The sequence below is a fragment of the Molothrus ater genome, chromosome 1 (genome assembly GCF_012460135.2).
Source record: "Molothrus ater isolate BHLD 08-10-18 breed brown headed cowbird chromosome 1, BPBGC_Mater_1.1, whole genome shotgun sequence".
In the NCBI taxonomy this organism is placed as follows: Eukaryota; Metazoa; Chordata; class Aves; order Passeriformes; family Icteridae; genus Molothrus; species Molothrus ater.
In genome coordinates, this window is record NC_050478.2 from 88,843,974 (window position 1) to 88,905,282 (window position 61,309).

The 61,309-nt window shown below is 39.5% G+C and overlaps 2 protein-coding genes across 2 annotated transcripts; one reads left to right on the top strand and one right to left on the bottom strand.

Annotated features, from left to right (window-relative positions):
* Positions 1–2,533: 2,533 nt before the first annotated feature.
* Positions 2,534–26,364, top strand: LOC118701721 (sodium-dependent neutral amino acid transporter B(0)AT3-like). Its single transcript, XM_036406513.1, has 12 exons — positions 2,534–2,690; positions 11,491–11,631; positions 13,222–13,359; positions 14,359–14,540; positions 14,960–15,070; positions 19,913–20,025; positions 20,310–20,438; positions 21,055–21,211; positions 22,480–22,684; positions 24,273–24,432; positions 24,902–25,064; positions 26,152–26,364. Exons 1-12 carry the CDS (start codon positions 2,534–2,536, stop codon positions 26,362–26,364), a joined length of 1,869 nt encoding a protein of 622 aa, XP_036262406.1.
* A 4,193-nt stretch (positions 26,365–30,557) lies between these two features.
* TERT (telomerase reverse transcriptase) lies at positions 30,558–60,182 on the bottom strand. Its single transcript, XM_036406514.1, has 16 exons — positions 59,940–60,182; positions 57,038–58,925; positions 54,554–54,749; positions 50,132–50,321; positions 48,642–48,824; positions 47,135–47,296; positions 46,648–46,743; positions 44,567–44,652; positions 42,627–42,740; positions 40,848–40,919; positions 38,851–39,036; positions 37,512–37,638; positions 37,159–37,220; positions 34,995–35,119; positions 34,504–34,641; positions 30,558–30,819 (listed from the first exon to the last, which is right to left on the bottom strand). The coding sequence occupies exons 1-16, from the start codon at positions 60,165–60,167 to the stop codon at positions 30,716–30,718; spliced, it is 3,957 nt and encodes a 1,318-aa protein (XP_036262407.1). The 5' UTR covers positions 60,168–60,182; the 3' UTR covers positions 30,558–30,715.
* Between the last annotated feature and the right edge of the window lie 1,127 nt (positions 60,183–61,309).

Below are 61,309 nucleotides of genomic sequence, written 5' to 3' on the forward strand. Positions count from 1 at the left end.
TCTCTTGCACATTAAATTGTTTTTACTTTACGTGCCACTGTGTTGCACAAAGCCACTAATATTTTTTGTCTCGTATAGAAGTTTAAATATTTAATAAAAACATTTCTAAGTATGAAAATGACAACTTGATTAATTTAGAATTCTATGTATTTTATAAATTGCCTATGACTTCCAAGTTCCTAGCAAATAGTGCTGCATTTGCTGATGACAGGAGAGGTAATCTTGCAATGGGGCAGCAGCAGCTCAGGACAGAGCAAAATCTGCCTTCTGTGGCACCCGTGAGCAAGGGGTGTACCACTTGCCTGGGGGATCTGTGCTGATGGGAGATCCAAGACACACCAAGGTGCAAATCTTGCTCTCCTCTGCTGCCATCAAAGTAGGTGGCTCTGGTTCATGTACACACACACACACACACACACACACACACGCCTGACAACTATTTGAATTTTTCAACTTCCTTCCATGTGACCCAGTGGAGCTCAGTGAGGAGTCCCATTCCTCATGTGGCCACCAGAGAGGAAAGGGCCACTGTTAGAGCACCCAGGCAGAGTGCCTGGAGCAGTGTCCATGTCCCCTCTGGAGGGGTGATCCTCTCCATCCGACTGTCTGTGTATATGGACAGTGATACACTTGTATCACCTTGCAGCGGTTCCTACACCCACCTTTTGAAACAAGAATGGATCCCATTTAGATCCTCATACTGGTTGTAATCAATGTACTCTCTTAAAAGGAATAGGTACACTTAGGGTACATTTACTCCAGAATGTATCTTTAGAGTAGTCTATCTCCTCTAAATTGAGAGTAAAGTGCATTGCATTGAAAACTGAGAGTAAAGTACACATTGCATGTGTACTTCATAGAATCATAGAATCAATGATTTGGGTTGGAAAAGATCTTGAAGATTATTCAGTTCCACCCCCCTGCCATGGGCAGGGACACTTTCCACTTAGCCAGGTTTCTCCAAGCCCTATCCAACCTGGACATGAAGACGTGCAAGGATAGGGCATCCACAGCTTCTCTGGGCAGCCCATTCCAGAGAATCTGAATGATTAAATTAATTTACATCCCATTTTCAATTTTTTAAAATTACATTTAATGTAAGTAACTATTTAAACTATTTGAAAATGTTACGCTTTATTAGGAAGAACATTTTTTGTCAGATTTTTCTGCTGATAAAAACCTCAGCAACCAGGAACGAGTAACACCATGTGTGAAGTGGCTGGCTGTGGTGCCAGGTGTGGAATTTGGGGTGTTGCTGGAAGGGCCCATGCCTAGCCCAAGGCATCTCCTGATCAGAAGAGCAGCAGGGAAAGGATGATGGTGGTGTGTGCCCTGGGACCACTGACATTGTGCAAGGGCTGCCAAACCACCCTGTGTGTCCAGAAGTTTTTACTGCTACTGAGGTCCCAATGGGAGCAGGAAACTGAACCTGCAGCTCTGAGACAACCCTGGACAAGACACTGGGAAGTTGATTTGCTCCATCTGTGAGTCTGAATATTTGCAGAGGTGTAAGCAGATAAGCTGTGACAGCCCAGGGAGAATCATGCAGCCTTGATCTCGAACTGGCTTCTGGGGGGATGATCTGCAACCTGATCCCATTTGTGTGCTTAGCAGCAGAGCAGGGGAAATTTTGGGGAAAACAATTCACCTTTCATTTTGGGGAAAACAATTCACCTTCACTTAGAAACTCTTCCCATTTAGAGAGGGGAATCTAGGCATGAACTATTTGTTGATTTACTGAGGCAAGCAAGCTGACTGGCTGCTCTGTTTAGTGTGGAGTGAACTGATTTGGCATGCACACCAGCAAAACCTTGGTACGACTGAAAGAAAACAGAAAAATATTCTCACATATTTTCAATTGAAGGAAAGCATTCGGCTCTTGCATTCGTAAGTAACTATTTAATGAATAATAAAAATAGTCACTGGGGATTCATTGACAGGTGGGAAGTGATTAACTTCTAGCAACTATTGTGAAAATGGACCAAATTCTAATGTCTGAACATACAAGGTCTAATTTTTCTTGGTTTTTTTTTCTAATTGAATTTTTGTATTTGGAAAAGATGACTTCATTTATTTACTTCTATTAATAAACTAAGGCAGGAAATGCCAATGTTTTATTCACAGATTTTTACAGGTATTTTGCAATTTTAATTAGTCCACTGCAAAGGTTTCTTTTTAATTATATTCAGTGTCACACTTCTCTGAAAGAGAACAGAAAATAAGGAGAACAGAAAATAAAAACCTGTTTGATCCTGAGTTACCCATTAACAACACATTCCCAAGCTGTCTAACTATAGAAGGATCTGCAAAAAAGGCAAGAGTGGTAACTCTCTATATAATAAAAATTCCTGGTTTTGTCTTTAAACTGCATCCTTGGCAATGACACAGACCTTTGCATCAGATAAAAAGAAAGCTCCACCTTTCTTCCAAGATCCTTCTGTCACCCTCCATAAAACCTGTAGGAGAGACAGGTTTTGAAGCATCTTCCCATTTTTAGGGAAAGGGGTTGAGGAGCCAAGGATATTTCATTACAATGCCACAAGATTTATCAGCAACACCTGAAACCCCCAAAGAAGATGGCAGACCCAAGTGGGACAATAAGTTCCAGTACATTTTGAGCTGTATCGGATTTGCCGTTGGCCTGGGGAACGTGTGGCGCTTTCCGTACTTGTGCCAGATACACGGAGGCGGTAAGATTGGAACGGGACTTTGCCAAAATACTGAACTGCAATTCTCATACAGCTATACTAACCTCTGATGGGGATGGAAATTACATCATTTATACCAGTTATATCCCTTTTTAAAAAAATACTGATTGTCATTAATGTCTTATTCACCAGTTAATTAGCTCTTTCCGTAGAAATATATTTAATTATAAAATGATACATTCAGTTAGGAAGACCAGACTGATGCTGACCTGACTGATGATAGAAAAAATCTATGTTTAAGTTTTTATACTGCTATTGAGGTCCCAAAGGAAGCAGGAAATTGAATCTGCAGCTGGCTACCATAAGGAGAAATGAGAAGTCCTTGGGAGGCCTGAGGGAACTGGCCCCTAGACAAATGGCCACTGGACTTCCCTTTGGGATGGCGAGTGAGCCATTACCCACCCATGCTCTTAGGAGCTACCTCATCATCTGGAATTGTCCCTGCACAAAACGAAATTGTGCTTTTGGCTGTCTGTGAGGTTGTTTAAAATGCTCAGCCGATGGAGCAGCAACAGGAGCCTGCCAGGTGTCATGGACAGCTGCCTAAGCCTGTGCCTGAGCACCAGTTCCACAAAGAATTGCTTTGGAAGCAGATAATTTGGTAAATAAAAATGGATCTGAAAAGAGTGCTTGGTAACTCACCATTCACAGAAGCTTTTGAAATCTGCCATAGTAAGCTGTCTAAAGAAGAGTGAGCAAATTGTTTCAGCCCAGTATTATTTGTTATCTTTCAATTAATTGGAGAAACCAAAAATTCACACTTGGAGAAAATGTTAAGTAACAGAAAATTTTATCACATCCAAGTTTGTTTTACTGAGGTGTCTGTATTGATAAACTACTATTTCAATCAACCAAGGAACCAAGAATGGATGTAGCCTGTAAAGGAAGGTGTTTCAGAGAGAAGTAGCCACTTAGGTAGGGGCATTCATTGTAGCTCAATGAATGAGCTATAGCAGGTTGTATCAAGAGAAAGAACCTTGGCAGATGTAAGCAGAACACTGGGAAGTAGGCAGAGATATTGCTGCCTATGGTAAGACAACTTCTGAGTCTCCGGCTTTTTCTAAAAGTCCACCTTTTAAAGTCAACTTTAAAAATTAAACAAAACCTTTAAAGACAAAATAGAAAGTCCCAACAATTATTCAAGGGTTAGAAAACTTCTGTGACACAAACAGCTTAAGAACTCATTCTATTTAGGTCATGAAATTGAAAATTAAAGAGTATGTTTATCATAGCCTATAAACAAGAAAATGGAAATTATTTTGGTGGCAAGGAGCTTTTTAAGGCTGAATATGCAACAGCTGAGAGTTACACAAATGGAGATAAGACAAGAAGCAGTAGGTAAGATTCCTCCCAGGACACTAGATGGTTTCTATTATTTATTTTAAAAATGTGAAACTCCTGCAGAAAAGTACCATCACTGGGTGGCTAGAAAGCCAGGAGTACACACTGTTTCTCTGTATTTGTCCATGGAAATTACTGGGGGAAAAACCTGTCAATTCAGTTAATGATACTGGTATTTATGAGACATGATTAACATCTTTAGAGAGACATCCCCACAACAGATATGGCATGAGACCCACAAGGAAAATATTCTTATGAAGCAGGAACTGTAGGTCAAATCCTCTACAGCATCTCAGGTGATCTTTCTATCTTGGAAAGCAAGAGGAAAAGCACTCAGGATTAACAAACAACATAATAAAGCAAACATAATGTGATGTTTTTATAATGTAGTGGATGATTAACACAAAGTGCTCAGTGGAAAGTTTGAAAATCCCAGGCAGGATAATAGCAAGATGCAGCTCCTCCACACATTTCATTGCACAGAGCAGCTTCTGGAGCCACCAGCTGCAGGGGGCTGCACAAAATTTGTACAAAGTCGGGATTAAGATGAAATATTGCTCTACTGCCCCATAAAAAGGCTCTCACACTTTCCTATGAAGCACCAACTGTTGCTTCTCCATGACCAGCTGTGGCCAGTAGTGTTTCAGATCCCAGCCTCACTTCAGAAGATAGCAGTGCTCATCTGCCCCTGAGGTTTGATCTCTCCCCTCCATCCTCCCTTCTGGCCTCCCCTGCATCCCTGTCCTCACTGCCCCAAGAGAAGCATGAGTATGACTGCAAGGAGGTCACCTGTCTAATGGACTTAGCAGTGCTCAGAAAGTCTGCTTGCTTGTGCATCCAGCTCCAGAACTACACTATTTCCCACAGGAACTTCTAGAGACAAAAAAGACAGGGGGTAGAGCAGGTTTAAAGAGAGCAAAACCAGGGAAATGCTGCAGGGGCAAGGGCTGAGTTGCTCCTTTGCTCCCTGAGTAGTAATGCTGCCAGTGAGAAACCAGCTTAAAACAGCCACCAGACTCACTAATGGCAAACAGCCACTTTGCATCACCACCAACAGTGGCACAAGACAGTGGTGAATTAAGGTCAATGTATGGATGGGCAGCCAGTGTTTGCTCATTACTGGCCCCTTCAACAAAGGGCTCAAAGAGCTCAATAGCAGGATGGACTCTGTAACAGAATGCTGTGAGGTTTGTGAGTAATTTGTCACAGAAAGCTGGCATTGGAAAAGTTGAGTGAGTTATGAAGATCACTGAGAAGACCGAGCTCTTGCATTTACATCTGTGTGTAAGGTAGCTGCATTTTTCTTCTGTTAATTTAAAGCAGTGACGTGGTTTGGTTTGCATTTTCAAAAGCAAATAACTCAGGTGCAAAAGCCCAACAGATTTTCAGGTGTACTGGAGCATAAATCCTGCATGTGTGCATGTGGAGATGTGCACATGGGAGAGACCAGCAGCACTGTGTTTAACTGGGAGCCCTGAGAGGTGCCATGGCTTTCAGCATGCAGCCATAATCACAAGCATGGAGAAACCAGGAATGGATATGGCACAGATATGCTTGAAGGCTGGATGTCTTCAGGGGTTGTTTTACAGCTGGTTCAGATGATATCATTGTTTCTGTATCTTCTCAAAAACAAGAGATGAAAACAAGTGCTTGTACGTTTGTCTTGTGTCAGCTGTTCCCATCAGACCTCTGGCCCTGATTCATTGCACATTAGTGTTACTCAGTAACTCAGATCTAATATAATATCAGTTCTGCTGACATTTATCACCTGCTGCCGTTACTGATTATTTGGGTTTATTGCCTGAGTTAAGTTAGCTATTTACTTTTCATGACTAATGGGTATGAAGGTTGTTTGCCACAGTTGGTAGAGACAAACACAAATGTTCCCAGGCAACTGGGATTGAAAAGAATTCTCTAAATAGCCCAGTACAGAGTTTGTCACTTAAAACTGAGACACTAACAAGTCATACATCCATATGTTTATATAGGGAGCCATCTGAGCACACTTAAAGACCAACTCAGTTCTAGCTAGAACTGACTGCAGTTGTTTACTTTGGATTATAGGTAGTGTACATATATATATATATATATATATATATGTCATATATATACATGCTTGCTTAACCCATGGGTACTAAAAATGTGTATAGTGCCTGAGCCTATAAACTTACTGAAAAATATCTGTAATATAAAATACAAATTAAAATTTATTTTCTAGGAAAAGAAATACACATAAACACTACTATAGGTAGCAGCAACCACCATCTAAACCCCACACTGCTACACACTACAGTCATGCTACAAAGGGAGAACTGTTTACTTCTGGGACAACCATTTACAGACTTTCTTAACCTGTGGCCTACTTGACCTTTTGCTCAAATTTGAACTACAACGTGCTGTGAAATTCCTGGTTCACTGTGTCCTCAAAAAGAAAACAAAACCTAGGAGGAACAAATTGTATCAATCACTGAAAAATACTGGGGAGAAAAAAAAAAAAGCAAAACCCAAAACCAGCTCAAACAAACACATGTTGGGAAGAGCAGAACTATTCATTGTCTGACAGAAAAATTGGATTACAGCTAGTAACAAATTCCATTTTCTGGTTTATTGCCATATCCTGCCTAAACCCTTGGTGAAAAGCTGTGACATGTGGAGTCAATCCTTTCATAATTTACTATATTTGATTGCCCTTTATATCTCAGGTTGGTGCATGCTTGTATTTGAAAGCTGCCTTCTTGCATCCTTCACATTTCACAGGGGAGTTTGCCAAGATTATTTTAAGAGCTATCTGTGGGTGTTACCCATCTTCATTTGAAATGGCCATTGCCCCTTTGGTTTTCTGGACATGGCCTTGGCTCCCTCACTGTCTCTCTAGGAGATACAGTCATTTATGTGGGAAATCCAACCCTGCCAAGTTTCAGTCAGTAAGGTTTGCAATGTGGCCTGCAAGGCAGCATCAGTGCCATCATAAGTGTGCTGCACAAATACAATGCTTGGAGTAGCTCATACTTTTCATCTGGATTGAGGCATGTGAGAAGACATAAAAGAGGTCATGGAGTGCTATTTTCTAGAGATAGGGCTGAGTGTGATTAAGTTACTTTTTTCCTATCTGATGTCTTGATGTAAATTCCTTGCTGTGTTGACTATACCACACTGCTTAGCCACTGAACTGCCATGGAGAGAATGGGACAGGCCTGAAAATCCCCTCTGAATAGCTAATATCTTTTTCTCTGTATCTGAACAAGTAGCTCCCACCTATTGCATAAAATTGCATAAATTATCTCAGCTATCTTGCCGTTAAATTCTTAGTCTTTTGGAAAAGTGCACCCGTCCCCATTCCTCCTATGTACCAACAGAACTAATGAAGTGGATCTCCAAATGCTTGCTGCATTTTATCACATTGAGATGTGCTTTCTGAATTTTTCAGACCCTACAGATGCATTTCCTTCAAAACTACTATTTTGCCACTTTCCAGGTCATTTGAGTCTTTATTATAATTCTTTTTTCTACTCCCAAAGCTCTATCTGAAGGAAAAGTATTATTCATGTTCTGGCCTTTCAAATGCTGTTGTGTCTTTGAATCATCATTTCAAGTCACTTGCTTTACTTCTGCTAGCTGATTCACAGGCACTGGTAAGATGCAAGATCAGTCCTTCCTGATTTTTGATCAGTATTTCTCCACCATTTAGGAAGTCATAGTATCCCAATATCAAGCACACCTCTTGGGTCTTTTTTACTCTGCTTCTCACCGAGGCACATTGATTTCTACAGGTCTTAGTACACATAGATTAGGAGGTCGCCCAGCTGATACTTCAAACTGCTTTACATTTCCACTAGCCCAGTCTGTTGGTCTCTCTTTCCAAGTGACAAACCCAATTTTGTCATTTCACTCTGCTTTGCTGGTTGCTGAGAGCCAACTTTAGACTGCACTCCTCTGGAGCTTCCTGTCTCTCTGTCCTGTGGAGCACTGGCAGCTCTCCCCAGGCTGCCTAGAGGCTCGTGCACTTTCCCCCCAGACTGTCACGTGCAGGTGATACAACAAAGGTTGTGCCCTTCCAGTGTCATTTTGCTGGATATGGTCGGGCAGTTGCTGTCCTGACCTGACTTGCCCGTGCACTGCAATCGAGGGGTCAGGTTTTAAAAGCCCTCTGTGGATCTGAGTGCACCTGCTCCTTCCTTTCCAACTGCTGTGGCTGTGGAGCTGTCCCCACTCCAATGGTTCTTCAGCAATCCTGTTACACACTGGAGCACCTCGACACTTGGGCCTCTCTTGTAAATGACCCCAGCTTACCAGTAGTGCAGTAGTTGCAGTTTTTGATAGCCTGATTTGAAAAAGCTATTTTTCAATAGCTTCTGTGTCTTCTCATGTGCAGGGCATTGTTCCATGGTTTGTGATATCCTTGTGCAGGATTCCTTCCAAAATAACTTTTGACTCTTGCAAGTTTTGAAGAGTTTTGAGAGTTTTTTTTTCTCAACCTTCTTTTAGTACCACGTTTCTACTTGCAGGATCGATGTTTTATGAATCTTCAGTGTCTTTCTGACAGAAGGAATGTTGTAAACTAAAATTTTCCTAAGTCGCACCCCAGGGATGCAACTAAATCATGCTTTGGCAATACTTTTTATTTTTATGGGCATTTCTCCAAGCTTTTAAAGTATTTAAAAATGCTTCACCACTATAATTTTCCTTTTTCACTTTTCTAGAAGAAAAAAACCCCTAAACTCTTCTACTTTTTTTTTTAGGTAGAATGTACAGATACAAGATAATTTGTTGCTTGTGCTTTATGATTTTTTCTGCTATAATTTCCTTTTCCCATCCTCCATGGAAGCCAAATCTACAGAGTTCTGCTGTGCCTGGGCTTAACATCACATGGGTTCTGCTGAGGTTTTGCTGTGCTTATGTTTGAATGCTCTGGTTTGTGGTATCTGCTGTGTCTTAGGTTCTCTGCTTCTTGGATTTTCTGCTTACTTTCTTCATGATGAGATTTCTTGTGGCATTTTTTAAAATGGGTACTTATTTTTTACCTTCTGGCACATCCTCCTCTATCTATTAATCAGAGCTCTCAACTATACAGTGCTTGAGGGATCTTACTCACTATTCCGTATCTGATAGCTTACTGTTAATGTTTCTCCATGTTTTTCTGTAGGTGGGGGATTTTATTGTGGAAGAGTAAGCTTCAAGTGCTTCAGCAGACTGTCTGTTCTCTTTTCTTTTTGACTAAAAATATTGTAATGCAAAGGAATGAATAACTAAAAACTTACTTTACACTACAAGCCATTTACTCAAATTAGGTTTGAGAAAGATTAGATTCATAAACTATTTCTTTTTAACCCATTCCTTTGCCATATTTTCATATTTGCAGATAGCAGATTATTTTCTATGATTCTCATGGAAAACCAGTATTTTTTTCCCAAGTGTGACATTATGTTTTGCCATGGTGTAAATATGCCTGAAGATACACACAAGCCAGCACAAAGTAAACATGGTTTTATCAGCAGAATGTCTAAACATGCTCTGCTGCCAGTGGTTCAACTAGCAAACAGAAAAGGGGAGAGAGATAACAGTTTGCACTAATTATTACCCAGTTATTTCCCAGGAGATATGATATGGGAGATAGGCTGGTCTCTTATGGAGTGCTCTGCTAGCGAGGGCTCAGCAGGGATTGCAGCATGGATTGCAGCTGCTGCTCAGAGTTGGTGGAGAACCAGGCAGATGGATGAAGTAGAGCACTCCATACTGCAGTGCTCTGGTCACTTGCCTCAATATTTTGCTCTTCTCAGGAGACAGGCCAAGGCATGAGACTGTCAGAAAGGCTGGGCTGGCACCCTCAGATGTGCCATGGATAGGAATACTACAGCAGGCTTGAAACAGACCACAGGACTGAGCATGGCAAGAGGTTACTGGGTTCTTCTTGAAGGGACTTCAAACTGAGGATTTAACATACTGGGAATTAACTGTGAGATTTGTTTTTCAAATTTGCTTCCCAGTTAAAAGCATTTCAAGAATAGAGATCTTAAGGTGAGACATTTATTTCCAAGTTTGGCAGTTTATGAACAGTTCTTTCCTGAGAAGAGCTTTGTGATTTTTGTTTCTACGCATAACTTGATAAAAGGCTAAACCATCCAACAACACACCTTCTCTGGGTGTTGTATGGATTTATTGCAGCACGTAACAAGAGGTAGCAAAGTTATTGCAATACAACACTAACTCAAGAGATTAGATTTTATCTGCCCAGCCTTTCTAAATAGCCACTGATTGCAGAACCCAGGCGCCATTCCAGGTGGAGACCAGAAATCCTTGTGCATTCCCCCACCTCTCTCTCAGGGCTGAAGACAGAGCATAAAGAAAGTTTCCTGAGCTGGAGGAGCAGAGCTGAGAAGACCCAGATATGAGGTCTGGAGGCAAATCAGAAATTATAGAACAAGGCACAAGTTTATTGACAAAGCTATGAGGAGTACGGAATCTGTTCACATTTGTAGGAGGATGGGGAGGTGACTGAGGCAGGATTTCTGTCTTTGTCTCCCTGGAGAAAAGAGACTTTGTGGTCACAGTGGCTGTTGGTCATGGCAATAAACTTCAATCTATTCCACCATTTCAATTTAACTGGACATTCGGGCAGCTGGTACAAACATACTGATGAAACTTCTGGTCTCATGAAAATCAGCATCTGTGCAAAAGAAGGGAGACCCAAATGTGTGTCCCTTCTGGGGGAAGGTGGAGGAAGAGAGGCATTGCACACAGTTTAGCAGGAACCAGCCAGGCTGTTGGTAGGACTGGTCCCTGCCCACAGGCAACCAACAGGACACACTGCTTCTGGCTCAAGGGAGATGTTGAGAGGAAAACAGAAAAGATGTAAAGGACACAAACTGGGAAGAAATGAAGTTTCATGGCTCACATGTCCCAGAGAACAACTTCAGCCTTGCTTCCAGTTTTTCATTAGCTAGAGGCTCTGTGGTCTGAGCAGAGCTTCATGCAATAAAATAACCTAGTCTCTTGGGGGTATACAGCACATAATCCTGATTTTCCAGAGCAGGATGGCGGAGCACAGGCCTGAGAGCCTTAAGAAATGAAACGAGGCAATGCACTGAAGGGAAAACAGATGGAATAGGGGACAGATAAACCCCTGTGCTTTATGAGAAGGAGGACAAAAGATGCTTAAAAGAAAAGAAAATGGATGAAATAGTGAGGTTACCTATAATGGGCTGCAGCAATGCCTGAGGGAAGTGTCCTGCAGCACTAAGCATCCCAGTCCCTCCTCCTCCATCTTCACTACCAAAATTACCAGCAACAGACATTACTTGTAGGTGTCCCTAGCAATGATCCCTCTCTCAACACATCCTACAAGAACTTTGTAAGGCTCATAAAGCAGATTAATTATAAACCAGTAATTTCAGTGAGATGCAGAAAAATCATGTGGCTTAATCACATTAAAATATTTTTTCAGGGGCTTTCCTGATACCATACTTCATCGCTCTTCTCTTTGAAGGAATCCCACTGCTACACCTCGAGCTGGCCCTTGGGCAGTGCCTGAGGAAAGGCAGCATTGGAGCCTGGAACACCATCTCTCCTTACCTTGGAGGTGTTGGTACGTCCCTTCAGTCCCAGCTCAAGGAACTGCAGACAACTCCCACCCAGCACTCACTTCCTACAGACCTGTGCGTGATGTGTTTTAGGATATAAAAGGAAATGAGTGTTAGGATTAAAAAGGAATATTTTGTAATGAGGGTGGTGAGATATTTAGGGATGGTTTCCCTAGAAACATTCAAGGCCATGTTGGATGGGGTTCTGAGCAACCTGGTCTAGTTGAAATGTCTCAGTCCATGGCAGGGGGGTGTCACTAAATGGTCTTTAATGTCCCTTCCAACCCAAACCATTCTGTGATTCTGTAATTGTGTATTGCTCTCGCCAGGCATTACTGCAGGCACATTTTAGCATCATTTGAAGAGCCTAAAAGGCAAACCTAATAACCTTTGCTGTGGGGAGCATAATGAAATGGGCTCTGCTCCTCAACACACACACACAATACCCTGGTGCTCAACAAGAGCTGCCTGCTCACAGTGCTTCTTGCTCCTCCCTCACAGCCCCTCAAGGACCCAGTCTTCTCTGTCCATGAATAGCAGACTTGAGGAAGGACAGAAAGACAGGAAATCAAGGATCCTGGTACCTCCTAATGAGCCCAAAGCACATGGGAAGGCTCCCCTCCACAAGAGGGTGGGGCTACTGAAAGGACTTTATCAACACAGCTGGGCATGAGGGACAATCCACATGGCATAGTGCACCACACTGGTGTGCAGTCCTCTACTGCCAGCTCTTTTCTACTTATGTAATACACGAAAAAACCCATCTGGTGTCCTGTGTCCACCATTGTTAGGCTGCAAAAAGTGATCCAGAATAGCCACCAGGAGGAGGTTAAGGCATCGACTCTCCTGGGTATTTGAGGTAACACACCCTTGTGCCTGCAGGGCAGGGGGAATGCTTCAGCCAGCTCCTGCATGCTTCAGCCAGCTCTGCTGGATCATGACCTGCTTTAAGCAGGTGTCTGAAATGGACTTGGCACTGATGGCCCTGCCTGTGTGGGAGGAGAAGGGGAGGGTAAGAGAATCAAGGGCTGGAGGGCAACAAGAAAGAAATACCAAGCTGCAGATGGTGCTTCAAGCTAAACCCATCTCCTACAACCAGGCATGTTCATACTCCCTTTGCAAAAATGCAAGCAAGCAGAAACTGTGGTGTTGATATTCTTCCCTCCTCATCACAGGAGTAAAACAGTGCCAAATTTAGGGCACCTGTGCATGATTTGGGACAAGAGTGGCCTCACACAGCTACAGCACACTATAAAACTTTGATCTCTTTTGCTCTCTGCTGTTACAGTTGGCCTGTATTGTAGAAAACAATGGACTACGTACTAGAGCAAAGATTTCAACCCTAACCTTCTATGTAAGTAGAGAGTCTCAGCATTCCTGGAGCAGGGCTGGTGATCTCGGGGATTGTGCACCAGTGTTTGGCTACTGAGGACCCAACTGCCCATCTTTCATTGGAAAATCTCAGGATGGGATCAAGGGGATGGAGAAGAAAATCTTGAAAAACTAGGAAATGAGAGCTTCTAACAGCTAGTGCAGTGACTGACTGATAACTTTTTCCAAAACTTTTCTGAAGTGAGATCTTGTGCTTTCCGTAGGAGTTGGTTCGTGGATGGTGTCGGTTCTGGTGAGCTTATACTACAACACTGTTTTAACTTGGGTGATGTGGTATTTCATAAACTCCTTCCAAGAACCTCTTCCTTGGAGTGTTTGTCCTCTAAATGAAAACAGAACAGGTAAGTACACCTCCATGAGCACTGCTAGCAAAACAACAGACTCTGGGCTAATCAAGAAACCACACTTTATTTTGCCCCAAATTGTGCACAAGTTCTGGTTTGATTTCCTGTTAAAAAGGTACAAGAGTCATGCTGGCTTGCTCAAATTCATCATCCTCACAGGAACAACAATAGCCAGAAAGTCCATGAGTCCTTTTGCTTGACTTTAAAATGGGAAACAAAATATGGAACAAGTCCTGCTGTCCATTACAAAACCTTCACTAAGACTAAAGAGAGACAGTGTACACAAGCAGAATAAGCAAGAATGCTGTTTTTTAAAACTATTTTTCAGCTTCCGTTTTTTCTCAGAGCATGAGAGAGAACGAGTTCCAGGGCACAGCAAGAAATACCACCTGAGTAAAAGGCTAAGAAAAAAGACAAAACATAGTAGAATTAAACTTTCTTTTCGAAACCTTAGGACTGTTCTAGAATAGGAAGACAAATGGACATCACAGGTTGTGGTGTACACACTTCCTGTTCCCTTTTCTTAGGCATTCCCCCCTGTCTGGGGAATGTCCACTCCCCTGCATGCAGATACCTGAAGTTCCTGTTCACAGAATTCCTGGGAACTCAAACCAAAGAGGTCAATGCCTGGGTCTTTCCCCACCACAGGGCCATGACATAGCCAGGGGAGCCTGGACTTAGATGTATTCTCAGGTGCTCTTCAAACACTGAAGTTTGTTATGGCTTCACCAGTTTGTAGCTATACAGCTAAAAAATTTCATTGTTTTCACTACAATTAGTTTAGATTTTACCTTGCACTGAGTACAACACTGCTTCTAATCAGGAAGTTATCTCCTGTGTGAAATGCTGATGATGTTCTGGTGAAGGTCTCACATAAGTCTCATAGTCTCAGCCTGCTGTGAGAGTTTGTCTTGCTGCACATTACAGAGAGTCCATCACTGTATTAGGTTTTGCAGTCCACAATTTATTCTAACACTTGCCACTTTTTTTTTTCAGGGTTTAATGAAGAATGTTATGAAAGCACTGCAGTAAATTATTTCTGGTACAGGAAAACTTTGAACATAACACCTGATATTGCTGAGAGTGGCACATTCCAGTGGTGGCTCATTTTGTGCTTAGCAGCTTGCTGGGCAATTGTCTATCTCTGCACCATCCGAGGAATTGAAACCACAGGGAAGGTATGGAAAGGGTAGAGAAGTGATTATCCTGCAGTTTGAAATCTTGCCCTCCAGACACTGAGTTTTTACCACAAGGGAAACCCCATTTACCCCATTTTACTCCATTTACCACACTGGCACCATTCAGTATGCTCCCTGTCCAACAAATTGAGAACAACAGTACAAGTGGCTTAAAATGATGCTTCTCTCCTTTTCCACTGCAAACACTTCTGCCCTACCAGCCTTCCCTCACACAGTTTTAAGAGCCATTTTGTTAAAAATATATTCTGCAAAAGTACACCTTGTTTATTTGAAAGGTGTCTGTATTCATCTGTAGCTGTCTGATCTAATATTATTATTATTGTATGTTGCAATAATTTAAATAGGATTGATTGAACTTACTGCCAGTAACTCTCTGTCTTCTGACCTCCTTATTTTAGGCAATTTATGTAACAGCAATATTTCCATATCTGGTCTTGACTATATTCCTTATTCAAGGACTCACTCTACCAGGAGCCACTGAAGGTCTGATTTACCTCTTCACCCCTAATGTAAGTATTATTATTAATTTTCCTTTTACTCCTCCTCAGATTTCATACCATTTGCCAACAACTCCTGGTTTAGATGTCTGTCCAAGAGCTCGGCTAAGCTCTTTTTCTGAGATGAAGTGACTTAATTATTTTAATGTATTTTCACAAGAAAATAAGCAGCAAAGAATTTAACAGTTCAATAGTAAGCCTATAAGAAAATACTGGAAAATTAAGTTTAAGAATGTTATGGGTGCCTCAGTCTTTAATGTGTAAGTGAAACTGATGTACTTCACAAGTACATGAGAAACATGGGATTTCCCTGCCACTGCTACAGAATTTACACAGCTTTAATCTTTTAAGAATTCACAACAAGAATAACTGAGGATTTACACTGTAAATTTTTTTGAAGGTTTAAAGTAATTTTCCCCTACCCCTGTTTCTTCATAGTATTTCTCCCCTCCCCCATATCTCTTGCTAAAAGACAGAATTGCTGGAGAACAGCCCCTCTCCCATTTTTCTTAATTTCTCATATGGACAGGAGTTCCAGATCCCTCCACATGCTGCCCATTTCAGAAGCACCTTTCCTACACTGTCCTTGGCAGCATTCCCAAATGCAAAGTCAAACTGTCCCACTAAGTGGTTGCTATCCACTAGAGGCTCCTCACAACTCTGCCTTCATGGCTAAAAAGCTCCATGAAGTGGTGGGTGTAGAGGAGGAAAAGCAGCACTCACTGACACATTCTCAAGCATCTGCTGCCTCTGCAGCCACAGCAGTGCTTCAAACACAGGAGCACTGGATTTTTCCTTTCCTTTCCTAAACAAGAACACGGGTATTAAAGAAAACATAAGCCAAGAAGTTCAGAGATACTTTACATGCCAGACGGGAAAGTGACAAGAGCAAGGGAAAGCTCATATGAGATATGTTTTCTCTCTCTTTCTACAAGCCCAGTGGCACAGGCACCCATCTAAATGCTGCCAGAGCTGAAGGACAAGCTTGGTTTTTACAGACTGAGATATTCACTTACATTTTTGAAGGGCCAGACAGGACTATAAGAGGTTGGTGCAATGTCTTAGGGAAGAAAGCAGCTTTGACAACACAAACAAAACAGGCCTCAGCCCGTCATCAGTTGGTCTCAGCTAGGCTGTCAGGTTTCTCTGGAAGAGCTCAGGCATTTCTGGAATTTAGTTTGCAATGATCCTGAACTGAATGCAGGAAACTAGATTTGTGTGTACTCACAAAGCCTGGAGGTATTGCAGTGCTGAGGAGGAGCAGATCACCGTAAAAGAGCCGGATGGATTTGTACACTGGCAACAGAAGTCAGAATGAAAATCCACCTGCAGAGAGCCTACAGCTGATGGTTTGCTGGTTTGAGGAAGCAGATCCTGGGGACATCCTTGAAAAGTCATCTGAAGATGATTTTAGTGATATTCTTACCTACAAATGTGGAAAAGCTGATGTAACAGCCTGGTAAGTGATACCTGCTATCGGTGTTGCCATTGCACAGAAGTGTAAGAGATGGCTTTGTTAAACTAACCTTCCAATTGCTACACAGGGTTGTGGCACTTCAAGGACTTCAAAAGCACAGTAAGCACACAGCTTCAACACTGCCCTTCTCTCTTCATCCCCTTACCCCACAACTGCAGTACCAGTATTGCCTTTGCTGTTAGGCTATTCCCACCCTCCCTGTGAGCAAACACTGGTTTTTCTTTTACGCTTCTCTACAGGGGATGCCTCAAAGTGAGTTGTACAGGAGGGCTGTTAGGCAGAGATTTACTAGGCCCACCCAGACCCCATCAGTTTACAAAACTGTAAAGCATATTTCTCAAATGTGTGCTTCTTTTCCTGTCTTTTTGCAGAAAAAGTTTTAGCAAAATAAAGTAAGAATTAAATCACCTACTGTCTGTTTCAGCTTGCTTTTAAAATACATAAAATCAACCTTCTTGACATTCTTCCCTGATTGGAGGCAATATTTTCCAACTTCTTTCCAACTTTGCAGTGCAGCAGAAATTGTAGTTTCTCTGTAATAGCTGCTACATCCATTATCTCATAACTGTGACACTTCATTGTTGTTTGTGAAAGTCTGTGAAAGTAGCACCTAGCACAAAAAGTCCCATCTTACCCAGTTTCAACATCATAACCACCTAACTGAATTTACTTGTTTTTCTAAACCACATTTTTTAAAGTTTATTCACTTTCCAAGTTTGTATTTTAGCTCTTGTTAGTAAGTACCACAAATAATAAAAGCATACATACGGATTTTAATTATGCAAGGCTGTGTTTTTATTTTCATGCAAAAATACATAATCAGCTTTTGTCATCTGACACACTTTCCACCTTAAATTTCAGAATAAATAATGAATACTTCATTTCATTGACTTTCAGACATAGAGAAGTCTGATGATTCACTCACCTTCTCAAAATTCTTGGTTACTTGGAAAATGAAGATGCCAAGAAAACAAAAAATTATCCTGAAGTGACACCTGAAGGGAAAGCAGAAGTTGTACAAGGATGAAGCCACACAGAAGCTGGAACAGACTTTTGGAAAGGTTTTTGCAAAATAAATAACCAGAGGCAGCAGAAACAGAGCAACAAGATTCCATCATGCATCAGCAACAGTCTGCATGTCTCAGCTTCAGGGGACATCTGTGTCACCTAAGGAATGCATATGTCTCCTTCTCCAGTCTCTTTCACATTTGAAAGAACTTCAGAGATTGTAAATATTTTGAGGTTCTCTGGCAATGAACAATTCCAAGAACTTGGTTGGGCAACTGTTGCCGTCCCCAGAACTCAGCAGCTATTTAACAACAACAAAAAAACCCCAAAAAAACCCAAAAAACAAAAACAACAAAAAAACCCCCTACACACAAAAAAGCACAGGCCCGCAAATCCTCTATTCACAAAACCATTAGCTGTTTTTACAGCAAAATTACACATCACAGGGACGCCAGTAATTTTGTAATTTTTAATTCTGTTTCTGTCTGTGCTTCATATATTCAAGAATCCAAACATGCTATCACTCTTGAGAGAGCAATTATATTTACTTTCCTCCTTACAGGGAATGAACAGGGGACTATTCATTAACACTGCTCATACATCTTCATCCACATGTTTCTGGCATCAGCACATTTTTTCTTCTGAACATGTGCTTATAAAACCTGTATGCCATATATAAACATAAAATAACACTTTCAACAATTTGCTGAAGACCAGATAATGACATTGCCATGGCACGCTTTCCTGCCTGTTATCTTTCCAAGTTTGGGGGTTGATTAGTATCTTTTGGAGTCAATAAATGCACTGCATCTAGTACCAGTCTAAACTATATCCAGACTCATTTGCCAAAGTTCCCAGTGAGAAAGCCAGACTTTTAGGAGTCACATCTGTCAGCATCAACTGACTTGGCAGCACTTAATCAAAGTGTGAAGGCCACAGAGCCACGTGAGTGCCAAGTTTCTGCACTGCAACAGCACCTGCACAAAGTCCTACCAGTGAGCACTCTGGCCTTTGAGGGCTTGACTGTGATCTTTCAAAATAAACCTCCAGAAGGGTTTGCCTTTGCTGAATCACTTCAGCCAGAAATGGTTCCATGAATCTGCTGGCTGTGTTGTGCTGTACAAGAGGTGACACGACTCTGCTGTGGTCAAAGCACTGGTCTCCCTGTGCAGAGAGCACCTGCAGTAATGGCATTGCCTGCATCCATCCACACCGAGGTGCACCCATTGTTCTTGCTCCTCAGGCTCAGGCCAGCTTCAGAGAAAACCAAAATGCTATGAAGGGTCTTTTGGCATACTTACCTCTCACTCCTACATATGTTCCCAGTCATGGGCTCGGATCACAAGCACAGGCACACAGACACAAAACACACGAGTTGTCCTCCATGACTGGGATGCAGATTTGACTCAGACTGTTGCAAAACAAAGTGAAATAGTCTACAGTCCCAGCATCACTTCTGAATTATCTGGCTTTTTAAACTTTCTCAGCAAAACATTCTTCTATTCCCTGTCCTTGATAATGGATCAGAGAGCAATTCACATGGTAGGGTATAACACACCACTTTGTAGGTTTGCAGTAAAGTAATATTCATGGATCACACTTACATTTTGTGCATTACTCATGTTTTATCTCTTTCTTTTATGCAGATTTCAATGTCAAGACTCCTTAGTGCAGCTATTTAAAACTGCTTAATGTTCTCTGTAATCCACCAATCATTGCTTTTTAATTTACCTTCCTGTATCATACTGCCTTTACAACAAAATTCAAACTTGTCAGTTTCTCCTTTTGTCTTGTATTTCCTATGCTGATCTTCTATCTTTATTGCTGTTTTCACAGCACCTTGAATAGCAGATGCTGTCTTAATAACTGTTCTCTTTTTGCCTGCTTGTGCTTTTAGTCCCTTCTATTAAATTATTTTTTAAGCAAATGTGGGAAGCTACAGAATCACTTTCTGTCTTAAAACAGTGAAGGTTTAGTATTTGTTTATAGAGTTTTAGGAAGACAATATTCTTTAACTGCAGGTTAAGTACATGAATTAAAAAAAAAAGAAAGTAATTGAGGAAAAATGCATTTTCCCTATTGTGCTTCTAGTATTTATCACTTAGAACCACATTATAACATCAGATAGACAAAGTGTACAATAAAAAAGATTCTATAATTCTTGCACACATTTAAATAGCCTCTATGATACTCTTGAAAACACCTCTTTTACTGACCTGTTTAGTACCCATTCCCACTTTCATAGTATTCATAGATAGCAACAGAGCTCAAAATTCCAGAATTGAAAGAACAGGTGAGCTATGAGAACTGCAAGAGAAAAAGAAATTTTAATTTAAGCCTAATACATGCATTTCTTTCAATTATTTCAGCTGAACACTTTGAAAAATCCCCGTGTATGGCTTGATGCAGCTACACAGATTTTCTTCTCTCTCTCTTTGGCTTTTGGAGGGCTTATTGCATTCGCAAGCTACAATCCAACAAAGTGAGTAGAACCCCAACCTTTATTAGCTGGCTGAACTCTTGCTGCATTTTGTGCAAGTTTTTTAAATTTTCAAAATGTTTTCCTTAATTTTTCTAAAGGATCTTTAGAAAAGTATCTGTCTTTGTAAAAGGCCCACTAGATTTTCTAACAGAAGGGGGAAGGGGAGGGAGGGAGGGAGGGAGGGAGAGAAGAAATTTTTAAAAAAATGTTTGCACAAATAACTGCGTTACAGATAAGAAAATCTGTCTTTTTAATCACTTCACTTGTTTAAATGCTATCTCTAGAAATGACTGTGAAAAGGATGCTGTGACAGTAGCAATTGTGAACAGCATGACATCCCTCTATGCTTCCATCCCAGTCTTTTCTGTTTTGGGGTTTAAAGCAACCACAGCCTACTGGGACTGCTTGGACAGGTGAGAAAGCTGTGTTCCCAAAGTTATACTGTGGTTTCAGTGCCTAAATAGGTAATGTGATAATGTGTTATTTGAAAGACATGTTTTTAGAGAATTTATTTTCATTACAAAAGAAGAGCATCTGTATGGAGAAGTTTAATGTAAAAATATAAAGTACTATGGGACTGAGTCAAGGATGATAATTTGTAAGAATAAAGACAAATTGCAGAACAACCCATTTCAAGTAGTGCATCAAGGTTTGCACCTTACTCTCAGGATAGCATTAGAAGTAGTAAAAATCCTTTCCTTTTTCTATTTCATTAGAAATTTATTTCACTAACTTATTAAACACAAGTAGTAGAAATGGTCTGGAGACCTGATAAAACAAAAATGATTTAGAGACTGAATCTGCATAAAGTAGTCAGAATTTCTGTCTGAGACAACATTAAATAGTCTGAGTATTTTCTACTATTTTATATATAAAAGCTGTCAATTAATATTTTCCTTTATATTGTAAATAGCAGCACAGAAAGTAAACACAGCTTTGGAGTAGCATCTGAATACACAGCATAGCATTTCCAGCCACATCATCTGCAAACTTTTAAACTAAAGTTAAATATGTTGGCTTCCCTGACAGGAACATTATCAATATAATCAATGAGTTTGATCTTCCAGAAGAAAGCATCATGCGACAGAACTATACATCCTGGATTAGTTTTTTGAATTCATCATATCCAGAAAAAATTGCTGGACTCAAACTGAAAAGCTGTGATCTTCAAGAATTTCTTGATCAGGTACCATAACTGATTACAACAGGTAATCCTTAAACAAAATTACACAGAAGGATTGGTATCATCCTTTTTCTTACAAGTACATGTATTCTGTTCTACCTGCAATGATATATTACACATAATCATGCAACAAATCAATCTTTCAACATTTGAAATGACAATACTGCTGTAGGATAGTCTGAACGTATCACTGTCTGTTATGGCAAACAAAACTACACATTATTGCCACAAAACTGATCTTCCAGGGTGCTCCCACCAGAAGCCTACCCGGACACTAGATTCAGTCCTGGTTTGGTTTGCAGAAAAAGGCATAATGGGGGAACACATCTAGATGAAAGATTATAGAAAAATAATGCTGAATGGGAATTTCCTAAATCTGTATTTAGGAAAGTATCAAAAAATTCATTACAATGTACACTGTTCACCAGCAAAGTACATCATGAGCCTCTACTTATTTTCCAACCTTCCTATAACATTTCCCCTACCACTAAACACAGATGTTTCTTCTCTGTTTTCTCGTCCTACTCAATGCACTTGCTTCAGGGATCCTGTTAGGCACAGTCAGTGTGTGCTAATGCACGACAGCCCTAACATACAATAATGGTAAACTAGCCTATTTTACTCACATGATGGAGAAGTCCAAGGACAACATTCCAGCCCTGGTACAAGTCAGTTTCTTTTGTCTCATTTCTTCTGATGGCATCCATTTCTGATTTACAGTTTGAAATATTTTACTTCCAAGTTATAGCAACATTAGCATTTTTCAATGCTTAGATTTCAATATCCTTGTCCTTGGGAGACTAAATCAAAAGAAATTTGGTTGAAATTGGCTTTTTCCCTATTAGTCTTTTCTGCCTTGGCCATTATAGGGGGTTTTGTGGCCAATGATTAATGAATTCTCTTGGTGTTAAGAGTGATAATCATATCCTTATTTAAACCTCTTTTTTTCCCAGAAGCTACTACAGTATCGATTTCTAAAAAGCACATTTAAGATGGTATTAGCAAAGCAATTTCTATTACAATTACAACTCTCTAGTCTGCTTAACTCTGAACCCATCTCTCTGTGCAGGCTAAAATTCTGCTCTGTGCTTGTCTAGGTATCTCTAGAACACTTAAACTCCCCACTGCCCATTTTCTCAACTGCTGGCTGCCACAGAGGCCACAGGGTGACCAGCAACCTTGACTCAGAAAACGGCAGCAGTGTGTTATAATTACTCTATGCATGAAATGACATTGTAATGTGTATTTTTATCTGTCTGTCAATGCTGCAGAGCGTCTCAGGAACTGGCTTGGCTTTCATTGTTTTCACTCAAGCTATCATCCTCATGCCAGGCTCCCAAGCCTGGGCCATCCTGTTTTTCATCATGTTGTTCAGCTTGGGCCTTTCTTCAATGTTTGGAAACATTGAGGGTGTCTTCACTCCTCTTCTAGAGCTTCAAATTATACCTAAATCAGCACCTAAAGAGCTATTATCTGGTAAGGTATTTGCTTTGTTCAAAGAAGGTGACTTCCTTATAGATGCACAAGCTATTAACTGCTTAATTAATATCACAGAGGAATTAATAATTTTTAGCATTAATTTAGCTGAATGTCACAGTGTAAGTAAGGGCAGTGGTTTTGTTTGCAGAAGATAAGCAGAGAGATGAGGTAGCAGTTATGGCAGAAGCTGTCAGGTGACAATATTATATTGCCTTGGCCAGTTTTTTTTTTTTTTAGTTTGCAAATTAAGCTGTTTCAGTCTGAGAAAGCTTGTTAAATTGCTATTCCTGGAGTCCAGTTCACTCTCAGCTATTGCAGTCATCAGGAAGAGCCTTGCCTTCCCTTAAGCCTTTGGCACTGATACAAATCACTTTAAGGCACCCAGTGACATCAGCTGGTCTGCCATAACCACCTGCACTTGAACTTACCACTGTAAGAGAGGTCATTCACACCTACTTCACCCAGATTTATGCTGCTACAGATTCACATTTACTGTGAACATGTCAGAGTAGAAAATTACCACTTGAAAAATGAGGAATGAAGGTGTGTGATTCTGTTCTGGCACCAAAACTGGAATCTTTTCAACCAGCCATGGTTATTGAACAAAACCTGCTCCTTAAGAACCAGACTCAATGAGAGTCTGAGAGATCCTACTATGAAATTGGTCCAGAAAAATCTATGGCAGCTGCAACTAATAGACTAATATTTCTGCAACGTGCCCTTTTAAATTCTTATGGGAAATATTGCTGTTATGCCTTTTGTAGAGTCTTCCTTTGGTATCTAAATAGTAACCCTAATTTTAAAATTTTTCATGTAAAAACAAATTTATTCCCAACTTGATGAGTTAACAATATTATTTTAAAACTGATTTTCCAATTGTGAACTTTAAAAAATAAAAAAAAAGTCTGGAGCCAACATTTTACAGAAGTGAACCAAAGGCCATCTCAGAGTTAGAAGTAATTAGCAACACATTAGAAAGATGTACAAACTGAGTTGCAGCCCATGGCTATGTCCAGAAATACGTTTATTCCTTCCTTTCCTTCCCACTTTTTCTCTCCATTACCCCAAATCTAAATCTTGACTAAAGGGGAACTGGCTGTACAGAAGTGTGCTGAAACCCAAATGACACATGCTGGAACATAACACAAACATTTGTAGCTCTGGGCTCTTTGAGGAAATGGGGACAGAAATCCAGGGAGTCCTTACATTTCCAAGGTACCACCTGCCTGCAGTTTAAGCCTATGGCTGCATGGAAATGAGGCACCTGAAACTCACTCCAACACTCAAAAATTAACACTGGCTCACAGCACAGCCCAGGCTGTCTGATGGAAGAAGTACGAACAACTGAAGGATGCTCTGAGTCACATGAATGCATTCCTCCTGCAAGAGTAGTGCTCTTGGCCAACACACAGGGGAAAATTGAGTTTGGGAATTGGTATTAGCTCCCCTAATGAGAAAACAGCTTGTTGTAACTCCACAGAGAGGGAGAGAATAAAAATTATTTGAACAAGAACAAAGCAATTTAGAAAAAAAAAACCTACCAAGTTGAGTACTCCAGTAACAAAGATATCTTTTTTTTCTTCAGGTATAATATGTCTAATTAGCTTCCTCATCGCTCTGTGTTTTACACTGGGTTCAGGGAGTTACTGGATTGACATTTTTGACAGATATGCAGGTTCAGTGCCTCTTCTAGTCATCGCTTTTTTTGAAGTGATTGGAGTTGTGTACATCTATAAAATTAAAAGGTATGTTGGAAAGAGATGGAATTCTTTCTTCTAAGACATAAATGCAGCTCAGGTTGTAGTAACTTTGACCCTAACCTGATTTGATTTGGTGCTGGTAACTGAGACATTTTCCTAGTGGGCTGTTTGTTCCCTTAGCAATTTAGTCTTTTTATTTTAAATATCTGAACAGTTTACAGAACTGCTGCAATATTATCATAATTTATTTAAGCTCAGAAACCTTACACTAGGTACTCAGGTAATTAAACTGACAATGTAAATTGGTCATCCATCTCTGGTATGGCTCAATAAAGACCTACTTGGATGATATTATTATTTACTCAAGCAAGTAGTGTGTTATTAAAGAATGGTGTGGAATAGAAAAGATTTACAGTGCTGTGCTCTGTGTTTCCAACTTACAGGAAACTATAAAACAGGGAAACTATTACCACTCTAGCTCTGACATCATCATAAACATGCCCTCTTTTACAAGGTTCAGTAAAGATGTGGAATGGATGACCGGAAGAAAACTCAATCTCTTCTGGCAGATCACATGGAGGTTCATTAGTCCTCTGCTCCTGCTAATTGTCTTCATGGCCTTCGTTACTCTTCAGATGCAGAAGCCGCCAAGCTACACAGCCTGGAACCCCAAATATGTATGTGCTCAAATATTTTCAGCACTTAAAGGAAGAATTATCTATTCTCCTCCTTTACAAGATCCTTTAATATTATTGTTATCTACTGCTTACCCATTGAAAAGAGCTTGAAGTCATGTAGTGCTCAGAATGAGAAGGCTCCAGTGTGCAAAGAGGTTAAACATACTAAAACCTGTCTCCTCTTGAGGTGTCCTGCTTATCCCATGCTTCATATTTCTTATGGATGTGTGTAATGCTCAGAAGTGTTGAAGTGAACATGTCACAAACATTCTATACCCACAGGGGGTTCAGAGGTAGAACAAACGCCTGACAAGAGCGTTAGAGCTGCATAACAGACATCAGGGATGAAGGCGTTTCTCAGTGAGAGCTACCAATATCACTGGGGCCCTGATGGATACATGAATGTGTACTTTGGACAGGCAGACAGGGAGGCAGTGGTCTGAGTACAGTGTTGGTTAATTCAGCAAAAAAGACATGTCCATGCTGAGAACATTTCATCTGGATGTCACTGTCTCAAATCAACTGTAGTTTCTTTGACCTCTCTCTCAAATACACGCTTGTATGGGGGTTTGAAGATTGATTCTGTTCCTAAACTGTATGGGGATTACACAGCAGCAGTGTCTCCCCCAAACGCCATCAAGAATCCATCATCCCAAATAAAACTCATAGCCACAGACTTGCAGAAATTGCTCTATCATCATTCCCTCAAAATCTCTGATATATAACTTCCCTCTTTGACAAACAACATACTCAGTAATTGTTGAAACCAGTTAAGCTCTGAGTAAAAGAGGAATGAACACAGTATAACCAAGAGCGGGTGAAGATCCGATAACACTTGGGGCAATCCCCACATCCCTAGGAATGTGTCACAATTCCAGCTGTACATCTCTGAAAGTGTAAAACATTTACAGCTGTCTCTAGACCCACAAGAAGGGTCTGCAGAGGACACAGCCACTGACTGCTACTGTATTCAGAGTAAAACTTGCTATCCTTACTAAAACAGCATAAGAAAATAAAAATAGAAATCATAGCAAAATCTAAGTGTACCTACAAATTATTTATTTTGCTTGCTTTTTTATCTCCACAGGAAGGCTTCCCCATGAAAGAGGAGAAAGTTTATCCACCTTGGGTACAGGCCATTTGTGTGCTGTTGGCTGCCCTTCCTTGCGTGTGCGTACCTCTGGTAGCGCTCTTCCACCTGGTCAAACAAAAGCACAGGAGCAAGGAGCCAAGCCTTGTACCACCAGAAGTCTCCTCCTGTCAGGGGGCTAACAGCAACTTTGCTCATCCAAAAGAATAAACATCCATTGTCCCTGTCTGTAAGCAAAAATAAGACAGCCTTTGTTACACATTATTAGCTGTCATTAGTATCATCCAACCAACCTCGGATACACAGTTCATATGCTTACAGCAATCACTACACTCTGTAAACAATGCTGTTGTGTTTCCTTCAATTTCAACCAATTTTTCAGCTTCACGTATCTCTCCAGCCAGAATTTGAACTTGGAAAGCCTGTTAAGTATTGTTGATGGCTTCTTTCTTCACGTTTAAAACACTGGTCTGCTCCCAAGGATCAGCAACAAAAATTGGAACACAAGCACGTACAGTTTCATTCACTGCCATGCCCCTCTGCTCCAGGAGATGCAGAACGGGAGCCCTCCAAGAACAAGGACTGCTCTTTACACTCTAATTTTTGTAAATCCCTATACACACTTAAACAGCAGTCATTTTGTGATTATTTCATATTCTCAAGCATTGCAAGGAACAAAGATAAAGCATCAGCAGATAAAAAGAATGTTAAGTAAATTTGAGCAGTTAATTCTGCACAAATATCTTAGCAGATTCCAGAATTTATTGTAGTGGAAAATACTGTAAAAAAAAAAAAAAGTCTCCATTTTCCCCCCTTTATTTCTCATACTAAACACAATGGCTGAATAGCATAACAAAAATGCAGATGTATAGCAGCCTTGCAGTGAGCTGCAACCTTACAGGACATGACAACAAAATTAATGTTTACAGAACAACAGGATTTCCTGTACTTGGATGCAGATCCTGGCCACTCTCTAGTGCTGGGAGATGAGTATTCCTCTTGTCACAATACTTAAGGAATCAGCAGCCTCTGATAAAATATGGAGAAAGTATGTGAGGACAAAGTATGACAATCCCTTCAGGCTGAGTAACAGAGTCAAGCAAGAGAAAGGATTAAGGTTATAAAGCTGTAAATACATAAATAAGAATTTTTAACTAACTAAAGCAACATTTATATTCATATATGTATAACATTTTATATTCATGTTTCTGACTACAGAAAGCTAAATGTTCATTAAAATCTTATAGGCAACTATATGCAGCAGGTTTAAGTAGTCAGAGTTCTGTTCTTAAACAAAAACACATCCAACTAATATAGGGAGAAGCTGAGAAAATAATTAAACTAGACCTGAAAGACTTTAAAATCTATAAATCCATCTTGAGTCACTGTCACAGTATCCAGACTTGACTTTTGAGCTGTCCCTTCCATTCAGCAGAAGGAAGGCTTTATGGATCACCAGACATGCAGTTCAACCCAGGACAGGACTCTGGGGGAGGACAATTTTCAGCTCCACTAACTACAAATGATGGCTGGGAAACAAGCTGAAGTTACTGTTTAGCCCAAGTAGGCATGTAGAAAAATGTGTTGAGCAATTCTTGCATGAATACTGCTTTTCTGTTGTCAGTGCACTTCTGATGTTACATCTACCAAAATTCCAAAACTGTAGCCCTATTCCAAAAAAGTTAGTGCTACAGGTTCCCCTTCTTATTCATGAAGAATGATATCCTATAGATACATTTTGGTCCTGAATAGCTTGACTGTGTTACTTAGCATGTGTACGCAAACACCTTCCACTCACTCTTTTCCCAATCTTTTATCTCCATATTCCATCAAATCTTCTTTGCTCTAATACCCTGCTGCAAACTCAATGTTCCGACAGACAAGACTTTTCTAGACTGGTCTAGGCTGCAAGAACCACCTGGGTTCTTCAGGGGTAAATCAGTGAAAGACACAAACACAGCTATGGTGATGTTCAGCCTTAGCCAGAATCCACAGCCCTAAAACAAAGAGATCAATTGCCTATTAAAGGAAAGAGCCTCACAAGGAGCATCAGAACAGCACTATAAATAAGGACACATCCATATTATCATAATACAATAAACAGAAAACAGATGCAGAAAGGAAAGCACAATCCTTCTGGAACACAGAGGAGTTTCCTACATTGTGAAATTTGACACCTACCTCAACCTGAGACTCCCAGTCCATATCTCCTTCCCAAAAGGAAACAGTGGAGAGAAGGACTTGTTTGATGGAAGCATCCAAGATACTGTGATCTCCCCTAGAGGGGCTTCTATCAAATTCCTTTCTTAGAGCTCTGTAAACACACTAAAAACAATGTTCAGCCCTATTTCTCCCCCTCCCCATTTAAACCCTCCAGCAAGCTCAACTTCCTGAGTAGTTTGCAACAGTTGCAGAGCAGGGAGTTACCTTCAGTGGTTTAGCTCTCAATCGCTCCACTTACCTTCTCTTAAATACTGAGACCTTAACCCTCACCGTAACTCTCAAAGATTTTGAAATTTTCCCAGCTGTACAATGATTGCTGAAAACCTACATTACAGATTCAGAATGCTCCTAAGGTAATTCATTTAATATTTCTAGATTCAAGTTATTCACTCTACCCAAACATTTCCTGTCAGCAGTTGCTGTTTAATGCACTGCCTTGCTACCAATTAAGTAGAATATATTTTACCACCACAATGGATCACACTATTTCTTCTAGAACAGTTCTGTGCCAGAATAGCTTTATGGAATATTTCTACCTTCCCAACATTATAAACATCTATTTTTAGAGCAAAAAACTGTATGCCCCCTGCCATGGTTAATCTATTCCTTACACATATACTCATAGTATTTTCTTTCCAATTCTCATAAGCCACAGCAGCAACTTCAAGATTCCAGTACAGACTGCCAGCTCTTCTTCAAATCTCAAAATTTTCCACTTAGGAAAACATGTACCAGTCTCACTTTACTTTTCCTTGCCTTTTTGGGGGAAGGATATTTTTAATGAAATAGTCTTCTCTTGTGATTTCTACACTGTATTTTTATCTCTTTACAAACAGCTACTCTTTAAAACTGACGACTCAGCCAGTAATTGCTGGGAAAGGCTCAAACATCAGCTCAGAGAATTGCAAGCATTACCCTGTTTTCATTTTTACAAACTAACACCTTCAGCTGAGACCACATCATAAGTTTATATTCTCACAGAGAAAGATGGCCTAATCCAAGCCATTGGTGAAGTTTACATTCCCTCCTTTCTTCATGTTGGAGCATCTTGCTGTCTCTTCCTGCCACACGATCCATAAAATAAAACTTTCTGCACTGCCAGGTCTCTCTTATGCAATGTTGTTCCTGATAGTGCTCCTTCATCCAGTATCACTCAGACCACTTAGGGGCATGGGGGTGTTTAAATGTTTGAGCTGCTGGCTGGAGAGCAAGAGTATTGTTCTTCATCTCTAGTAGGAACAATTGCTCTGTGAATTTTTAAATTTGTATTTTAAGAGTGCCACTTCACAGACAGAAAAAACCCAAACCTGTATGACTGACTGTACATTTTGAACTGAGTTATGATGTTAAAGGACAGACTGCAATACTGCAATTCAACCACCAGTCCCTGTGCAGTGGGGATTTGCCAGGGATTAAGCAACCATTACTTCTCTGGGCAACCTCAACACCATCACAGGAAAGAATTTCTTCTTATATTGAACATAAACCAACTCCCAGTTTAAAGCCACTCTCCCTTTTTCTACCACTATATATCCTTGTAAAAAATTTGGTTTTGGAGAGCCAAAGATATGCAAATAGAAAAGCAATATACTTGATGTATTATCTAATCAAGAACTTTTTGTTTTGTAGGTATAAATGCATCAGCATCATTCTGTACAACACTGTATTAAAAATATCACTAAGTATTCAAAATAAATAAAACATACACCAAACATGGACAGTGAAATTTTGACATATATAATTTGTGACCTGTAAAGCATAAAGTTTCTAGCCTCTACCTCTTGCCATGAAATGCATTTGCCCTGTGCAGGTAACTGCTTTTTGTGACACAAACCAGCATATTAAAGATTGCTATAAAATAAAGGCCCTGGAAACAAATATGTGTTATTGCAATTAACCAGCCAATTTATTACAAAATTGGCTGGAACACAGAGAAGTAAAAAACAGCCCCTTCAAGACAACTCATTGAAACAAGAAAGTTAATAATTTTGTACAAAACATAGTTTAATGATTCCTTCATCAAGAAGATAAGAACCATGGAACATAAATTACTTGAAACAGCCTGTGAATTTACAAAAAAAAACCCAACAAAAAAAAAAAAAAAAAAAAAACCACAAAAAAAAACAAAAAAAAAACCCAAAAACCAACAAATAGGAAGGTATTAACAAAACTGTCTGCTCTTTTTGTGTCCTTGTAGGGTACCTAAGAAACAGACACATAAAACTTCTGGGTGAACTTCCTTTTGGCCCACTCTACCAAAATAAACTACAGAGAAGTCACGTAAAGACATGACATTAATTTTCAAACCTGAGAAATTTATTAAATAAACCACAATCAGTTAGTCCAGGATAGCTTTGAAATCTTGACAAAGAGATGGTTCTGTCACTGCCTGCAGTAGTGCCACAGTATCCTCTGGGATCCTCCTTATTAGCTTCCTCTTACCTACCAAAATATCAGAAACAATTAAGTACAACTGCAAATAACTATTCATTCTGGTTTAGGGAAAATGCTAATGAAGCAATGAAATCAATACTAGCTAAAACCACCTAAAAAGCTGCAACATCTGAATTATTGGGAGAAAAAAAGCTATAATAAAATATGCTATTGCTCTTTCACACTTAAATCAGGCTAATAAATAAAAAGGTTCAAAACTGTATGTGAAAATATTAACAAAGAAAATCAAGGGGCAAATTCCTCCTACTTTCTGTTTTTGTGACTTTTTTCAGATTTGAAAATTTCATTACATTTTGAAAAGTATAAACCCATTTGTGCAACAACTTTACCCATCAAATAAGGCTTTCTGTTAAACCACAATTGCTTTGAAAGACTGAATGTCCCATCAATAGAAATACAGACAGCAAAAAGGACTTCTTACAGATTAGGAAGAACATGTAAAATCCTAGCAACAGTTTAAGTCTGTCACTAAACAGAGTCAGCAAAATTGTCAATGATGCAGAAAGCCAGAAGTACTCAATAAACATTTGCTCTGTATCTGAAAAGGAGACAGATGATGTATTTATATCTTATCGTGATAAGGAAAGACTCTTGCTCCTTTCCCCAGTGGTAATAACAGGAGGGATGTTAAACAACAACTCTGTTCTAAATACTTAACTCTGAAGAATGATGACAACTCATGACAAGCCCCTGACGTTGACATTTAATAGGTTTAGAAATAGTGGGGAGAACCTCCTCCCCAAAACCTATGAGCTTGATTTAGATTCCCATGGCGAGTAATGGAAAGGCACGTGCAGGGACACAAGAGAAAACCACATTTATATCAAGTCCTGTCAACAACATAATCTTACAGAGGTAATAGGTTTTATACAGCCAATACAAACTCCAAAATGACAACAGGAATTGCAGCCTTGAAGTTGACATAGAGGCTTTTACCAGCCTTGTTTATCTCTATGCTACAGATTACTGCAGCATGTAGAGATACTGAGCAAACTTCCAGGATCCCATCCCTGTCATGGCTACTGACATCCACACACACTACCTGATTTCCAGAAGACAAAACTTAAAATACCATGTATAGAATTAGCTCTGACATCTCTACATAATGCTTAGCTCTCTAGTAATCTTTTCTACAAGATGATGTTCTGATTACAAGAACATTGCCCAGGACTAGGTCTGGTGCAGGGCAAACAAAACTAACTTGCAACTGCATAGAAAACTATCAGTATCTCTGTAAATGGATTTCAGTGCATGCCCAAAGAATCGGGACACTTAGTATAGTACCAAATTCAGAAGAAAACACAAATATAAACACGATGTACAATCAGGGACTGAAAACCAGCCTTCACCTATGACCAGAGACCTTGGGGATACAGAGATAATGATGCCCATTCACACCAAGCGTATGCATGTGACTTGTCACCACAAGATGTCTTTGTACAGCACCACCAATTATTGCATCAACCCTTGCTGCACCAGTGGAACAGGGCTAGTGCAAGTACAGGTAAGATTTTAAGCTGGCTATAAGCCAATGGAGATATAGAATTTGAATTACTTGGACCCCAACAATCTGTCAACCAATCACAGTGAAAGTTTCCATCTTAAAAGTTTCATACTAAAGTCACAAGTCAGAGCCTGCTACTTGTTCAGGCAGCTGCTAAGCAAAGACTTCTGAAGCCTTGATCTCTCAGTAGAGTACTTGGAGTCTCAGATATTTCCAAAAGAAACTGGACTCTGGAGATAAGAGTGAATTGTCTTAACACTATAGATGTGAAGAACAGATTCTGCCTCAGAGAAGGTAAGATTTATGAAAGAATAGCTGAAAATTACTCTTTTCAAGAGACCACTGACTTTCCACAGACCTTTGGACTTTTCCTGCTCCACCTCCACAATACTCAGGAAGTACAACGTTAGTAGGCTTCCCCAGGAATTTAGGAAGAAAGGGAATAACCTTTCTAAAGGGCAATTCTCACTGCCAGAGAAGCCAACTGACAGGTGGTCAGCTTTCTCTTCCTGGGGAAGAAACTGTGCACAGAGCTAGGCCTGGACCACATGCAAGTTTCAGGTCAGTATTGCAGTTAGGCAAGTTAGGCAGTTCTATGGGTACAGCAGAAAGAACCTAGTGACAATTGCTATTCAAACTAGGAAAACTTCACCTCTACTTCCCAGCCCATTTTCCCTGGCATCTGTGGTGGTGTGCCTTTGTGGACAGCAGAGACCGCTCTTACTGATGCACGCAGCCAAGGAAAATGAAATTCTGCTGAGCAGTAAAGCTGCCTGGGGCTGTGCCTCCACCCTGGAAGTACTGTCAGATTAAACAGCAAAGCAACCACAGAGAAGGATGGAGGAGCTTTGGCTTAGATTGTGGTCTGCCAAGTCCAAGATCCCAAAAGCAAAACCTTCAGCATTAGAGATGAAAACTCAAATGTGCCCTACATAGATCTTAGAGAAGCTCCCAGAGAAGCCACTGTCCTACTGGTTGTATCTACTGCATTCTCTGCTTAGTTCTTCAGTCCCTGTCCCCTCCAAGTGAAGCAAGCAGCCCTGCCCTGGCTTCTCAGCAGACTCGGGGCCTCTGATTTTGGTGTCAGCGTGTAACTCAAAGAAGGAGTTCCTCTGGGAAAGGCTGTTGGAATTCTGCTCCATTCAGAAAGTCCATAGCTCTCAAGAATGTGGCTATCAAGATCCCAACCACTGGTTTGTTTCCTGCGAAAGTGTCGTCTTGATACACTCACACTGCACCACCAAAACTCAGACTCTGCACTCAGGTGTTGCTGCAAGCCTTTGATATGGGAAGGAAATGCTTCCTTAAAAAAGAGCTGCTTTCTTTTTGGGGCACTGGACCTCAGTGCAGCTATCAAAGGAAGCTTATGATATCTTTCAAATCAAATAGGTGTTACTCTGGAATGAGACCCAGGAATTTCTTGCTCTTGTATAACAAAACTGCCCAAGCAATGACTCATTCAGAGTGCAAATTACAGAGTCAGCATCGAGAGTCTGGCCATCACCACAGCTAAATTCATCACCAACACGGGCTGCTTCAGGAAAACCTCTTGCTGTCCACTTTTAGTATGTTAAAACTGAAAATTCTATTATTTCTGGAGCTGGCCTACAGGCAGACTGCACAACTGTTAAAGGAAAGAGCTCCTCAGGGGCCAGGGACACAGCAGGACACAGACAGCTTCTTTCACCAAATGGACGTGTCAGAGAAACGCCAACATCACAACTCTGCCAGAATACACATGCAGTGGAGCCAGTGCTTCTGTTTCCAAGTGACTCTGGTGGCACTTTTTTGGGTAAAAGTTTAAATTGTGGGAGGAGCTTTAGTTGCCAGTTAATCTACATTTTTTAAAATAGAAGCTTGAGTGTTTGTATTTCATTTAGTTAAACCTGCTGACAATACATACATGATTAACACAGTCTTATTAAGCCTTCTGAAATGTACAAGCTTACTGAGTGCCAAGCATCAACTGTCCTGTGAGAATAAGGCTCTAGAAAATGCAGTGCTGGAAAACATTTTAAATTTTTGGTAAATTTGAACAAAATCAAGTAGATCGTTAATGTACATCTGAGAACAACATTTTAGGATTAGAAAACTTTAAAAATTCATTAGTTTCTAAGTTTAATTACAATGAACCATAGACAAAACTGTAAAAATAGCTGAATACTTACAGACTTTTAAGGATGTAAGCAGACATTTGTAAACAGCTTTGTGATTTAACAATTTCACAGTGAAGGCATGGTAGCAGAGCCATTCTGCTACCTGAATAGGGAATATGCCAGATACACCTTTGTTATCTTTAGCAATCCCTAGAGATAGAAAAGGAAAATAATGTAACTGAAAATTATGAGCATTAAGAAGTATATCTGGTCTGCTCCTTCTATAAAATCACCCCAGGACATTTTACTAGAAACCTGTGCAATCAGTGAAGTCTTGTGCATCAGCAGAAAACTAAGAAATTAGTGCTTGAAACACAATCTTCAGAAAACTGAGTTTTAGAAGAAAAATGCACTGTGATTCTTATTATGCATTTCTCAGTATTAATTCATGATTTTTATCCCAAAATTACACCACTGGACTGCACATTCAAGATGTTCTATTTGTCTAAAAAAACCCCAAACAAATCCAAACCCACTACTTCATTGCCATTAACATTCTATACCTGCATTTATTGTTTTCAGGATAGCATAGCAGCATGATGCAGTCTGAGAGATAATCCTTAGGAAGAAATCAGGATTTTTTCTAACTTGCTGGCTGAATGGAAACTGGAGAACACAGGCATGGAACCTGTTCACAAAAACAGCCTCTTTAATAAAAGTCATTTGCAATTTCAAGTGAAACTATGACTACATAGCTTAGGCACTATACAAAATGTAAATGCACACAACAGTCTTTAGCTGTATCAACACTGTTACTGCATGACACCTCTCCCATGTACACACATTCCTGGAACGTCAGATGTAAATGATGCTTGTTTCTAAATTTTATGCTGAAAGAAGATCTTGAAGCCATGTGCCTTGGTAACAGACTTCTCCTCTGAGGACAGCATAACTGTGTTATGTGCAGGGAACACTAAACTACCCATCATCACCAATTCCATATCACAGACTATGCCACCAGAGAACACTCACATGAGAGAGAGTGAGAGGAAGAAAAAGCAAAGCAAAACCCCACAATAAATTCTGTTCAGGTATGCAAGAAAATAGACTTCCAAATCATTTCACAGCCCAGGACATTCACTCCTTTGCCTATCTGGAAGCCACCTCTTTAGATATTATTTGTATCGTATGCTTCCATACACCTGTTTGAAAATATTTTGAAACTGCTGACTTTTTTTTACCTTCAGACTCTGGCATTATAATCCTGCTTATGCTGAATATAGCCAATTACAATGCTGATTTTTAATTCATCAAGAATGTATAAACTTGTTCATTAAATTAACCCAACAATCACTTAAAAAACAGTGACATTTTCATATATGTAAAGGATAGACCTAAGTACCATGCTGCATTACAGGTCTTTGGCTGAATTAACCTGACATACAGTTATCATGGTGGACAGTCTTTTTACATAACATATAAAGGCCACTGTTAGTTACTTCTGTTTGATTTTATGGTAACATGCTAAGTGATCCTATCTATCAGAGAAAAATCTTAAATCACACACAAGCCAAAAGTTTAGAGCTGGACACATCAGTGCTGTACTAGACAAACCAAATTACACTTCTTGGACAAGGAATACAGCTTGAATGTAGATGAATTTAAGAACAAAACCAAAATGTCCCTTCATAACAAGCGTGAGCATAGCAAAAGAATAACATCTGATTTCCGTGAACAGTGAAGCATTTCTTGAACATTTTTGTATTAAAAAAATAAAAACCCAATTACTTGCTGCTGCCAATCATTCCAAGTTTTCAATTTACATAATTCAGCATTTTCTTCCAACTTGCTTATCAGTTTTGATTTCTTTCCCTTATCTTTGTTTAAAACATTCACTTCCTCTACTGATCAAGGCAAGGTCACAAATGCCAAGATATTACCAGCTAAGGAGCAACTAAAATGTTATCAGCAATAAGAAACTATAATTAACTTTGTAGAATGAAACCTCTCTTTACCTGGAGTAATACTGGTCAAAGTTCTGTATGACTTTAACAGATATAAAGTTCTAAATATAAACTGCCTAATATTTAAGTAATCTAAATATAAAATGGTTAATAAGGCTTCTTATCATACTCCTGAATCAAAACAGACCAGTTATCTTGAGGTCAGCTGTCAAAACCAAGACACTGAAAATCCATTTGGCGAAGTATCACTTAAACACATAAATCAAATATATTCCTGTATCCTAAATCTAACAGTATTACTTAAGAACAGTGTTGAAACAAGAATAACTTGACCTACTACTGACATTTACTACTGCACACACTATACATATACATACATACATATACATATATATATGTATATATATATTATATATTATATGTATTATATGTATATATATGTATATATATTATATGTATATATATTATATGTATATATATTATATGTATTATATGTATATATGTATATATATTATATGTATATATATTATATGTATATATATTATATGTATTATATGTATATATATTATATGTATATATATTATATGTATTATATGTATATATATATGTATATATATTATATGTATATATATATTATATGTATATATATATATACACACACTGCACACCTACATGGCACACTTGTTTTCTGATTCATAGCTCCTCCATGCGGCAAGAAAGAGTAATGAAATACTGACACTTACTTCAGAAGACAGTCACCCACCTGTAAGCCTGGAGTAAAAATATCTTGTAGATGTTAATGAGAACTGTTCTAAGGCTGTTGATCTAGAACAGAACAGAAACAGAGCTATAAGAATATTTCAGTGGCATAATAGAATTTGTTGAAGATCTAGACAAAAAACATTTTATGTTAAACTTATAGGATTTTTTTTATGCAACTAAGTTAACAATGTTGTGAAGGATTAGTTCTGAAACCCTACACTTTATGTGATGTCAACATTCCCAGATTATGTGGATTTCCTCTCAAAATAAACTTTTATGTTAGAACTCAAAGCAGTTTTAATGCTCTTCATCACTAATCACTATATTGTCAAACATCCATTTTCATATTCCCACCTGTAAATCAAGAAATAAACTATGACATTTCAGTTTGAGGACTGCACTCAATTTGTATTTCATGTTTTTCCCAGCTGTTATACTTGAATTGAAGGAAAGACTTGATCTGATAGAAGTACAGGTGTAACTAGAAAAAAAAGTAAAAAAAGTAGTTAAACTCTTATGGGCTAACAGACTAAATTAAATTCTGTAAAGTAAGCCTCATTTAACTTCCCATGTTACAGAGATTTCCTGCTAATCAATGAACCAGTAGCTAAAAGATGACCACAAGTAAATTAAATGTTGAAAGAGACTAGGCCCTGTGGCATTAAGGGTATTTAGCTAAGGGTTGACTTCAATATCTCAGGGCTGAAAAATTCAGCCTGCTAAAAAAAGCTAAATTGATAACCTTAAAAACAAACTAAATGTATTTCTTAAACACATCGCCTAGCCAGAACATTATTAATTACTCCAGTGACAATCATCTTATCTATATCTATGATCCATGCAATGTAGGAGCTTAGGCTTGAAGCCACCTTAGTTACTGGAAAAACCCTGATGTTCCAGCTACTTAAGTCAAACTTATCAAAAGCAAAGCCTTGAAACAAACACTGTGGGCTTGGCAGTGCTGGATTAATAGTTAGACTCAAACTTAAAGATTTTTTCCAACATAAACAATTCTATGATTTTATGATTCTGATTAGTGCCTCCCAGACCAGTAGAATCAATATCCTTTTCAACATAAACTTTTTCTTTCAAGAACTCAACTAGTGAATAAATCTCTTTGGCTGTTGAGTTTGGTCCTTTGATATGGGAAACCATGTCATGTAAATTCCTTTCCTAAAGTGACCAAGCTTTTCTGTTTAGGAAGACTACTGAGGAACTTTACCAGCCTATTGGTAGAAAATCCCCTAATTTTCCACTTAAATGCTTAAGGGCTGTTTATACTAAAAATGGTCTGTAATAAAGCTAATGAAGAAATATTATCCTTGAGTTTAAACTGTTCTTTCTTTTTGATCTTTAGAAAATATCTCATAGCTCAGGGTCTACAGAACTTTCCAGTAGGATACATTATTATCCTGTCTGGAGTTCTATGCCACTTCAGATTGTTTTGTCTAAACAGTCAAGGTTGCTAGTTTAAAGAGAAGTTCCCCTTCCCACATATTCTTTCTCATCTGAAGTGTACCAGAGGGAACACTTCTGATGTTGAAAGGATTGCCAGTCCCTGTAGTCTATACCAAATTAATCCCAATCTGTTTTGCAATTAATTCAACTACACCATTCCCAACACACCCGTGTGCTTCTCCCCCTATGGATGAGATATTGTAAAGCTGACACTGGAGTGCACAACTCTATTTACCTGGAGTAATCGCAGTAAACCTCAAGTGTTTTTATATCTAATAACAAACCACACCATGGGATCAAACGACAATCTGGCAGCTGTTTAAATTTGGAACATCCTGGGATATCATCAACAGGAAAATTCACCACTGTCTTATTTGGGTTTATTAAAAGGCCGTACTCAGGAATACCTGTTGCTAGAGTCCTAAAACAGATATCAACAGTTAGGCTAAGCCCCCCCAGCAAAGCAGACAAAAATTGGCACCATGCTGCAAGACAGAAAATCTTGAACAAAAGGGCAGAAATCAAAGAAGGAAGGGAACCACAGCCAACTTTTCAGGTTAAGGAACACAGCTAGAAATAAAGAGAAGACATTAGAGGCAAATAAATATATAAAATAAACAAACTTGAGTATAATGGAGAAAATATTTTACAGATTAATGCAAATTAAGCACATCAGCCATGCAATGCTTGAGACAAGCTGTATGAACCACACTCACAGAAACCTCTAAAACAAAAATCACTGGTAAAAGATGACAAGTTCCTGGTTTTGGAAGTTAACAAAACCAAGGAGAATCCATATAACAGGAACCTCAGTTATCTGATGAAAAGTCTTGAAGGGGAACATTTTCCCTAAGAATGTTTTCACTGCCAGAATGCCTGCTGATTACCTGCTACATACTGGATCAGCAGTGTCATGGACAAGAAGCAGTTCATCTTACTTGGCAATGTACTTACGTGCAGGCTTTAAAGAAAGGAAGAGCTAGGCTCTTTTTCTTGGGGAGTCATAGTCTTAATGTTGTCTCCTCAAAACTAATTTACTGAGTCCCCCAGTTCTATTACTACATTAGGAAAACCTGGTTCTACTCCATTTGTGGCAGAGAGCTCATAGGATCTGATCTGTAAACAGTTGTGGAAATCTCTCATAGAAAAGGCTACTTCTCTACAGAAAATCAACACAGCTGGTACAGAAGTTGATCTAGAACAAAGATGCAGACAACTTCAAACAGCAAGAAGGACAGTATCTGCACTGCTACTCAAGTGACATTGTGCTGAAAAGATGTGATAAGAGATTAATAGCTTGAAGCCCTCACTGTTAGTTTGATTTATCTGTAAACCCACAGATCCCTAGAAATTGCTTTCTGTTCTGATAAGGAAATGAGGATAAATGTAGTCTTCAAAACACACTACCACTATTTCATACAATTTATATTTCAAACTGTACTTAACTGATTGCTCCATCACCTTTCAAGCTCACAACAGAGCTGCATCTTTGTGACTACTGAAACGCATGATGCAACTGTCAACACTGCAGATGCTAAGCTTTTCTTCAAGACCTATCCTTTGGATCCTTTATATTGATCAGCAGAACTCCCCCAGGACTGACTGTACACTCCTATCTGCAATAACCAGGAGCTTCTGGGATTCAATTTTTAAAGAAAATGTATTTCTGAAAAGAATTATGAAAAGAATTCTGAAAAGAATTACTGTTTTAAAAGTTCAGTGTGAACTGCATACTACCCTGCTATTGGTGTCTTCAGATACTCATCATGGAATGTTAATGACTAGAAAATTCTTAGCAATATTGGATTGGACCAGAGCTGCATTCTTTCCTGGGAAAGAACAAGCAGCATGAGTTCCCGATAAAAACATTTTGAGAATGTAAATAAGGCATCTTAAAAAACTTGAGGGAAAATGGTTTTCAAAGACAACTGTCAGCTGCTTTGGTTAGGCTGCAATACTAATTTTTCCTTGAAGCTCCACCAAGGTTAGTAGGTAGGTCCTTAATTCAAACTTCAGCAGGAATTGCCCACCATGTAACTGCAACAGATTGTTAACTGCCTATCAAGAATGCAGTTTTAGGATTTTTCCCACGCACAGGCTACTACAAAGGACTCCAAAATAGCCCTTGACTGTTAACTCATAAAACAAATACACCTATGTGCATAAAAATGAAAAATAATTACATAAAAGACAACGCTTACTAATTTGCAGACTATGTCTCTAACTGCATACCTTAGAAAAGTTCTTGCCTTCATTAAATGTGGTGTAAGCAGCAAAAAATCATCAATGAGACGTATTAGGACTCTGTAATCAAGAAGAAACCAATCTTAGATTTTTTAATATGCAATCTTTTCAAAGTTTTTTCATACACTTCAGAGCAACAATGTGCCTGCCTATTTTAATTCACAAGATGGTAGAGGCCAATATGAACTCCAAATTGAGAGTCATCAAGAAATTCTCGGTTTTGCTTCTTTCCTAAACAAAAATGAAAAAAAAACAAAATAAAAAAGCAATGAGACTGGCTAGATGAAACATGAAGGAATTTACAACATAGAAACTATTTCACAATGGCTTCCCTGGATACAGGGCTTTACACTTTTCTAAGGGAGAATTTGCAGTACTTTTCTTGACAAGACAAGGGAAAGAGGTGCCAAACACAAGTAGATTCTTGGCGGGCTCCAACTTTCTTCGTTTACCAGGTAATAACTTGTTTATGAAGCTATAGCTTGAATACCATCTACCACTGCAAAGGCTGAAATTTTCCAACAGAATTCAGACCCCAAGCATGCCCATATTTTTCTGGTAAATCCTGCCTATCAGATCATAGAGAAGTAGATCTGGAGATGATGATGTACAGTCTCATCTTCAAAGCAAGAGTGCTGCCATCACTATGAGCAGATAGATCAGCTGCACCTTGGCCCAGCCAAGTCAATAACCACCTTATTCTTGTGACTTAAAGGACAAATTAAATTATCAAGATCATTCAACAGACACTTAAACAACATTCTAAAATCTGCTCTACATAATGACAGATGCTACATTAAAGAGTGCATTCTTATGAATCAGTTTCATAATTTCTTCTTTCTAAACACCCTTTGAAATCAACAGACAGCTTTTCACACTCACATCAGAGCATCCTCAAGCCTGTAAGAAGTACTACTTTTGTAGGGAAATGTTTAAAATTCTGACACCCAGCAAGCCTCCCAAGAAGAGACACCAGACAGATGTATTTATTTGGGGTTTTCCCACAGTTTGTTTTTTTTTTTTTTGGGGGGGGGGGGGGGGGAAAGAATTCACCGCAATGAAGGGAGATGTCTGAACACAAGTTTCAGGGTCCAGCTTATGACTAAATGCCCTAATCCAGGATTCAGTTTGGGATCTGTTCATACAAAGTAAAAGGAACTTCAAAATTTTTACAGCTAAAAAAGAGGTAAAGTTTTTATCAGGCTAGCTTTCTGTCAAGCTCCTAAGGAGCAAGCACATGGAGGGCACAAAGACTGAGAAGATTTACCAAAAATCACACAGGGCTTCAAACAAGAACCAACACACCCCATAAAAATCTACTATAAAGCTCTGACCTTGATAAAATGTTAAGATTTACCGACAGTGGATTGGAAAGCACTCAGGCAGAAGCCTGGAGTATCAGTATCACAAAGTATGTAACAAACATATCTGAGGTAGAAAGACCACAGATGATGTGGGAAGGAATGAGACATAAACTTCTCAGAAGTATAAGGCAGCTTGTAAGACTCCTTACAGTGCCCTTTCTAAGAATAAATTTCCTACCAAAGACACAAAAAAGCTTCTCTGCATTTTCTTCTCAGTATTGCAATGGGGAAATTCTCCCCAAAAAACAACCACAGTTTCACTGAAACTGTAGAGATATGCAGCATACTCCTAATGAAATTGGAAATCCTTAAAATTCAAAACTAAATGTCAGAGAAAATTTCCAACAATATGTACTACATATTATGAATTACTGTAAGAGAGCACAGAACAAAGCATCCCTACCCATCCTGTTTTATTCCAGAGAGCCATTTGTTTTCCATATCTCCATAGAATAAGCTGCAAAGTAAGGTTGACAAAATGGAGCCCTGTGGAATTCCACAGCACTGTAAGTAGTACCTACCAAAGAATAAAAGAAAACAAAAAAATCAAATCATGTAACAAGATCACAATAGCTGTTAAATATTTTTTCCAAGTATAACATAAGAAATATGCTATGTTTGCCAGTTAGCCTTAATTTTTTTTTGTCCTAAGAATCTACATGGAGATCCAGAAATTTATTTAACAGTGAAAAAATCCCACTAATTCACACATTTCTTTTGTATTAACAAACTCCAGAAGACAACTATCATTAAATAAAGAAATTGTATAACTGATCTCAAACCACAATGCTTCCTTCTGCTGCAGACACATCCTTCATTGAAGTCATTCTTTATGTTACATCTTACTGTGACAATTTCAAGAGAAGTGCTCTTATATCCAAAACAAAGTGCACTGGAAGAATTTTCTATGCTGGCATCAACCAAGTGGGTATGGCTCATGAAACCCAAGGGAATTATTTTCACAACACTTCTTTGAAGCAGTGAGATACTATAATGTCCATTTCCCCACTATTACATGAATGACTTGGTGAAGCTGAAGAGAATAAATTCAGACCACATACTACTTTTGAGCACTTACCCTACCTGTATTTTCAGTCATCTGAAAACACTCCTGGCAGTAATTTTATTTTCTTACAGACTTTTGTTAACTGTATCAAATGGTATTAAAAGATTGCTTAGAGGTCCCCAGCTCAATAATCAGCATTTTTCTCCAAACATCAAGTTAATGTTGACTAACTGTGATTTTTTCATGAGAAAAAGACATTTCTATCTATTTACTGAGCATATAGGGTTTTTTTTTTGACAAACAAGAACAAGCTACTTAAAAGGACTAAGTTCATTTCAGGATGAACAATATTTTTTCAGTCAAGTTGTGACTTTGAAAGTGTGAAGATGGTTTTTTCAGGGTGTGCTTTCTCTGAAACCATTAAAATTCCATGAAGCATACTCACGTTGGTTAGTCATTAATAAAGTACGCCACAAGAGCATTCTTATGATCCTGCCAAAGGGAGTGTAAGCATCAATGCTAGAAAAAATATAAACATGCTTCTACGTGACTCTTTGAGAGCATTTCTCACTCTCCCTCAATCCTGTGAGATTCCAAAATTAGTGTGCTAAAACAAAGGTATTTTTTCCAGAGTTAGAAGCTATTCACTCTAACATAAATCGCCCTGAATTTACAAATAACGATCATGTAAGTACTTCCTTTTATAGACATGGTACACATTTGCCACCTAGAGGCAATATACAAGTACCAAGTCAGTATCTCTACCAACACAAGAAGAAATCTGCATTACTACTTTCTGAAACATCTGATTGTTAATTTTGGAGTTGCTAATAATTTAAATTCCTATTGCTACTGCCTTTTATTTTTATTGCAACTTGTCAAAAAGCAAAACCATTGCACTTCAGGGAAATGACTAACAAGGCTTTTGCTTGATTGCTTGGATGTTACTCTTGCTTTTGCTCACCACTATGGATCCCACTACTTTAAAGTATATTCCTTTTGAATTACACTTGCAGTTTTAAATGAAGGTTATTGCATATGCTATTGAATAATATAAGTTATGAAGGTTATTCCCCATTCTATGGAATAATGCATTGTAAATAATTAACATCACCCACGTAGGGAAGAGAAATTTTACTAAATATAAAGCTGACTCCAAACTCTTCATGCTTTTTTGGAGCATAAACTGATACACAAATTTCTCACTAACATGAAATTAAAAATCTTTAAAAGACAGCTATTCAAAAGTCCCCAAAGTCAATTAAACATATCTTCTTAACAAGAAACAAACAAACAAACAAAGCATACTATAAAAGAATAACTAATTTCTTTTTTACCTGTTCCTAATCTCCAGAATGCTGTTATGTATCATTTGAAGGAAAAAATTAAACAGGCTGGAACTTGTCTCATAGAAAGTTAAGCTCTAGAAAAATGACAAAACAAAACAAGATTTGAAATGAAAAATCCACTGTAACTTTGAAGTTACATAGAAAGCTTTAAAAAAGTAGACTGTAGCAGCTCAAACCCCTATGTAAGTGAAAAGACAAACCCCGAACCCAAGTTCTGAATATACATACTAAAAAGCTGCTCACATCCAACAATTCAACTTTTGTTGGATGATGATTTTTTTTTTGTTTGTTTGTTTTGTATTAGGAGAAATCAAATAAAACATCTAAACCCACTTTTTAAAGTGCTGACATAATATATTGGATTATTAGAAGGTATAAGACCCTGCTCTTTTGGCCACTTTCTATCCTGTACGACAATTTCTGTACGTCAGGATCTTTATGATTCCCAAAGACTTGACAGACTCACTTGCCCATTCTGCTGCAAAACACACACTTTTTCAGGTATTACAAACACTTCCATGCATTGCTGTCCACCCAATATTTATGGAACATTTTGTTAAAAATTAGAAGATAAAAAAATTCATTTACAACAATTTAAATACCCTTAACAATGACTCAATTCAAATTAAATAAAAGTACTTACTACTTGCATAGATTAGCAGCAGACAAAGGCACCCAGCCTTTGATACAGCCATGTAAGATCATGATTACTTGCATTGAAAAGATAAGCTGATGTACCAATAGTACAGACACCCAGCCTGACATGAAAATCTTTTTTGAGAAAACTTTTCTCAAAATACTTTGTTCTTTTAAGATAATGACACACAAATTGTTTTTGAACGGAAAGTACTTTTAAATAGAACACTGCTGCTCATGCAATATCTAGTATAGTTCTCTGAATCAGTTTGAAAAAGATAAAATACATCAGCGATCCAGCTAGTTTCCATTTTCATCCAGGTACTCATTAGACTCTCTTATTTTTGTAGGATCCTGGAACTGTACACCAGTCACACCATATATATACTCCTATGTCCACAGATACACAAGATCATTTTACTTGTATGTTAGAAATCACGTTTTGCCAATCTTGTCATTTTCCACTGCCAGGTTTAGAGAAGAAAAATTTGAAGAGGAATTACTAGCCTGAAAGAACATACCTGTCTGCTCACTGGATGCTCAGGAAATCTGGTAGGTTGTTATTATGGAACACCATAATTCCAAGCAAGGAAATGCATGATGAAACTGTCTGAGCCTATCACCTACTTCTATGCCTTTGTCATGCTCCTTGCCCAGAAGGAAGTCTTGAGAACAAACACTTCTATCACAAGAATGAAAACAGAAGGATGCTTGATTCTTGCAACAAAGCATCAGTGGGAGTAAAGTTAAAATACATGTAATTTTTAACCATATGTTAATTCACCAAAAGCAAGAAATCTCTTTAAACAAAAACTTAAAAGAGTTGATCTTGTTTGCTTTGTACTTAACTCCCCCTAAAGAAGAGTTCATTTTCATCCACCTTGACAGGTAATCCTTAAAATCAGCTTTTTAAATTTTTAATTAGGCACAAAATAAGATCTTAAATCAAACAACAAAAAGCTGTGCAGTTTGCAAGTCAAGATGTCATATCCTTAGCTACTTGGCTTATAATACATTTTGCTCATTCTTACTTCCTTATGTTTTGGAGATAGGAAGTGTTGACATCCGTTTTTATAGATAGTTAATTTCTCACTTGAGGACTGTTGCAAGAAACAATGAAATTAGGAAAGAATAAAGAAAACACTGGTTAAAATAAAAGTTTGCTAAAATAATGAGAAAGTCTGGGAGAAGTCAAGAAGGACTTTTAGTCAGATTTCTTTCCTGGTGCACTCCTCCTGCTGAACACTCAGAGACTGTTACAAACATCAAAGAAGAGATGACAAAAGTCTTGCTATAGAAGCCAGAAGGTGCTGGTTAACTAGATGAGCAGTAATGGCACCACATAATATGTACATACAAGTAAAAATCCCAATCTTCCTTTAATTCTTCTGTAGCTTTCTTTTTCAGTTGAAAAGAGGCCTCACAATACTTACCTGTTCAACTACTATTGCATTTTGCAATGAGGCATTCTCCTGAAGCTGGGACACAAACTGCTTCATGTCTGGCATAAAGTCCTTGAAAGTAGAAACCTGTGTAATTGTTTAAATTGTAAAGAAACAAATGATAAAAGCAATAAAAAATTCAGTAACTGACTTTTCTGTTCATTGGAGGTCAAAGAACGAGCCTTATTGCATTATTTTAATCCAACAATTCTTCTACCATTAAAATGAAACGTCTCACCCACAAATCTCTATTTCCACAACACATTTATCTTTATTTTTACTAAGAGTGAGTAAAAACTTTAAAAGGTATGGAATAAAACAAGCTTTTCTACCCGTGGAAAATATCTAACAGCATTAAGAAATGCTTATTAAGTACTTAATCACTTCAAAGGGTGGCTAAAGAAAGCCACGAGGGCAAAACTTTCCTTGGACCAAAATATTCTTGTAACAGCAAAGAGAAGAAATCAGGAAGTCATACATGTCTCTTATAGAGCCTCTTGGCTCTTCCACTTGGGGTGATCATAATCACAGCGTAGCGCCGTATGCAGTACACGGTTCTCTTCTCAGGCTTCAGGACCCGCGAGATCACTTCCACCAGTTTGTTGTGAGGAATGCTATCATAAGCCCTGGACACATCAGCCTGGAACAGAAGAAATATCTTCCACTACATATTCAGCAATATTGCTGTAAACATTCTGGTAGTATAGAGGAAGTATTGTTGTAGTATGTAAGAAAGGCTGAAGGATAGATCACACGGGAGTAAAATTATTGCACCATTCAGGCCAAATTCCTGACAAAACAAAAACTCAATGCTTATCTGAAAGACCTTTCCCCACTCATTGAGCACTTAAAAAGGAATATCCAAATCATCAGTTTTAACACAATTCTTATTATTAACAGAAGAGTACACCACATGCAACCTTAAGTCTAACATCAAACCTCCAATTGTTAAGTTAATAACCAGTATTTTTATGTTTAAATATTTTAAGAAACATGCCTCACCATTTGGCCATGGAGATGACATCTTAGACTTTTGGAAAGCTGCAAACCTATGTATTTTACTTTTCCTTACCTTTCCTTTTCATACTGGAAATCTACCTCCTTTTACTTGTCCTAGTAAACTAGGTGAAAATTTCTGTAGAAGTTTCAGGAGTAAACTGAGAAAACTTTCTGTAGAAGCAAGAATCTTAGGATTATTATAAAACAAGTTATGCCAATGACTCGACCCTTTGGCTAGAAAGATAACAAGACAAAATTATTTAAATTATTTTAGGGCAGGATGACAAGTGACATATGAGAGATGAGAACACAGCTCCCCAACACATACAAACCTGTGTAATTTACATATTTGTGTATACCTTGCCCCAATTCAAAGCTATGAATTGAAATCAAGCACAAAATGTTGCCTGCTAGACAGAACTGACAGAAGTGTGAAGATGAAGAACAAACTCCTTTAAATAACAGGCTACCACAAGCACTGATTTTTTCAAAGTTGGAGAAGAAACTTCTTGGAAAGACACCAACCAGAAGTCATGCGTTCATTTTCAACAGAAACTAATGATAGTGAGATAGAAGAAACAGATTTTTTAGGAGACACTGAATTTATTCAAAGGCACATAGAAAGAAGCTTAGATAGCCTTTTGAGCCATATGAAAACCAGAAAAAAAATGTTCTTTCTCCCACTTTTATACCCAGCTAAATATAACTGCAAAAAATTCAGTGCATGCATAGAAGCAGGAGCTCCTGCATGACAGAAAGATGGACAGAAAAACACCCAGGCAAAGGAAGCTCTACTGCAGGGTCACCCATCCACAAAAACAATCAACCACCCCCACCGAAAAACTAACCAGAGTCTGGAAAGTATGCACAAAATTTTATTTAGAAAAAAAAATTATGCAGTCAGATTACAGCTAATACAGCTATAAAAGTATCTGCACAAGCTGGTTTTGAAAAGCTAGTTTGAATATGTAACTAAAAATACATACCTTTACACAGTAGAAATGAGGAATTTCACCACCAGATTCAAGAATCTTTGTGACAAACTGCTTCCATATCCTGTAGATATCATCTTTCCCAAACACTGAAGAACCTATAAAACTGGCGTTTATAGTCCGTTCATAATTTAACACACTAAACAGATTTTTTAGTTGAGTGTTGTAATGATTCATCTAAAGAGACCAAAGAGAATCACCTTAAATTATGCTGAAATACACTAAATTCTTTGCAATACAAAGATTACAAATGTAAATAAAGTTTGAGATTAAATTGATGCACTTACTATATTATTTTGTTCAACTGAAGCTTTCAGAAAGCCTGACTATCACTGCAGTAACTACTTCAAAGTGACAAAACAGTTTCAGACATTTTTCTTTTGGTACAGTTAAATCCTATGGAAAATGCTTTTGCTCCTATACTTGACTCTTGGAAATCAAGGTGTAATAGTTACAGTGATAAATAGATTAATGCCAGCAAATAAATCCACTACTGATCTGAAAATAACTTCTTAAATATCATTCATTCTCTCTGCTGGAGATAATAACAGCAACAGGAACAGCAAACAGAAGGTGTGCTCTGAGATTTTATGCTAACTCCAGCCGCACCATCAGCTGGGCCTCTCAAGGTACTTTATTCAAGTAATTGAGCAAAGACTTAACTCAGCTGTGGGGATAGTCAAGTACATCAGAGCAGCACTGAAGTCATGCAGTTTGATTAGCTCTGTAAACACCATAATGTGCAATATTATGTGAAATAACACTCCACAGCTCAGAACAGCTTTTAGCTGATGCTCTTTTCACCTGGTTTGGGATCACATGGTCTGAACAGTTAGTGCTAAGAAGCTGTTGACACCTTACCCATTTGGGGAACATTAAATCTTGGGAATGAGACTCAGCCTTAAGGAAAAGCAATTAATTCAGCTGGGCAAGATAATGAAACTGGGCTGTCACTATTCCTTCTGGCTAACTATCCTGTCAAATAGATTATTCTGTGCACTGAGTGTTCTGTCTGTTCCCATACTGCAATTACTCTCAGCTTCCTTCCCAGCTCTCTACTGTGCTTGTTCCAGCTTCCTTGCCCTTCCTTAGACCCTCTTCTGTAATGCACCCAGCTCACCACTGTTCACTGGCACTACAGGCAACTTCACAAATCAACATGCACCATCAGTATAAAGGCAAATCCTAACAGGCCAGACTCACCCATATCAAAAAAACAGGATTACTTTACAAGCCATGTTATTCTATTGGGCTCATTTGCTTAAGGCAGGTTTGGAAACAGAAGTTTGTGATCCTGGAACCGGAGGCTTGTGGTAATTAAGCACTGGAAAGGGAGAAGCTAGGCTGCAACAGACCCATTCAGCCATTTTGATCAGAATGCTACAGTTCACCATGTTAAAATTAGTTTTATGTAACAAAAATCCTTACTCCATTTATCAGTTGCCTACATCAAATGCATATAAAACAATGAAGTAAATAAAAACCTTCTTTTCTCTGCTTTCCTTGCTGAGCGCTCGTGGTTCGACAACATCGCTCACTTTTACTATGGGTCTCAACCCATTTGGTTTTGGAATAAACCGGAGCTTTGATGCCATAGGAACAAATTTTTTTTGACGGATAGTTTCAATCTCCCCTGAAGACAGAGGCCGTAGCTGTACTTTGACAAAATGGTTTCTAAAATACAAATATACACTTAGTGTAAGCAATAGGAAAGGCAGAAAACTAAAACATTTAATGTCTTTAGGATAACTAAAGCCAAATATTTTTCTAGAATAATACAAATACTAACCTCTACAGAAAGTGACATGAAATTCTGAATTTCAAAACAACATCACAGCATCTTAATGACAATGTAATACAAAAAGAAACCATATATTTCTGCTTAATGCAAATAAAAACCCTTATTAAAACAAATTAAAATTTAAGCACAGATTCGTGGAATACATATGAACATTCTGAAATATATTTTATGCAAGAAATGGGGAGTTGGATATTGCTCCTGGTTTCAGAAGTTTGAAAAGCATTAACAAAGTTGAAAAGAACCTTCTGAAAACTACTCTAAGACAGCTCCTGGGAAGAACATACAAACTGTAATAGCTGTTCTACTCCTAAGAGTTAGGGGATCTACCACTTATTAGCTGCTGGGATATACAGGCAACATAAGGGCTTTAGGTATCCAGGACTCTGATGAGCCAGTTGAAGCAAACAGCAGAGAATAATGAAGAATCAAAGGCACCTAAGTCACAGGTTCTGGGCTTCCCAAGTTCACCTCAATGGGAAATGTGTTTTCCTCTCAGATCCCCCCAATCAGGATTCACAGTTCCATGAAAAAATCAAAATCAATACTTTTCCATACAATGAACCAGGAAAATGGTGGTGGAGTAAAAGTCCTTGTTTTTACTTAAGATGCAGAGTTAAAGTACCCTACCTGCAAAATAAAAGACCTAGATACATCTCCTGCACTGACTGTATTGTTCAGATGGACAAAATGTGCCCTACAGACTAATGGCTATGATATTACCCTGGGAAGTAAGGGAGGCAATTCAAGTCCTCACAAAAGACTGGACATCAGTCTAAATTTGCATGAAGACTTTTTACATCCCACACAATCCAAGAGGCTGCTTTAGCAAAAGGAGGCCACACTATTACAAAAGGGAGTAGGTGAATGGTGGAAACCTTGTAAAGATGCTCTAGGAAACACCTGAAAAGTCAAGAATGCAGGTAAGAGAGGCACACAAATACTTCTTTTGTATGCCTATACAACTCAAATAGAAGCTCATGATCTGTCTGCCAGGGACTCTTGGCATCTGAGGGATACAGGGCATGACACCTAGAAGGTATAGTGGCATGCAGGGCCGGTGAGTTGAGCTACTGAAAAGAGAGCTTTGAGGATTAATATTCAAATTTTCAAATTAAATTCCTGGTATAGATGCTGCCCAAAGGAAAGTAGAAATGATTGCTTTTCCACAGTGAGGGATCACTACTCTTTATAAAACTACATTCTTTGCTGAACACAACATCTACTATACTATTAGATGGACAACCAGGATAAAACAAGTCACTCCAGTTCAACAGAAAAAACTTTATGATCAAATTTCCCTCCCTCCTTTTACGGCTCACATTCAAGACTGGAAGGATAAAAGCCCCAACGAACCTCTGTCACTATACTAAAAAATATGGCTTCCTTTGAAAGTGAAGACAAAGGCCATATATTGGCAGATCTTCATTTCATTACTCCCACTGGCCAGCTGGAGATGTCTTTTTGCCTGCAGCAACATTTATTGCTTATTTCGTGGCATTTATAGCAGTGCTGATGATTTTGAATGTGCGCTCATCTAGCAGCCACTGAAGCATGCTGCTCACTGGCACTCACAATGCTGTTAAGCACTGAAACTTGAAGGAACTTGAGTAGATAATCCTGTTGTCTTTTGAGATCTCACCTCAATCTGATGGGGAAAATACAGAATTTCTGCAGGTTTTAATCCTCAGCAGCCACTGTGTGTGGCAAGGGCAGGGACAGCATGAGCTTTAGAAAAACAGGTGTTCTCACCACAACACTGTGTTCATTATTTTTAACACACAACTTTACATTCTGCAGGCTATTTAACTTGAAGCAACTGTATCACAAAATACTGATTTTTTTCTTGGCAAATCCTGTTTTTAATTTGGGGACTGAAGTTTGGTATAGCTTCGAAAATTAATACAAAGTTGTCTGTTCACAATGACAGCACACGCTGATCTCCACCAATATAGCAAGGCTAATATACAGACCCAGGGCCCCTCTCAGAACCCTGCTCCATATCCTTGAGTGAGATTCTGCCCAGGATGATCTACTCAAAAGGACAGTCCTTCAAGATGAGGATTTACTCCCTAATGACAATGCAGTCAATGCAAAGGTAAGCTCAGAAGTAAGGTCCAGGTCCACTCAGTCAAGCCTGTTCCATCCATTCTCTTCCTACAAAGGAGGATGCAGAAGAACTCAGCGGGAATCAGTGGCTACCAATGCCTTCCTGCAAACCAGCTCAGAGCAACTGCTTTGAGCAGCTCCAGCTGAGGAGAACCAGAGCAACCACAGAACATCCATTAGGGCAACAAATGAAGTCACCAGACATTCCTCCTCCTGAGAAGATGGAAGTAGCTCAACAGCCTTTGGCACTACTTCACCAGCAGTGCCTGGCTGGTTAAGAGCAGACAGTGTCTGAACAGCCTCAAAATGGCCAAGGCTGTCCTAAACACCTTGTATCCCAGTATCTCTACAGACCTATATTCCAATTTCTTTCCTCCTATGTGAAGTTGGCAGCTGGCCACCTCTATGAATGCAGGAAGGTGGACTCGTGCAGACCTCATGTAACACATCACACATGAAAGAGCAGTGCTGAAAGCCCTGTCAGTGAAGCTTAACTGCAGCTGTTGGAATGAGAGTAAAGTCCTTATAAACTACGATTCCTGTAGCCAGAAGCAAACATCCTGTTCTTAGGACACGCCTTTGGCAAGCACGCAGCAGCGTTTCCTTGGGATGTTTCTCCAGCTTCCAACAACCTGCACTTTAGAGACCTTCCAAGCAAATGGTGAGAAGGGGTTTCCTGCATGGCAAGGAAATACGTGGGGAGGAAATCAGAAGAAACAAGACCCTAGATTAAGGTCTTTCGAGTTCAAAGCACCTTACACATTGAATTTTTCTAGGAAACTGGGAACACAAACAAAAGAGCTAAATCCCAAGTTGCTTGCTTTTAAACCCCAAACCCCACAAAAAAATCCGTTATTTACTACTTCTAGTATTTATTATTGTATCTCTACTATGTGAAAGTCAGTACTTGATCATGTTTTGTGCCAAAAAATAGTCTTTAAGTACAGTGAAAGTGCATAAAACACTAATTGCAACACTACAGCTGTTAGTTTGAAGACAGGACAGAATGTGTGGGACTGAAAATTAAATTCTACTAACTATTCAAAGTGCATTTTCTGTGCTACAACTGCAAACAAGACTGAGACCCCATTAAGTGCAAACACAAATGCAAAGAGTGGCACTGGAGATATCAATGCTGAAATCAGGAAGTGACAGGCAGGAGGGGAAAAATCACACATATAACACTGTGGACCAAAAGATCAGAGCAAAAGCAAAAGGTTCACCATTACAAAACCGCCACTAAAACACAAGACATTAAGTGTGCTAATTTTTCACAGTTCTAAAGCTCTCTCAGATACCAGCAATTTATAATAAAAACTTGAAAGATGTGAACTAAGGAGATGGGTGCACAACACTGTTCATTAAAATTGCCTTTCCTATTTTCTCACTTAAATTGTTTAAAATTTTGTCTTAAATAATGCTCTAACTTAAATGCATGCATTTTTAAGACCAAAAAAACCAGCATGGAATCCCAGCCATACTGAAAAACGAGCTGTGGCTTCTAAAACCCTTAACCTTTGGAAAAAAAAACCCTAAACCCACTAGGCTACTCTCTGATTTTTATGAATAGAGTATTACAGCATTTCAGCAGAGCCTTGTTTTTTCTTTTTCTAAATAAAGTAGTTGAAGGAAATTGAGTATTTTTAAAATGAACTCTCATTTTAAAAGGTTACTTAAAAGGGATTCTATCACTATGCTTTACTCATTGCTGAAAGGTATAAAAACTGGACTTATAACAAAATCCTCTTCATAGTGGATTTTGGTATTGCAAAGATTTCTAATAAAGAAGTCTCAATTTGAATTAGTTTTCTCACACAAAATATTTCTGAAATTACCAACTGTGCATGCTACAATCACAGGTTAAATTTTCCTCTGGGAAATGAAGCAAATAAAATGAACATAAATAGACAATAAATTAAAGCAGAAATATACCTTTACACAACAAAACACATAATTTCTATCCATATCCATTAAAGGTTAATTAGTTTTCTAGTGTTACCTAATTCCAATGTTCTGTAACTTGCCCCAGATAAACTTTCGGTAGTAGAAGAGCATGTTTTTCTGGAACATGGTCTCGGTGATATAGAAAAATGATCTGAGCAACTCAACAACATAGGTACCCATCAGCCAGTATAGGAATTTGGCCAAAAGTTCTTCACGGAAACAATGTTCATCGGCAGGAACAAAGTGATCACCTTCAATAAATAATTCAAAGGTAGTTATAGTAACTATCAACTCTTAGCATGAGTAAAGAAACAGAACACACGAACAACTTGGATAACATTCTTGCCCTAGCTTGAGGTCATGAGAAAGAAAAAAAGGTAAGTACAAACAATTACAGGGGTGACACTCCAAATTTTCAGGGCATTAAATAATGCAACTGACCCAAGCTTAAAGCATAAACACAGGAACTAATCTGCAGTGACAAACTGACATAGAAGACACAAATACATGCCACCGTAGCCCAAAGACTTTCTTACCCCAACATCAATTGTGCAAGATTTTTAATGCACAAAGGCAAGATTATTGTGAAAGGAGAGGTAAAATGAAAAGAAACAAGTCTACTGCAATATAGAACTTTAAAAAAAAAGGAAGCAAAAGACTGAAACTAACATAGGCATACTATAAATTAACAAAAGTAAACTGGGATGATCTGGGGATAAGAATGATATTCAGATTTCCCAATTACATGCACATTAACTAATTATAGGGTTTTATAGGGTTAGGCTTTATTTCAGACATCCTATATAAAACTTATTGTCACAGTCAAAGAAAAACAAAGAAAAAATACAAATCACCTGAAGTCTATCAGTACTTCCAACATTTAGATGAGACAATTATGAACCTACAGCACTCCTAACTACTGCTGAATTTAAGGTCACATAGAACTGTAATTATGTCTAAATAATTTTTCAAAGATCGATGTTCCAAATTACCACGAATCACACACATATTTCACAATAAAGCCTTTTTAAATATTTAACTCCTCAGCATTTTGGAAAGTATGCTTTTGAACCACAGTATCTGAATAAATAAATACTTTTTCCTAGAATTAAGAGTTTCTTATGTAGTGTAACTTCCCTTACTTTTCACATCAGTTCTCAAACATCAGACTTTTGATCTTCCTCCTACACTTCAAAGAACCTGTAACAGCTTCAAAACTTATTGCACTTTTTAACAAAAGAATACCATTTTCAGCTCATATTACTGTAGGATCCAAGTACAATACCAGGTAAGAATAAACTCTGTAAGCATACCAGTTAAGGGAGTGCAATCCATATTGCAATAGATGAAGAACAAGCACAGAGAAATTAAATATGCACTAGATCCTACAGCAATCAACCCCAGAACAATGGCTTCAGCCTAGATTTAAATCCTGGGATAGATTCTGAAGAACAAGCTCAAGGAAAGGAAGATTCACCTGTCATTTGAAAAGAGGATTAAAGAGAAATGGATTCATACACAATCTGGAGCAATCAGCTGTTCCCCTCATGAGAGCTTTTTAGCAAGGGACCGCTTAGCCTGGGGACTTCTGCACCACCAATTAGCCAGGCTGAAGCTGTGCTCAGTAAGACTCTCTTGATCCTAGAGAAGGGATCTAGAAAAGGTGATAGATGATGACAGCCCCTTTTCACATGGACATGTAATGATAGGACACGGGGGAAAGGTTTTAAACTGAAAAAAGTAGGTTTAGATTACATGTTGGGAAGAAATCCTTTACTGTGAGGGTGGTAAGGCACTGGAACAGATTGCCCAGAGAGGTTCTAGCAGTGGAACAGCACTGGAACAGATTGCCCAGGTCTTCCAGCCCTGAAAGATTCAAGGAGAGGATGAATGGGGTTCTTAACAACCTGAACTAGTGGAAGGTGTTCCTGAGCGTGGCAGGGAGGTTGGAACTAGATCTTTAAAGTCACTTCAAATTCAAATCATTCTGTGATTCTATAGTAGGCAATCCCTGTATTGAATGGGTCTCATATCTTTCTCGCAGGGCTGATGTGAGGGAGTAAAAAACCCTGGTTTTTTTCACTCCCATAGCAGAGGAACCCATGCCACTTCAGGTGTCTGGATTTGCTTTTAGCTCTTTCTGAACTCCTACAGTAACAAACAGGCAGACAGTGTTTATTCCTCACAAGCTTAAGTCACACTTCAGTAGATTTTCTGAGTTACTGCAATTTGGATAGAAGAAGTGGACAGGAAAGAGTTTTGATTTTTGTTTAACCCAGGTTCTGAATTCATGTTTATGAAAAGATCATTCTATTAAACACAAACAGCACGAATGCAAACAAGTTTTGAAAGGAAGACAAGCTTAAGAGTCCTTCCACCATCAGTTACAAACACTACCAGGTTTGCTCTTTCAGCTATGGTTATTACCAACGACCTCAGCAATTCTGAGTCCAGATTCAATAACCTCCCCTTCCCACCTTAACCAAAACCACCAATCATCTGACAGCCCCACCACTTAGTTCTGTAATATAAGAAGTACCTTTGCCTAGACGAAGCCACATGCAGTCATTCACTCTCATCCTCCACATCAACTCCTGCAACGAAACCTTAGCAAACCTCCCCCTGGAAATGAACACTTTGACATTTTTTAGAAACCGGCACTTGTTGTGGTTCGAACCCCAAAGCTCTTTAGGAATGACCTTCTCCAGGCAATCCCTCACAAACATGTACACCTGCCAGTGGCTGCTGTGCTGCTTGAGGAGCTCCATGAGGGCTGAATCACGTGCCTCTCGCGGGTTTTGCTCCTCACTTGGCGGCAGCTCCCCACGCACAGATTCTGCGAGGGGAGCACCTAAGTTGTCTGGCACATCAGTGTGACCAGATTCACATCTGCTGCTTGTCACACACTTAGCAGGCTCTTTCCCAAACTGTTCTGCTTGCTTCTGAACGTCTGCTTCCCCAGGCAAGGCTGCCTGACAAAACAGCTTGATATGTTTCATACTGATTTCAGATATCCAAACAGGGCAATTTTTTCTCAAGAGGGCTAAGTAAGCACATTTCCCATGGTTGTTTAGCAGTTCCTGAAATGTATCCCTCATCTGCCGGTAGCGTTTGGGCAACGTCTTCTTTCTCCGCTTGCACTTTGGCAGACTTTGGTTATGCCTTTGCTGCACCTGATTTTGGTTTAAGAATATAGCTTCTATAAGCCGTCTTCCACCTGCCTCAGAGCCCTGCAAGCGATTCAATACAAATGATTTAGGAAAACATTCTTGGAAACTCCTGCAAGAATAGAGAAGAGACTTCCTCCCAATGTACGCTGCAGAACTCAAGAGTCTATTTGGTGACTTCTTTGATAAATGAGGTTGGTGACTTTCCTGCTCTCTGCATTTTGAAGCACCCTCCACAGGTTTGGTTTGTCCTGAAGCCAACTGAGATTCATACGTACGAATCTCTACTCTTTTCCTATGGGATTCTGCTTGCAGTTCAGTGTTGGACTCTAAAGGTTTGTTACTCTGAAATCTCTGCAGAAGAGAGCCTGCCATAAACTTCCTCCTGCCACGAGATGTGTGAACTAAAGAAGGACCAGACACAGCACTGTTACTTCTTTCAGAAATGCGGGGGGTTTTAATGACACTTTCAGAATGTGGTGCTACATACCCAGTTTCAGATCTCTTGGAACTACTTTGGTTTACATCAGGAAGAAGACTACAAGCCTTTTCCTCTCTCACTTTCTCCCCTATTTTTGCCCTCTTGGCTGGAATTTCAGATTGCTCTCTATGAATCTTCCTTTTTAGAGATGGAGCTGTGGCTGCAACACATGAAGTGGAGCTACTCTGTTTTTCCTGATCTTCAGTAACCATTCTGATCTGTTTGCTTGCTTTAGAAACAGCTTTTGCAGAACACTGGCCAGTGGGCACTAAGCTTCGTCTCCTGTTCTTTCTTTCATTTCTCATTCTGGAGACATTAACTTCACATCTTTGTCTGTCTGACTTTAAAAGATAATTTCTATGAAACATAAGCCTTTTTCGCATATATTTAAGCAAGCTAGTACGTTTATACTTTGAGAACCTTTGTCTAACAAATACCAGGGACGAGTCTACACTATGTGAAATAAGTTCATAAATGGGTTGCCCACAAACTTGGTAACAATTACTAGGGGGAACCAGCATAAAGACTGCACAGTGTTCCAATAAATACATCATCACATCATCCCCTATCCGGCTCAACAGCGTCTCCCAGAAGCCGCTGATACAAAGAGTTTCTGTGGCAGTATTGGGTAGGTAGCTGTGTATCTTTGAAAGTGGCATGACGGGGAATTGAGAACTGTTCTCATCCGGTAAGGAGTATCCATATGCAAGGACATTCTTCTTCTTTTTTTCACACAGTCTCTGAACGACTCTCGCGGTGACCTCACTCTGACTAGATAACTGAAGAAACAAAGAAAAAAGAAAATTAGCTTTTTTCACTTACTCCTCCATAAACCACAATATAGCCTTTACATAAAAACACACGCAAAGATACACAGCCCTAGACACCAGTTTTCAAAGCAGGATTAATTGTTCACAATCATCATACTCAAAAATTAAGATTTTCCAAGCTTAATCCAAGATGTTCATACGTAGCAACGTAAGCCGACGACTTGAAGGAAGTCTTTTTAACATCTGCCCTTTTGATCCTGGCTTTTATGCCCAGGAAACGCCCCGCATTATTCCCGTTGAGTCCCTCAGCAGCTCAGACTCCACTGGCTCCAGTGAATCCGTGTTTGCAGATCCACATTTGCAGGCACGCGTACGTGCTCGCGCAGGCTCCAACCTTCAGGGAACTAACGCTAATTTTCTTGAGGCCTCTATTTCCTTTTATGTAAAGGGAAAATTCAACGGAACGACTCGGCACACAACTCCAAAACCCATTCAACAAGTTGTCCTGGGTTTGCAACATCTGCTTCCTACCACAGCACAATTTAGCTCATATGGCGCTAGAAAAAAGCGGTCTTCCCTCTCTGAAAAGCTTTTCCTCCGCTTTAAACACCGACCTGCAGCCCCTTCTAGCCCCTTCTTCTTTAATCTCTCAAGACTGGGGCACTCTCCATCCCCAGTCGCTCCCCGGCCACTTTCGGCTCGTTCATCCCTACCCACATGGGCAGGCAGGGAGTCAGGGAGCCGCAGGCACGCAGACCTGCAGCGCTATCCGCCCGCCCTGCGCCAGCACCTGGGCCTTGCTCTCCCACCCCCAACAAGCGGCAAGGAGTGATTCCCACCGCTCCCCGCCGGCTCTGGGGCCAGGATGGAGCGGCGGACGGCTGTGGGAGCCGGCCGGGTCCGCCCGGCAGCAGCCACCACGGGCCAAGGGGCCGCCACGCCACCCCCGCGCACGCACGGAGCGCGGGAAGCGCCGTCCCAGGGGAGCCCCGACAGGGCTCTCGCCCCCGGGCCCCTTCCTACCTGCTGGAAGGTGAAGGGCCGCGGGATGGCGCGGGCGCCGCGGGGCACGCACACCAGGCACTGCCCCACGAAGTTGCGGTAGCCGGGCGCGTCGTCGGCCTGCAGCACCTGGGCGTCCCCGGCGCCACCGTCCCCCAGCCGCCGGACAAAGGTCTCCAGCGGGAAGACCTCCGCGTAGCAGCGGCGCAGCGCGGACAGCACGGCCGTGAAGGCCTCCCTACCCGCCATGTTGCGGCCGAAGGGGGCACGGGCCCACCTGGCGCAGCCGCGGCGCCCCTCCGACCGCGCCGCTCGCCCACCGGGCATCGCGGAGCGGTTGCTCAGCGATGAATTAATAAATACATAAAAGCACTGGTGAGGCAGGAGAAAAAGGAACGGGCCACAGCATCCTTTTAAGGCTGCGGCGCTGGTGCGGCGGACCGGTGCCCCCCGCGTGGCCCGGAGCAGCGTCGGGCGGAGCCGGGGCGGCCGGGGCGGGGCCGGAGGCCGCTGTCCAGCTCCGCCGCAGAGGAGGGCAGGGCTCCTCTCCCAGAGCGCTTTTTTCCCCTCCATTGAGGATCTATCTAAAATAAGAGCAACTGTAGGAGAGATTATGGTGGAGATGAACACACTAAACCCTACAAATACCGAAGTGGTTCACCCCGTACTTTTTTATCAAACTCATGAATGAAGAGGCCAAATAGCTCGCGGTACTGTGTAACCTCCTATTCCAAACTTGCCTTGGTATCTGAAGACTTCATGATAGAATACTTGATTCCAGACTGTTAAAGAGATTGCGGTAGAGTCCTCGGAAAGTGCAGGTCTCTAGGCCCCATGTGTCATCCAGGTGAATGAATAGAAATCCTAGAATTATAGCATGGTTTGAGTTGGAAGGGACTTCAAAGGTCATCTAGTTCCAACCCCCTTGCCATGGGCAAGGACAATATATGTGAAATATCTTTGCAATAGCAGAATTAGGTGGTGCTGGGAGAAATACAAATCCCTCAGCCAACATTACTCCCATAAGGAATCCTGCTATGAGAACTATCTGGTCAACTGGCTGATATATGCTACTTGAATTTCCAAAAACCTTTGCAAGAAAATGTGGCATGACACATCACATAAATTCAGCAAACCCAGGACTTTTGCATAAATGTTTGGGCAACATGGAGTTAGCACTCTACCACAGAGGGTGAGGTAACTGACTGTCTTCTACCCAGGCTTCATAGTTAGGTTGCTGTGAGTATCCTGCAGAAATATAACAGAGTTCTCTCCTTCCCAAAGATTAGACAAAGATTAGAGTGCCTCATCTTCGAGAGGAATCATCCAACAGATCCCACTGTAGCGAAGGTTATTTTTTCAGGTGTGTCACTAGGTGGAGGGAGATGTTA

Excerpts from the sequence above, each read along its gene's own strand:
- LOC118701721 (XM_036406513.1), top strand. The coding sequence starts at position 2,534 with ATGCCACAAGATTTATCAGCAACACCTGAAACCCCCAAAGAAGATGGC. Across the intron at positions 13,360-14,358 it reads TCTAAATGAAAACAGAACAG|GGTTTAATGAAGAATGTTAT; the intron begins GTAAGTACACCT and ends TTTTTTTTTCAG. Across the intron at positions 22,685-24,272 it reads ACCTAAAGAGCTATTATCTG|GTATAATATGTCTAATTAGC; the intron begins GTAAGGTATTTG and ends TTTTTTCTTCAG.
- TERT (XM_036406514.1), bottom strand. The coding sequence starts at position 60,167 with ATGGCGGGTAGGGAGGCCTTCACGGCCGTGCTGTCCGCGCTGCGCCGC. Across the intron at positions 48,825-50,131 it reads AGGAAAGCAGAGAAAAGAAG|ATGAATCATTACAACACTCA; the intron begins GTTTTTATTTAC and ends TGGTCTCTTTAG. Across the intron at positions 44,653-46,647 it reads ATGCAATAGTAGTTGAACAG|AGCTTAACTTTCTATGAGAC; the intron begins GTAAGTATTGTG and ends TCATTTTTCTAG.